This window comes from Drosophila innubila (assembly GCF_004354385.1).
Source record: "Drosophila innubila isolate TH190305 chromosome 2L unlocalized genomic scaffold, UK_Dinn_1.0 5_B_2L, whole genome shotgun sequence".
NCBI classification, from domain to species: domain Eukaryota; kingdom Metazoa; phylum Arthropoda; class Insecta; order Diptera; family Drosophilidae; genus Drosophila; species Drosophila innubila.
Window position 1 is genome coordinate 1,960,236 of NW_022995373.1, and position 72,089 is coordinate 2,032,324.

The 72,089-nt window shown below is 33.2% G+C and overlaps 1 protein-coding gene and 2 long non-coding RNA genes across 3 annotated transcripts; 1 reads left to right on the forward strand and 2 right to left on the reverse strand.

Moving 5' to 3' along the window:
- Positions 1-24,513: 24,513 nt before the first annotated feature.
- Positions 24,514-25,066, forward strand: LOC117782593. Its single transcript, XR_004617300.1, has 2 exons — positions 24,514-24,620; positions 24,690-25,066. It is a non-coding gene; the product is annotated as an uncharacterized LOC117782593 (long non-coding RNA).
- Positions 25,067-27,022: 1,956 nt separating this feature from the next.
- Positions 27,023-27,904, reverse strand: LOC117782592 (protein CDV3 homolog). The gene has a single exon (XM_034619611.1). It carries the CDS (start codon positions 27,807-27,809, stop codon positions 27,096-27,098), a length of 714 nt encoding a protein of 237 aa, XP_034475502.1. The 5' UTR covers positions 27,810-27,904; the 3' UTR covers positions 27,023-27,095.
- A 13,671-nt stretch (positions 27,905-41,575) lies between these two features.
- LOC117782594 lies at positions 41,576-56,928 on the reverse strand. The gene is made up of 4 exons (XR_004617301.1): positions 56,917-56,928; positions 53,113-53,119; positions 48,752-48,757; positions 41,576-41,701 (listed from the first exon to the last, which is right to left on the reverse strand). It is a non-coding gene; the product is annotated as an uncharacterized LOC117782594 (long non-coding RNA).
- Positions 56,929-72,089: the final 15,161 nt, after the last annotated feature.

Below are 72,089 nucleotides of genomic sequence, written 5' to 3' on the forward strand. Positions count from 1 at the left end.
TCTTATATATCATTGGAAAGATGAATTTGAGGGCTTTTAGGCGTACCTTTAAACTTTTTTTCTAAACTACTCAGGTGAAATTTTACAGGTAAAATAAAGTTTTTAGCTTACATTTTAGCGATTTTTGAAAAATTTACATCTATATCAAATTTCAATAGGTTATAGTCAATAAAATATATCTGTAAAAATTCGTTTCGGCAAGATATACCGATTAAGTGTATATATACATATTACTAAGAGTTCAAAAATGACAGCAGCAATAAAGTGGCATATCAGCAAACCTATGTAGCAAACAGCTTTTGCGCGACAAAAATAACCAGTGTTGCCAGAAAAGTTTGTTTGTGTTGCAGAACACTCCATTGTTGCCAGATAGTTTAGTTTTGTTTTTTAACAATTCGGGCTTAAACCAGTTTAATTGACCTAAACTTGTTGTGTCTTTCTGCAACGCATATGAAATTTATTTATTCTTTTCATACCCTGAGCCCATTAAAAATGGGCAAAAAAGGGTATAATGTGTTTGGCAGAATGTATGTAACAAGCAGAACTGGGCGTGGTAGACCCCCTAAAGTATAAATATTCTTGATCAGGATCAACAGCCGAGTCAATTTAATCATGAACGTCTGTCTATCCGTCCGTCCATCTGTTTGAACGCGTCGATTTCAGAGACCATAGGAACTAGTGACTTCAAAATTAGTATATAGGTTCCTGGATACCATAGGCAGATCAAGATTTGCTTTTATTTTTGGATTGGACCACTATATTATATAGCTGTCATAGGAATGATACATCGAAAATGAAGCTTTAGTATGAAAAAGTTTTTGTTTGTTGAAAAAAGTCTAGTGACGAAAGCATGTTCCAGCCCCAAAATTTATGATATCCAATTTTGTGACGAAAAAATAATGTTTAATATAAAAATTTTAAATAATAAAATTAAATTATATTATTAATTCATATTATTTTTTTAAATTAAAATTGGAGCAAGCTGTCGAAAATGTAATAAAGCGCTCTACAAGGGCGTCGAGTGAGCTAAATATTTTTTAATTTTTAGAAGTCTTTGCTCTTTTCATAGTAAGTACGGGGTCTCCGATAGTCAAGTATGCTCGACTGTAGCACCGTTAGCGCAGCGAGCAGGGGGTTGGCGAGCGAAGCAAGCAGGAGGCGGAGCCCCCTTGTTTCTTTGTTTACATTAACTTTTAAAAAAATCAAAAAACTAATTAATACATAACGTACGTTTCATTAACTCAAAGTTCGTGTTTTTTGACTTATGTCACTTTTCTAAGTAATGAGCGATATATTGACTTAGAAAGCTATCAGCTGATGAAAAATATCGATTAAAATGTAAGAATAATATTTTTATTTTTCCAGTTTTGATCGATTTCAATGATTGAAAAATTTCATTCCGTTACGCTAGATCGGCCAAATCGACCACTGTGCCGTGATGACATTTTCCAAGCTTATATTGGCAATGTATATTTTTCTTTTCCGCTTGCAATGGGGGTCGGAAATTAATACACTTCCGCTTAGACGTCCAACGCATTACTCAATATGTTTGTTGCGCCCGAAATACAGACATAAAAATTAATTTGTTTTTGCTGCCGTTGTCATCTTCCGGAAGCACGTTGTAATCAACCGACAAATAAATTAACGCCAGCCAGAAGCTTAGGCTGGAGTATAGAGAAATGCTCACAACGCGCCTGGCAAATTGTGAGTTTAGTGTTTTGACCTTTTCACTGGATTTCCGTTTATGACTCCCTCCCCTTTTAAAACCCCGTACTTAATAAAAGTATAAGGGTCTATTGGGTTTGTTTTAACGAATATGTGCGTAACAGGCAGACCCTATAAAGTATATATGTTCTTGATCAGCATCAATAGCCGAGTCGATATGACAATGTCTGTCTGTCTGTCTGTCTGTCTGTCTGTCTGTATGAACACCTAGATCTCAGAGACTATAAGAGCTAATAACACCAAACTTGGTATGTAGATTCCTCTATATTGCAACCAGATCAAGTTTATTTCAAAATTCGGCCACGCCCCCTTTATCGCCGACAAATCGAAAAAAAAAGTTTCATATCCAAATTATTAGAACAATTTAAAAGCTAGTGACACCAAATTTGATATGTAGATTCCTCAATATTGCAGGCAGATCCAGTTTGTTTCTTTTTTTAATCGGAAAACCATATCATATAGCGCCCATAGGAACAATCGGTCGAAAATCAAGTTTTAGTATGAAAAACTTTTTTGTTTAATGAGATATTGTAACCAAACTGATGCAATAAGCATGTAACTTGGTTTTCTATTTCCTGTCCAAAGTTGGACAGGTTTTTCAAATCGGACCACTATATCATATAGCTGTCATAGGACCGATCGGGGGTAAATCAAGTCTTAGTATGGAAAACTTTTTTGTTTATTGAGATATCGTAACCAAACTTATAGAATATTCATAAAACTTGGCTTTATATAGCCTGTCCCAAGTTGGTTCAAATCGGACCACTATATTATATAACTGGCATAGACCCATTGGACGAAAATCAAGTCTTAGTAAGAAAAACTTGTTCCCATTATTAGTTTTTGCCACAGTAAGTACGGGGTCTCCGACAGTCGACTATGCTCGACTTTAGCACCAGCCGACTAGTTTTTTCGTACATTGGCTTGAGGTATTTATTTTTTAGGGCTACTTCAACGGTTATCGATATTTTCTACACCAAAAAGTCTGCTCAGAATAAAATGCTTTTTAGTGCGGTACCCAAAAAATGGGTACTAGAGCCTATACGATTCGTGACAATTATGGTACACTACTTTGAACACCTTTATCTCCGAGACTATTAAAGTTAGAGCAACCAAATTTGGTGACAATACTCCGAGGATGTCTTAGTAAGAAAAACTTTTTTCCATTATTAGTTTTTGCCATAGTAAGTACGGGGTCTCCGACAGTAGAGTATGCTCGGCTTTAGCAACGCGAGCAAAGCGATCAAGGGGCGAAGCCCTCTGGTTTTTCTTTATAAGTAAAGAAAAATTTTTTTTAAATATGAAATACGTTTAACAACAAAATTTATATATTTTACTATTTGCCTGCATTAATGATAAAGTAACAATGTCAAAAGCAATTGCAAAAATTTCTGATATCCCACAAACAAAACCTCTATACGAGGTAAAAGTCACAAAACGGGTCAATTTGTTTTTTAAAAATACGTCAACACGAATTTCAAATAACTTTTTAAGAATTAAAAAAACTAAAAAAATAATTAAATTAAGTTAAGGGACGTAAAAAATTAAAGCATAGATGAGGAAATTCAACTAAGAAAAATGTTCAGAGTAAAAACATTAGTAAATATTAATTTCATAAATAATAGAAGAGTTAGCTTTGATTTTTCTACCTTTGGTTAATTCTTTTTTCAACTAATAATCTACATTTTTATATTATTGTGAGGAGTTCCTTTCGTCAGGTGCAATCATTCAATAATATTGAAACTTTTAGATTAATTTATGAAGCAGCAAGATGAGTAAGAACTTAAACAAAACAAAAACTAGTCGGCCGGTGCTACAGTCGAGCATACTCGACTGTCGGAGACCCTACTTACTATCCAAAATCAGTCACTTCTAAAAACTAAATAATATTTAAGATTACCATAAACTCTTATATATTAAATTTGTCGCCGCTCGAATTTGCTTCCGATATAATTAAAAATTTTATCGGCACCCAGGGAACACCACGTGGAGGCCATTACACTTGTAATGGGGTCCTTTTTTCCAAAAGAAACTTTTGGGGACCTTCGAGTCGACTTGAGTTGCGTAAAGCAACCCCAAAGTTCCCCAAAAATGGTTTTTATCTGCTATCACACAGATAAAGTATATGCATATATATATATCTATATATGTACATATAGCAATAAAACTAAAATAATAATAATAATAATATTAATAATAATAATAATAAAACAAAATAACAGATAATTTAAATATAATAAAAATAAATATTCATATATAGCTTAAAGATTAAATATAGTAAAAATAAAAATGGTAATAAAACAAAATATCAGATAATAAAACAAAATAAAAAATATTTTCAAAGGATAAAAAATAATAAAACTAAAATTCCACTATGGTGACTATATATAGTCTCAAAGGTGTGTGCGTTGGCCCTGTTATCTAAAGTATTTGTCATCGCCCAATCAATGTGTGTATCACAATTGGTTGTAGACGAATTCAAATCTAAGAGGGACTCATATCCTAATCTACATACAAATTCATAAATTCTATCACTAAATCCTCTGAGAGAGCGTAAGCACAGATTAAAATCTCCTAAAACTATTGAATTGTTATTTAAAAATGAAAACCTCTGAAATAAGTCCTCAATTTCTGCTTTAAATTTAGGCAATGGATAGGTTGGGGTTTTGTACAATATTAAGTCAAACACTGCAGAAGAAACATTACATCCATATGTGCAATTCAAAGATCTGTTAAGAGCACACATACATACATATGTTGGCACGCGCCAAAACAAAAGAAGTTTCTAGCTAAGCATTCATATATATAAACATGCGTTTATGCATATTTGGCTATGTTAAGCATAAGTGAAACCTTAACAGAGAATAAATTAAAACTGCATGTTAAACATGCTAAATGTTAAATCAAATAGTAAAATAATTGAAAACCAAAAAAAGACAAATTCACTAAAAACATAAATTTACACAGTAAATTTATAATAAACATGAAATTAACATAGAATTTTAACTTAACGTTTATATAAATACCAATGTAAAATTATTTAAATGAAATTTTAAACATGTATTCAATATTAAATGTCAGTATAACATTCATAAATAACAATTTCAATAAATTGTAAAATTAAAAAAAAAGCTTAAATTCAGCTGGAAAAAAGTTGTTCCGCCGGGAATCGAACCCGCGACAAAATTGCAAAATTTTCAAAGACAAAGGCTCAAAGTGTTGAGCCACTCTCGCATATGTCTTTATCCTCCTAAATGGCCATATTGCTTGTTTTAGTGCTCAATTAAAAAGTAAAAGAAATAATTTATATTTTAACATTTAATGTTAATATTACATTTTAAATAAGCACTGAGTTTGTTTTAATATAAAATGAAATTGAATTCGAACATAAATAAATTAAAAATCTTTCGCCCACGGCAGGACTCGAACCCACGAGCACTGTCCGACTCCGCGACTCAGTACACTGCGCCACCGAAGCTCACGTCTGAATGGACGCCAATTTGTTATATAATATGTTAATATAAATTTTTTGTTTTATCAAGATATTCAAGTTTTAATTACTGCCAACGCGCCATCAACGAATTTAACAGCAAAATTTATTATTTGAATATCTTCGCTATTTACTGTGCGATCAAAATGAAATTTTCAGCAAAAATTTAGGACAATTATATCTTCATCTGTGCAAAATCTGGAAATTCTGGCTTTCAAAATGCTCTTATAATTTGGATATGAAATTTTCAATGTCGATTTGCAGGCGGTTAAGGGGGCGTGGCTGATTTTTGAAACAAACTTGATCTGCCTGCAGTATAGAAACCTACATACCAAGTTTGGTGTCTCTAGCTCTTATAGTCTCGAGATCTAGGTGTTCATACAGACAGACAGACAGACAGACGGACAGACAGACAGACAGACAGACGGACATTGCTATATCGACTCGACTATTGATGCTGATCAAGAATATATATACTTTATAGGGTCTGCCACGCCTCCTTCTACCTGTTACGCACATATTCGCTAAAACAAACCCAATAGACCCCTGTACTTTTTTTAAGTACGGGGTCTAACGAGCAAAAAAAAAAATAAGAAACAATCCAAATTCAAAAGGGTTGACAACCGATTAATGTCTTTAAAATTGTATGACTATGAAGTAGTGACGAAAGCAATTTCTAGCCCCAAAAAGTTTCTGATATCAAATTTTGTGACGAACAAAATTCAGTTTAATCTAAAAATTTCAAATAAAAATATAAATGAATTAAAAACAAAAACAAAAAACGAAAATTGGTATTGTGCACTGTGGGCGAAAAGGGTGAGCTTCTTTGTATATAAAAATTATTTTTTGCGCAGTGCCGAATGCCAATTTTTTTTTTATTAGTTTATATTTTTATTAAAAATTTTTTAAACTGAATTTTGTTCGTCCCAAAATAGGATATCAGAAACTTTGAGGCTAGAAATTGCTTTCGTCACTAGACTTTACCTCGCGTAGAGGTTTTTTTTTGTGGGATATCAGAAATTTTTGCAATTGCATTTGCTTTTGACATTGTAACTCTATCATTATTGCAGGCAAATAGTAAAATATATAAATTTTGTTGTTAAAACTAAGATTATTAATCTAAAAAATCTTAAAATCTTAATATAAGAATAAAAATCTTAAATTGCTAGGAAAGTATAAATAGGTACTACAAATGGTGGCACCGTGGCGCTCTGGTTAGAGAGGCCACTTCAGTTGTAAAGCAGTAGGCGGCGGTTCGAATCCCCCTAGTAACAAATTAAAATAACATTTATAAAATTACTAAAACAGAATTAAATATAAATAAATCAAAATTTAAAAATAAAAAAAATAAAAATTAAAAAAATAATTTTCATTTATTTTATTTTTTGATTTTAATTTTAAGAACATTTATTCTTAAAATAAGAACTTGGTCTTATTTAAAATGTTCTTAAAATCAAGATGTGTTCTTTTAATTCAAGAATTTGATGTTCTCGATGCATTTTTTAGACCAAAAAACTTAGTTCTGTGACCAAAATCTTGATTTTAGAACATTTTTTTTTCAGTGTAGGTACAATCAAGCTCAAATTAACCTTTAGTATGAACAACTTTTTTAGATCTTAAGACATGTCAACCAAAATCACAGATTGTGTATTTGAGACTGCCTGTTACACCCTGACCAAATTTGGTGAACATTGGGTAACTATATCATATAGCTGCCATTGGAACAATTGGATGGAAATTTCTTAGTTTGAAAATTATTTTTGTTTTTTGAGCTATTTCAACCAAACTCACAAAATATGTCTTTGTTACTAAATGTTCAAATTTGGTGTTAAACGGATGACTATATAATAAAGCTGCCATAAGAACGTCGGTTTCAAATTAACCTTTATGAAAAAATTTTTTAATTTTTGAAATTTCTTAACCAAACTCACAGATTCGGTTTTGCATACCAAATATCGAAGTTTTCTGCGAAATCTAGCCGCGTGCATATAATTATTCGTTTCTTTTACAAAAAATGTTATATTATTTAAATTTGTTGCTACTTATTGCATTCAGCATAAAATTTCCAACGAAAAGAAATTTCTAATTTTTTTCAAATAAATAATATCTAATTGATCGTAATAATTGCATCGTACGAAAGGTAAGAAACGCCGAAGTCTGATTTGTATAAGAAGGTATCATGTCATTTAGTAGGTACTAATTACTGATCTATCAGAAGTAAAAGATAATAATAAACTGATAAAAAACGTGCCGAACAATCCCAATGTTAGAAATAACGACCCTTTGTTCTTAAATGGCAGAAACTGCGGTTAAATGCCTTTATTTGCACATGTTTTTGTTACTTATATTATTTTCTTACCTACAAACAATAAACAAATTTGTGGGGTGCCCGGGTTACATAATATCTTATAATTAAAAATTTAGTGTCCGAATTATAATGTTTTCCGAATTATTGAAATAGTAGAGTAATATAGTTTTGTGTTAATGAAGTTTATTCAAGAAGAATATAAGGAGTGCTCCTCTTTTCAACACATCACACAATTCCGCGAGCGAAGCAGCATGAAGGAGTTAACGACGAAACGAACAGAGGACGGAACCCTAGTATTATATAAGTTTGATTACGATATCACGTAAAACAAAAAAGTTTTTCATACTAAGACCTAATATTAGACTGATCGTTCCTTGGAAAGCTATATGATATAGTGGTCCGATTTGAACCAACTTTGGTCAGGATATATAAAACCAAGTTAAATGCATATTGCATTAGTTTGGTTAAGATTTCTTATAAAACAAAAATGTTTTTCACAGTAGAACTTGATTTTCGCCCGATTGGTCCTATGACAGCTATATAAAATAGTAGTCCGACATGAACCAATTTCGGCCAGGATGTATTTAACTAGCTCATATGCATATTCTATCAATTTGGTTAAAATATCTCACTAAACAAACAAGTTTTTCATATAAAACCTAATTTTGATCCGATCGGTCCTATGACAGCTATATGATATAGTGGTCTGATTTGAACCAATTCTGGTCAGGATATATAAAACCAAGTTATATGCTTATTGCATCAGTTTTGGTTGAGATATCTCATTAAACTAAAAAGTTTATCGTACAAAAACGTGATTTTCGACAGATAGAAAAATGTATATATTCAGTTAGCAGGTAATATCTTCCAAACCCCTCAGCCAAAATTTATATTTCATATACCAAATAAAAGCAAAATTTTACTTTCTACATTATACTCAAGTTTACTAAAAATCATTACAACCCTTTTGTCGGAAATCGCCAAATTGTAAGCTTAAATATCGTATCCCACCTGTGTAAATGTATGTTTAAAGGTACGCATAAATGCCCCCAAGCACACCTTTCCAATGATATTTAGAACATATCCTTAGCTTCTATGGTTTGGAAACTGTTGGGGTTTCAATTTTGTAGGATTTTGCGTTTTCAACTAAACTAGTGGTTTTTTCAACTAAGCGTAGAACAAACATTTCTAGATTTTCGAAAAGGAATAAATCCCCATTATTACATTTAAATTTTTTTTAGCGCTTTGATGCAAACAGACAAACAATTTTTAGAACCCGTACTTAAAAAAAGTACAGGGGTCTATTGGGTTTGTTTTAACGAGAGAGAGACCCTTTAAGGCATATATATTCTTGATCAGCATCAATAGCCAAGTCGATATAGCAATGTCCGTCTGTCTGTCTGTCTGTCTGTCTGTCCGTCTATATGAGCACCTAGATCTCAGAGACTATAAGAGCTAGACATACCAAACTTGGAATGTAGGTTCTTCTATATTACAAGCAGATCAAGTTTGTTATAGAATTTGGCCACGCCCCTTTTACCGCCTAAAAATCGACATAGAAAATTTCATATCCAAATTATAAGAACAATTTAAAAGCTAGTGACACCAAACGTGGTATGTAGATTCATCTATATTGCAGGCAGATCAAGCTTGATTCTTTTTTCAATCGGATCACTTTAACTTCCATAGGACCGATCGGCCGAAAATCAAGTCTTAGTATGAACAACTTTTATGTTTTTCGAGATGTCGTAACCAAACTGTTACAATATGTATCTAACTTGGTTTTATATATCCTGACCAAAGAAAGTTCAAATCGGAACCCTATATTATATAGCCGTCATAGGACCGATCGGGCGAAAATCAAGTCTAAGTATGATAAACTTTTTGTTTTATGAGATATCATAAACAATCTTACAGCATATGCTTTTAAGTATGCTTTATACATCCCTACCAGATTACATCGGTTTACTATATCATATAGCAGGCGCTCAGCTAGGGGCTAAAGAGACAATTAGACTCGGCCCTAGGTTAAGGGCCTCACGTTCGAGGCCCTCCGATGGACTTTCTTATATGCGGGAAAAGTGAAGATAAAATGCTTTTGTTTGTTTTTTATTTTCTTTAACTTAAAAATAACTAAATAATAATTCGCTCAAATTCTAATATTGAAATTCGATTGAATTAGAGTGCCTGCAAATTTTATTTAGCGGGTCCCCGATTATTAAAAGGCACAAAATTTTGTCATACATTTTAATTTCGACCAAAATGTTAATTTGAGCGTTATTTTCGAAATGAAAGTGGACATAGCGCCAAAAACTTTTGTGGGCGTTAAGTCCTTGAGCGAAATGTCATGCCACCTTCAAGACTATTTCTGCTATAAAAACTGTTTATTCCAATTTTCATGCCACCGAATAAGATGGCTGAATCTACGGACAGAAACACTTTTGAAGCTGCGGCCCGAGCTTTAAAAACAACTTACAGAGACGATTTAGTTCAAGATTAACTATGTGAGAAAATTGGATTGTTAAGAAAAATAAAATTATTTATAAAATGGAACATCACGGTCCGGGCCTCTGAAATAGCCGAGACGGTACGTGATGAAGGCGCAAGAGGCACGATTTCACTTTAACTATTGTCATGGATTGAAAAATATTTCTGTAATAATTCCTTTTAAATATAATTTCTCTTATCTACACGCATCGATATATTTTAGCAAGCTTAATTTGAAATACCTATTACGAGAAAAAAAATCTAAATTGCTAAAATTAGCAAGAAAAAAAATTTTTTTTACAGAAAAAGAAGTAAATTTAAAATTTCTTAGATTTTGGAAGAAATAAAGGTTTTCAAATAATAATAAATAAATTAAGGACTACGATGAGCAAAGACAGGCTTAATTATTTAATGACCATCTCCATAAAACTCGAGAAAGCCAGCACAATTAGCTACGATGAGATCTTTAAAGAATTCAGTGCCATAAAGGTCAGAAGTTAATTTTTTTAAGATTTTGTAAGTAATTTAAGAGTTTGAAAAAATGGCCCCAAATATTTGTTTTGCCCCGGGCTCCGAAATGGCTAGCGCCTCTGTCATATAGCTGCCATTGAAACAAGTAGTCGAAAATGTAATACAGCGCTCTGAAAGGGCGTGAAGTGAGCAGAGTATTTTTGAATTTTTGGCACTCTTAGCTTTTCCGTAGTAATTACGCGGTCTCCGACAATCGAGAATGCTCGACTGTAGCTCCGTCCATCTTGTTTTCTATTCTGAACATTTTGAATTACTTTATAAATACAAGTTTTCTTAAAGCCCATATCAGAAATGCAATGAAAAATTTAATTTGTCAGTTGAGATGGGTTTTTTGCGCGACATGTGCACAAAAATTTTCGACACTCTGCTGTATTCAGATATTATCCAGAAAGCTCATTTTTGTTGCTATTCATGCTGAAGAACTACCAATCAATACAGTGTACTTTGTTTTGCGCTGTCGATTCTTGAAACTTATTGAGAGCATGTTTAATATTGTTCGTTTTTCATTTCGCAAACGTTAGTATCAACAGGGTACAGGTTTTTTTTAATAAATTTTATTCGCAACTCGTTGACTTGATTTATCTCTTTCATCTGCCAAAGGTGGAAATGAAAGTGGCGAAGATAATGACACATAAGATGAAGGTGGTATCGTTGAGAATGTTAGTCGTGATCGATTGAAGGTCATGTGGATCATGTGGACAACATGTTGATCAACAAATCATTCCCATCAAGTCGGCATATGTGAACAACTGGAGAATTCTTAAAGTTCGCAAGTTGATTTTCGACCGATTGTTCCTATGGCAGCTATATGTAGTGTCAACGAGTAACGCCGTCGTTCACGTCAACGCCAACGCCAGACGCCAACCAAACGCGTTATGTTCACCATTGTCATTATGTCGCCGGACGAAACGCGTCGCGTCGCCAGATGAGGACATGTCGATACCGTCGCGTCCGCGCCAACGCGTACGTACGTATACGTCACGGCGCTTGATGCCGAGTCGCCGAAGACGCATGATACGCTACGCGAAACATACATGTTGTCGTTGCCGTTTTACGAACAGAGCGTTTCAGTCGTTTAATATGTCGGCGCCAGCGTCGATGCTACCACGCTCGTCGTTAATTACGCGGTGACATCAGCCGCGTCGAAACAACCACGTCGTTCAACGTTCGTCACGGTTAGTACGCTGGCGTTGCACCGTTCAACGCCCGTTGTCGTCAGACGAACGATGTTCACGTCAGTCGTTCAGCACGTTCGTCACGTCCGCCGCCATATTGCGAAGAGCGGAACGAGGGTTCATGATAAGCGTATGACAACCAGCGGTCAGCACGTTAACGACAACACCGCCACGTCGTTCGTCATATCACGCGTCCAACGCACGTCACAACGATCTTCGTTCGTTGTCACCAGCCACCATCCGCTCGCCACTACAATATGAAGGCGCGATTATAATTAATACCGCCGAGTTGTCATCGTCGTTAAAGTACAGCCGTTTTTGAAGCCAACCACGTCATTTCAACCAACGTTGTCATGTTAACGCGTACGAACCGTGTTGTTATCATAAGACGGTACAACGCACGGTGCTCACCGTACGTAAATGTACGAAGTATGTCACGGTCGCCTACAAACGTCATCAGCGCACGAAACACCACGTCAACGGCGCGTTACGAAAACCAAACGAGTTATGCCCAACAACTGCCGTTATAGAACAAGATTTGACAACGGCGGCGTTGTTTGCAGGTATGCTGACGTTACGTCGTACACGCGTCGTTCCAGTCATCGCCAACGTCAACCTTGATCAACGTTGTTTAACAGCGCGATGAATAACGTTATAAACGTGCTGAAACATACCGTCATGGTATGACGGCAGGTAATCGGCAGAGTCTAAGAGAATAAATAAGAATGGTATCACTACTGAAGGCACGGCTGTCCCGGCCATATACCGCCGAGTCAACACGATACGGCATTGGCGGCGCCACCATACGACGAAACAACGGCAGAACCAAGAGTCGGTACGATTAAGGAGCATTGCGTACCACGAAACCGTTCATAACATGACCACGTCGCTGAGGTGCTCAGAAAAAAAAAAGAACAATTTAAAAAAAAAAAAAAAAAATGAAAAAAAAAGGAGTCTTGAACTGAGACTTTATGCGTATGTTGTCGCAGCCATTGTAAGGGACAATTTCTTATCGCTCTCTTAAATGTTTAACTTCAACACTTGATAGGTTTGCGAGTCTCTCAGAAAATAATAATTATGGTTCATAGGGTAAGACTTAGTCCAGCACAATCGTGTATTCCATAATTATACTTTCTTTTGTATTCATCTCTTACATTATATTTTCAATTCTTAAAGCTAGAAAATGTTTTTTTTACAACTAAATGTAGACGCGATTCGAGGCAGCTAAATACTAAATTGCATGAAAGCAATGGCTACTGACTGCCTGCGGTAAGACGTACGAGGGATGCTGTAAATAATAGCTGTGGAATGGTTAATAATTTGTTAGCACTTTTTCATTTCCTTTTATGGTCGGGGTATCAATTAACAAACACATTTATTTTAATTGTGCTTATTGAGGAAGTTCATATAATTGAAAGATTTGAATTTAGTCATCCTTAAAAAAAAAAAAAAAAAAAAAAAAAAAAAAAAATTGAAGCGCCAAAAAAAGAAAAAAAATACGAATAAAACTGCCTGTCACGCTGCTATAGCCGTGTTAAAATAAAAAAAGAAGGTCGCCAATTTTAAAAAAACCAAAAAAAAAAAACAAAAACTTGATGTGTTCCTAAAAAAAAAAAAACGCAAAAATATAAGGAAAAACCAAAACAAAAAAAAAATAAAAGCATGGGCGAAACGGCTTCGAAAAACAAAAAAATGAAAATACACAGAGGAAGAAGAGGCTAATATATATAAACAATAGTTCAGAAAAAAAAAAAAAAATAGGCGTCAAAAAAAAAAAACCAGAAAAGAACAAAGAAAAAAACGCAAATACCGTACTATTGTGCCGTTCAAAAAAAATAAAACAGTTGCATTTAACGTGAGCTGCTGATTGCCAAACAGGTCCTTCTTCTGTTGCTGCTGTCGTTATCTGTGAACGTATATCTTATAGGCTCGATTGCCGCTCCCAGGTCGTTGAGAATCTGCTGAGGATGCTGCTCAAGTTGATGAAACCAATAAAGTGCTTTTTGTTGTAAATGTCGATAATGATGTGGCATGTAACAGGATGCAGCTGTGCTGCGTCACCTTTAAATCACAGACAAGGGACAATATGTAGTAGCAGCTTCAAGTTTGATATCTTTTTTGACTTACTCATAAGCAATATTTTTCACGTGGTCAGCTATAAACTTTGGAACCTATCCGAAACCAAATCCCTTAATGGCCCTTACCTAAATTTATTATCTTTCCATGCAAATTATGTATTGTGATACTGCATCAGTCAACCCATTTTAGCTTTCAGTACCAAAAACAACAACTTACAACGTTTCAATGTTCAATAAAAAAATATTTGCAAATAATTTATGTGAACGATTTAAAAAGATAAGGGTTACTCGCCTTCTGCCGTACGGAACTTAAGCATAGGAGCTACATTTTCATTAAATAGGCTGGATATTTATATGTGTTTGTATAAGTAAAGTTGTAAAGTTTCAGAATTTTTATTTAATTAAAATTTAGCTATATGAATAAATTATGAATGACGTTTTTTTTTGCGTCAAGCATTTTTAAGCTTTAATCTAATAGATGAAGTTCGAAGTTAATAAATTTTGGATTAAGACTATCAAATTAATGAATGCTGTGGAGTCATCCATTTGTCGGAGACACTTCTGGTATATTAATTTTGTGTATTTGCATTAATTATTTCGTTCGGTCTTCCATAATATATTTTAAAAAAAATTATACACACTTCTATAAAGTCATTCCGCAGAGCATTTCGGCTTTAACATTTATCACATTTTATTATTAACTATCTGTTAATAAATGAAATTTTTGCATGCTTGTAACAACATGCAGTGAACAAACAATAATAAAAATTCTTTTTATGTAAATGCAGACAACGGATATAAAATATATACACACGCATTACATTCGCAAATACGTACAATGTACGTCGTACATATATGTGTACGAGTATACATATGCATATTTGACCACAAAATATTTTATATGCTTTTCGCACAAAAGTATGCATCGAAAAGTGCTGGACAGATTCGCCGCACGATGAGGCACGCCCACTTTGTGTGCGTTGCGCATGCAAATGAAGTTATCCTGCGGTTATTTTTGGCTGTCGTTTTTATGTCAGTCGATGGCACTGGGTGGATAGGCAGGCGAAAACATTGCTCAACATGATGCGAATGCTATGTGCTGCTGTTGTTGTTTTTGTTGTTGTTATTATCCAGAACTGATCACAGTTGCCTGGCAATTGATTAAAATTTAATTGAATTTAAAGTTGTGGCGTTACATTTAAAATGCCAAGCGCATTATATACAATGCCTTGAGACAAAATTTAAATTCCGGTTGATATTCTTTTAAATCCAAATCCGCTTACAAAGCACGTCAACTGATAAGCTTGCGGAATACATATATGTATGTATATTTGGTAAACATTTATCGCGTGTGAGTAATCTTAATTAATTATGGTAATTAGCTGGCCTGAATTCTACTTAGCCAAGCGCTAATACCAACTTCAAGCTATTATCATTGTTGTGGTTGGTGTTTCTAATAGTTGACGTTGTTGTTGTGGCCTCATTGATTGCAGAAACTGGAACATGGAACTGAAAATTTTTCGTTTGTGGTTGTTTCTATTTTATCACTTTGACATTGGCACCATATCACAATAATCAATCCATTGATTAAATTAAATATTATTTTTCAATAGTTTATACAAATTTTATAGTTATCTTTAACATTGATGGCAACTACTACTACTTATCTACCTATCTATTCACTGTTATTCTTCTTAGTTGACTTAGAATTTTACCATTTGAAATCAAGGTAGGGTCATCAAGAAGACAATTTTCATTAATCAAAGACTTAAGGTATAAGTCTTAGCCCAGCAAAATGAATAAACAAAAACACTTTATCCAAGATATATATTTAATCTAAGGAGAAAATTGTCTAAGTCTGCTGCATATTCTGGACTACATTTTATTTAAAAACTACGCATTCTGGTTTTGACTTTACGCCAATGTTTTGTCATCTGCTTATACTCTTTCATTAATTATATTTTTCTGCTTATATATTCAAAAACATTTATATTTAAAGTTGCAATCTTAGTCGCATGCCCGATGAACTCTTATACATCATTTTGACAAATAAGTCACACTATATAAATAAAGGGAACAATATTTTTAAACAAAATCCTGCTTAATTTTGTTTTATACATTTGGAAAGATTTTGAAGGGAATACAATTTTCGTCATCCTATAGATACTTATTCTACCTTTTTTCGCTTTTATTTCCTTGCTGTGCCTGAATGTGAATAATGATGTTCAGCTGCTGGGGAAAAAAAGTTCATTTTTTTTTTCGTCCGAGCACTTTTCCACTGTCAGGGACGCCGACACTACTGTCGATGACAGGTTGAATAATAATTTTTAAATTGTCTACAAAAATAAATGGGAAGTATTTTAAAAGTAAGTACACAGAGCGAAAATAATCATGTATTCCGCACCTAAACACCCAAATTTCAAACTAGATTTCCCACTAAAATTGGAATTACTAAAGTCGACGATATTGATCGTATTATACATAATACATTTTAAGTCCAATAATTTAAGGGGTTTTGAACTTAAATGTCAGTTTAAAATGTTTTTTTAATAACCCGGTCGTTTTTGTGTTAAGTACAATTTAAAGTTTGATCAAGTCGTTTAAAATGTGTACAAAAAAATTTTATATTCAAATCCTTTGAAATTGATGATGACAGCCGTATGATATAGTGGTACTATTAGCATTTAAATTGTTCTTATAATTTGGATTCGAAATTTTCTATGTCTATTCTGAAACAAACTTGATCGGCTTGCAATAAAAAGGAACCTACACAATAATTTGGTGTCTCTAGCTCTTATAGTCTCTGAGATTTAGGTGTTCATACAGACGTCAGAATAGACGGACATTGCTATATCAACTCGGCTATTGATGCTGATCAATAATACAGTATAAAGGGTGGTCCATTTAAAAACTGGAATTTAATTTTGCTATAAAAAACTAGTCGGCCGGTGCTACAGTCGAGCATACTCGACTGTCGGAGACCCCGTACTTACTATGGCAAAAACTAATAATGGAAAAAAACAAAAAAAAAAATATTTAAATGCATATTCTATCATATTAGTAACAATGTCTCATAAAACATAAAAGATTTTTATACTAAGACTTGATTTTCGCCCTATCGGTCCTATGACAGTTACATGATATAATGCTCCGATTTGATCCAACTTTGGACAGGTTATATAAAACCAAGTTTTATTTATATTCTATCAGTTTGGTTACGATATCTCATTAAACAACAAAGTTTTTCATACTAAGACTTAATTTTCTCCCGATCGATCCTATGACAGCTATATGGTATAGTGGACTGACTTGACTTCGGTAAGGATGTATAAGACTAACTTAAATGAATATTCTATAAGTTTGGTTATGATATCTCATAAAACTAAAAAGTTTTTCGTACTAAGACTTGATTTTCGCCTGATCGGTCCTATGACAGCTATATGATATAGTGCTCCGATTTGAAACAACTTTGGACAGGATATATAAAACCAAGTCATATGCTTTTTGTATTAGTTTGGTTACAATATCTTATTAAACAAAAAAGTTTTTCATACTAAAACTTGTTTTTCGACCGATTGTTCCTATGGGCGCTATATTATAAAGTGGTCCGATTCAAAAAAGAAACAAACTTGACCTGCCTGCAATATAGAGGAATCTACATACCAAATTTGGTGTCACAAGCTTTTAAATTGTTCTAATAATTTGGATATGAACATTTTTTTCGATTTGTGGGCGATAAAGGGGGCGTGGCTGAATTTTAAATCAAATTTGATCTGCTTGCAATACAGAGGAACCTACATACCAAGTTTGGTGTCTCTAGCTCTTATAGTCTCTGAGATCTAGGTGTTCATACAGACAGACAGACAGACAGACAGACAGACAGACAGACGGACATTGCTATATCGACTCGGCTATTGATGCTGATCAAGAATATATATACTTTATGGGGTGTTCCACGCCTCCTTCTGCCTGTTACGCACATATTCGGTAAAACAAACCCAATAGACCACTGTACTTTTTTTAAGTACGGGGTCTAAAAAACGGCTCGATATTTTTCAAGGGTAGAACCTTTATTGGAAAGTTTGGTTCATGTCATTTATTTATGAAAAACAATTTCGGTCAAATGACCACCACGGCTAACTTAGCAGTAGCCCATTCGATCCATCCAATTTTGGACAAACCAACCTTTCCAATAAATGTTCAACCTTTGAAAAATATCGAGCCGTTTTTTTTTTAACCAAAATTAAATACCAATTTTTAAATGGACCACCCTGTATATACTTTATGGGGTCTGCCATGCCTTCTTCTGGCTGTTACGCACATTTTTTTTTAAACAAACTTAAGATAAGTAAAGGGGTCTAAAAATTTAATTGCATTAAAGTAAAAATATTAAAATTTATTATTTTAAAATTAAAATGCATGCAAAAAGTTTACTTATTGGTTTTTTTGCACAAATATAAGCTAAAGTTTAAAGAATTGTATACATATTTGCTCTTCAAATTTCGATTGATTCCACTGTGGGGCGTTTGCCAGTTTATTTTGGCAACAACTCATTTTTCACATGTTTTCAAATCTATGAATTTTTGATGCCAATGCATCATAAATACATTGAACTGTTATGTTGCATACCAAAAATGTTAACATAACAGTCCAATGTTAAAATAACAGCTGTTAAAGTAAGACGTTGCAGCCACGTGCTTTGGTAAAGTATAAGCATGCAGTACATTTTAAAATATTTTATATGTAAGGAAAATCACTTTAACAAATCACATTTGGCAATGGATATTAACAGTTCGGGTCTGTACTTTATGTTGCAACTAATATTTTGTTGTTTTTGTGCGTATCTTATTAAAAATTTGTGTATTTATCAAGTGATGTCTATAGATGTTTTTTTGAGACGAAAGCTTAAAGATCTACAAAAAATTGATAATACTTGTTAAGTAAGTAAGTTAACCCGAATATTCCCAGCGTTACCATATGGTAACAAGAAACAGGCATTTACTAAAACTTCATTTTCAGACAACGTATTAACGTTACATTAACTTTAATATGATATTCTAAGAGTAATTTGTTGTCTCTAACTGATAAAAAGTTGATTGAAGCAATCTTTTGAAGCAACCTGATCGAAAAATGAGCTTTAAGTTGCTTACTATATTCTGCAGTGCAAAAAAACGGCGTTTGGCAATTCGTCGCAAGTAAATTTAAATCGTTTAACTAATTTTAGAACTGAACTATAGGCAATGCACACATCATTAGAAAGGTAAAAGAGTGCTCTTTTTAATTATAAAAAAAAATTCGAAAAAAAAAACACTTTTTTTTCGGTAAATTTACGCTTTTTATTTTCTTGTTACCATATGGTAACGCTGGGAAGTACCGGGTACAGGCTTTTCCCAAACATTTTAATCGCGTTTCGGTACTGCTTTGTTCATAAAATATGATAGTTCCTATGGCAGCTACATGATATAGTAAGCCGATTTGAACCAAATTTGGTCAGGATGTATAAAACCAACTTAAATGCATATTCTGTGAGTTTGGTTAAGATATAAAGAGATAAAGATATAAAACAAAAAAGTTTGAAAGGTGAATTTGACCCCGATTGTTCCTATGACTTTAGCTGTCATAGGGCATATAGTGCATCGATTTGAACCAAATTTGGTCATAGACATCAATAAGAAGCCCCCATGTTCAATAAAGCTGTGTTTATTAGAGTTTTTCGCAAATATTCCTATTTTGTAGTGTTAAAAAAACCTGTACCCTGTTATTCCCAGCGTTACCATATGGTAACATCCGAAAAAATGGTCCTGTCGATTATCCTGATAAGGACGAACAAAAAGAATAACTTTTTCGGATTCAGCGACTTCAATTTTATCAGTCCTGAAAGTTTTATGAAGAAACTCGAAAAATAGTTTCTCAGGACGATTCGGGTTAATCCATGTTGTAAAAGCCATTAATTCTCTATTCAACACAGTTGGTCTCAATGTGCACTTTTTTGACGATTTGCTTGCATTGCCCTATAGGGAATTTGATCAGTTTTAATGAAATTATTTAATAGCTCGTCAACTACGGATGATATTTTGTTGCGGTTTTTTTCTAGTGTCATTGATTACCCCAAAAGTATTTTAGAAAAGTAGGCGTGGCACCAGCCTGTTGTTGATTTTTTATTCCTCAAGTCCAGATAAATGCTAAAAGTTCAATGTTCCCATTCAAAGGAACTGAGTCCGTGCAGCGGAAGTCCTGCGATAAGTTTTCAGTTGCTGTTAATACTTTTTTGAAATATACTAGAAAAATCGTCGGAATGACTATCAAAAATATAGCATATATACAGTGTACATTGTACACCACATGTCTATGACCTGATATCTGAAATCATATGACCATGACGAACTGCCTCTTTCCACAGAGACAAAAGATAGTTTGCGTTCCAATCATCAATCAGTTCATCATCATAATTTTAGAGGAATTAGTGCGAGTCAAGAAGTCTCACATTCTTATACTCAATATATGTATATATGCGTCAGTGATGATAGTGCTGAAATCAGTTCAGCTCAGTTCCGTTCGATACATTTTTGTCGACGATAACAGAGCATAACTTTTGAATAGCAGCGATTGTTTTATTGAAGTGCACAACAAGCTATCCTTCGAAACAGCCAACCAGGAAACTAAGCAGTCCCCCAGCAATCACTCATCGAGTCGGTCCGTCCGTAAATCAGTTAGTCAATCTGTCAGTCAGTCTGTCAGCAATTGAGCAACCAACAGCATAAGCCGCAAACAGAGAAGCGTCAAGAAAACGACATGAAGCTGCTGATGCTGATTTATAAAGCGCTGCAAGCAATTATACACTCAAATGGAATTTATCTATTGCCAATCGTCTATCATGCCTCTCGGCATGAGAAGGATGCTGTTATTTGATTATGAATACGTGTACGACGCTGTTGGTTAGTCAAAGTGTAAAAATAAAGAGCAAGATGTTAGAACGGAGCTTTCAAAAATATGTTCATAATAAAAGCAGTTTGTCCGTATAGAAAATACCTGCTTAATAATTACCCATTTTTACTTATAAAATATTTTTTTATATTATATTATTTTGTATAGAACATTTCTGAATGAATTGGCTATCAACACTTTAAGCTCTTTTACAAAAACATAATAAGATTAACTCGAAAATGAAAAAAAGTCTCCAAATTTTTCTCGAAAACTGATGGTGAGAAAAAGGAAAGAATTAAAATTAGATTATGGAGGATCTATGTTAATTTTATGAATGGCTGTAATTAAAGTCAAGAAGATATCAAAATTTTCTATTTGTTGTTAATACACATAGCTAATACTTAATGTGGGAATTTGTTCAAATCGGCTGACTAGTTGTTGGCTATTAAACAGAATGTTTGAATTGCATCGCTCCCTATAACAAGAATTCTTTAGAAATTCCTTCACATTGCTAAACGTCCTGCGCTCGACACTCAACGGACCACTTTCAAAATGTTGAGGTAATCAACTCAATTAGGCGTGGAATGAGGATGCCACACCATATACACACAAACTTTAGACAAACAACAACACAAAACTCAATTAGATGCCATAACTAAATAATCACAAACACTTTTAAGCAAACAACGAAAGCGACAAGAGCAACACCCTCGGATCCTAGGCGACAAGGACCACGATAAGTCTCTTTCTGAGTAAGCAGAAAAACCAGGTCAACAACAAAAACAACAAGAAAAATTTTCTGAAACAATGGCAACTGCTGTGTGGAAAATTGCTTAAAATGTATAGAAGTCATAGAGATGTTGCTATTGCAGAAGCTGGTTCTAGAGCTTGGAGCAGCATTCCAACATGTGACGCACGTGACAAAACTTGTCAAATGACTTTACTTCATTTAGACTGTGAATCCGGTTTGAAGTAAACAACGTAGCAATTCGAGTGGGTGACTTCTACTGAGAAAACATACCCAAACCCGGACACAAAATCAAGGAATTGTAGCATATTTCTATTATGAAATGCGCAGCCAAGTAAAGTGGTTCAGGCCCTTATGTTTTGTTTTTATTTACGAACTGAAGCAATATAAAAAAAAGGAGGAAAGGGAAGAAAACGTCAGAAAAAACTAAAAAAAAATTAGCTCAGAAAGGGAAGTGGTTCCACTTGTTGCGCCTCTAACTCTGAGTTATGGTCTGAGGACGGCCTTAAGGGAAATGGCAAACGACACTGAAAATATTTCAGAAGTGCAGTCAAGTGTATTTCTATTTGATTCGCTGCCAAGCAACAGACGTATGAGTAGACAGATTTCAGCTTCTACTCTGTGAACACTGATTTCTTAAAAGTTTAACAGAGCACAAATGCTAACGGTTAGCCCTAGGGACGCTGAGTTTGGAGTGGAGGGCAACATAAGCGGCACTCGGTAAGCGCTAAAGAAAGAGAATCGTATGGTTATGTAATGTTTAAATGATAATAAAAAATTTAGATCTCAGAAATACATACATACACTTGTACTTCAAATACATCTACGTAAATATTTCGATTGGTACCTAATTTTTATCCAATCTGGCAATAAAAGCGCTCTATATTTTATGCATACAAATAACTTCATTTAATTTTGAGAAGACCACTCTAAATTTGAAATTTAATTTCCTTTGAACCAGTTGTCTGATATGGGTGATCGAGGTATCAATAGACGCGTATTTTATCACTGCGGACGGCAATTCGCGCTAGGGACAAAAGCAGCACGAAGGGCGCGTAAGGCGACTAGCAATATATACAGCTAATTTGGAAAATTTGCTATGACTGTCCGATCAGATTAAGTTATACACCGATCGAAAGGCTTAGTCCTAACTTACAAAATGGCTTACTTAAACTTATATTAACTCACCTGGGGCATGAGATAAGGGCGTGTACGTGGGAGGGGCAAAATTTAGATGATTGCAGCTAATGTGGCTGTTGGGGCCTTTTGGAAAAAATTGTTTATTTTTTAAAAATTCTTATTGAAAATACGCGTCGATTGATAACTCGATCACCCAAATACGATAACTGGTTCAAAAGATAAAAAAATTTGACATTTTTAAGGGGCTTCTCTTAATGAGATGAAAAGTCAGTTTGTTTGTTTATCTGTTTGCATCAAAGCGCTAAATAAGCTTAGATGTTATGATAAGGATTTATTCCTTTTCGAAAATCTAGAAATGTTTGTTCTACGACTTTTTGAAAAAACCTCTATTTAGCGGGAAAACGCTATTTCCAATAGTTTCTAAACTATAGAAGGTACAGATATTCTATACATCATTGGAAAGGTGTATTAAAGGGCTTTTAGGCGTACCTTTAAGCTTTTTTCTAAAGTACTCAGGTAACATTTTACAGGTGAAATAAGGTCTTTTTAGCTTTTATTTTGGCGATTTATGACAAAACGACTATATGCATCTTTTGATTTGCATTATCATATCTTTATCAGTTATCAGATGAACAGCATCCTACCATAATGCAGTGCTTTAGCTCTTTCCTTATTGGGATAAGCTCTGAAGAGTGGTGATATTCTGACATATACATATATAGAGATGTGATATCCTGGTGATATCCTGACATGTACATATATAGAGATGACAGCCTACCGCACTTATTATCTTTCGATAGTACCGAATTTACGACAGCTCCTTGAATCTTGAAAAAGAACTCGGCGGAAAGTATCTGGATTTGGGGACCAGTTGGTTCAAGTGTTGGCAATGAAGATTGGACCGTACTTAAAAAAAAAGTACAGGGGTCTATTGGGTTTGTTTTAACGAATATGTGCGTAACAGGCAGAAAGAGGCGTGGCAGACCCTATAAAGTATATATATTCTAGATCAGCATCAATAGCCAAGTCGATATAGCAATGTCCGTCTTTCTGTCTGTCTGTCTGTCTGTCCGTCCGTCCGTCTGTACTAACACCTAGATCTCAGAGACTTTAAAAGCTAGACACCAAACTTGGTATGTAGATTCCTCTATATTGAAAGCAGAACAAGTTTGTTTCAATTTACTTATTGGGGACGCCCCCTTTATCGCCCACAAATCGAAAAAAAAATTTCATATCCAAATTATAAGAACAATTTCAATGCTAGTGCCACCAAATTTGGTATGTGGATTCCTCTATATTGCAGGCAGGTAAAGTTTGTTTCTTTTTTTAATCGGACCACCATATCATAAAGCGCCCATAGGAACAATCGGTCGAAAATCAAGTTTTAGTATGAAAAACTTTCTTGGTTTTTTGAGATATCTTATTCAAACTGATTGAATATGTTAAAAGTTGGTGTCAATCGGCTTACTATATCATACAGCTGCCATAGGACCGATCTAACAAAATTCAAGTTTTAACAAGAAAAACTTTTTTGTTTTACATTTAAGTTGGTCGTATACATTCAGACCGAAGGTCGTTCAAATCGGTCTACCGTATTATCTAGCTGCCATAGGACCGATCGGGCATAAAATCAAGTTTTAGTATGAAAAACTTTATTTTTTATGAGAAATCATAGCCAAAACTGATATAAGATGAATTTAATTTGGTCTTATACAGTCGAGTCAACTAAATATTTTTTAATTTTTTCGAGTATTGTAAGTACGGGAGCTCCAGCAGTCCAGTATGCTCAACTGTAGAACCGCGAGCGAAGCGATCTGGAGCGGATCGATTTATCAAAACCTAAACCAAACCCAGTAGACCTTGAATTTACAAAAAATAATTTAAAAGCTATAGGAGTCATGTTGGTTGATATAACTTTTCATTCTCGTCTAAGCTCTCGTACTTAAAACATCTTTTGGAAGTAACCAAAAATTTTTTTTATTTTCTGATAACCTAGTTCCGTAAAAAGGCTTATGTGAATATATTTAAAATTTCTTATAATAATATATATATATATATATATATAAATAATATCTTATTCTAGTAAAACTATCTTGACAATGTGTAATCCGTGTTTGCGGTCAATGCCTGGCACATGTTGTGGACCAACTGGTGGATTGGGACCTTGCGGTTTTTGTGGACCTTACAATGGACAATGGTTCAGAGCGATAAATCACTGCTGCGGTCCCTGTGGACCATATGGCTGCTGTTCTTGCTATGGACCCTATGGAGGACACTGTTAGCCTACTTAGAAGGAACATAGGTTACGGAAAACTAATCAAATAAGGTGGAGACAAAGGACATAAACGCTTTAACAGATATCTGGAGATAGTGGCCGAATCTATAGAAAACTCGTAATAGACAAAAGGTCGTGTTGTCCAAAAAAAACCAATAAATAAATTCAATGTGATTTTATATTGCGATATGTTTGTATATGTATGAATGTGCTCTAACAGACGGAAGGAGACGTGGGAGACCCTATAAGGTTCCTCTATATTGCAAGCAGATCAAGTTTATTTTAAAATTCGGCCACGCCCCCTTTATCGCCCACAAATCGAAAAAAATGTTCATATCCAAATTATTAGAACAATTTAAAAGCTTGTGACACCAAATTTGGTATGTAGATTCCTCTATATTGCAGGCAGGTCAAGTTTGTTTCTTTTTTGAATCGGACCACTTTATAATATAGCGCCCATAGGAACAATCGGTCGAAAAACAAGTTTTAGTATGAAAAACTTTTTTGTCTTATGAGGTATCGTAATCAAACTGATATAATAAGCATATAACTTGGTCTTATATATCCTGTCCAAAGTTGGTTCACTATATCGTATAGCTGTCATAGGACCGATCGGGCGTACATCAAGTCTTAGTAATAAAAACTTTTTTGCTCTATGAGATATCGTTACCAAACTGATAGAATATGCATTAAACTTGGTTTTATATATCCTGTCCAAAGTTGGTTCGAATCGGACCCCTATATCATAAAGCTGTCATAGCACCGATCGGGTGAAAATCAAGTCTTAGTATGAACAACTTTTGTGTTTTATGAGATATCGTAATCAAACTGATACAATAAGCATAAGCCTTGGTTTTATATATCCTGTCCAAAGTTGGTTCAAATCAGATCACAATATCATATAGCTGTCATAGGGCAAAATCAAGTCTTAGTATGAAAATCTTTTATGTTTTATGAGACATCGTAACCAATCTGCTAGAATATATATATAAGTTAACGAAATATTTATTTAATTTTTTCCATTATTAGTTTTTGCCATAGTTAGTACGGGGTCTCCGACAGTCGAGTATGCTTGACTGTAGCACCGGCCCACTAGTTTTTTATTATTTTATGTTTATATTTAAAATTTTTATTATTAACTGAATTTTGTTCGTCACAAAATTGGATATCAGAAATTTTGGGGCTAGAAATAACTTTCGTCACTAGACTATTACCTCGTGTAGAGTATTTTTTTATGGTATACATATTACTTAGAGTTCAAAAATGACAGCAGAAAAAAAGTGTCATATCAGCAAACCTATGTAGCATACAGCTTTTGAGCGGCAAATAACTAGTTTTGCTAGAAAAAAATTTGTTTTGGGTTTTTTGTTAGACCCCGTACTTAAAAAAGTACAGGGATCTATTAGGTTTGCTTTTACAAATATGTGCGTAACAGGCAGAAGGATGCGTGACAGACCCCATAAAGTATATATATTCTTGATCAGCATCAATAGCCGAGTCGATTTAGCAATGTCCGTCTGTCTGTTTGTCTTTCTGTCTGTATGAACACCTAGATCTCAGAGACTACTGCATAAAACTTGACGTAGAAAATTTCATATCCAAATGATAAAAACAGTTTAAAAGCTAGTGACACCAAACTTGGTATGTACATAGATTCCTCTATATTGCAGGCAGGTCAAGCTTGTTTCATAGTAGGTTAGGTATGCTTGACTGTTGCACTGCGAGCAAACAGGGGCGAAGACCTCTAGTTTCAAACTATTTCTGTTTTACCGCTTACATTTTTTGTGTTATTTATCGTGAGAATCTAAAATTACGACCCGTATTTTAGATAATAAAAGTCTTATCTAAGGTCTCCATCCTCCGCAATCCTTCAAAATTTACCACTCAAGAATCAGGTGAGATTCCAAAAGACTAAGTATGCACTTTTCCTAGCTAGAGCCATTCCTTTCAATCGGTATATAACTCGATGTGATCGGACAGTCATAGTAAATTTTCCATTCATCCTGTATTTACTGCTAGTCGCCTTTCGCAAAATTATTTCTTCTTTCGTCACTAACGTGAACAGTCATAGTAAGTTTAAACAGCTTTACCATCAATTGGAGCGAGATAAACTGCTGTTTTCATAAGCAATGGGTTTTTTTTAGTTTTAAACGCTGACTTAACCTTTAATCGTGGCAAATTTAAACATGAAGAACTTATAAAATAATGTGGAAGCTACTTGGCACGCTTCGAAATGCGTGAGCTACAGAGTAGAGGAAAGAAATCGATATTATTTAGATCTGGTGCCTGAGCCTTGTTTAGCTTCGACGTCACTGGTGTTACCTGCTTATTGGGACGTACACTTATCTCGCTTTGGCTTTCACGCAAAGCTGGCGGCACATACACTATATTTTTGACTACGATATTGGACTGTAATTTATTATCTGATTCATATTTCTCCTCCAATGATTCAATCATTTTCGGTCTACAGTTAGGGATTTCTACTGGCTCTAGCTTCAGCCAGGGGCAAGCTGATCTTCCCATATCTTCTGTACACTGGCCGACTCCAATTCCATCACCACCAGTATCCTGATATTGGCAATGCTCGGTTGTCGTCTTTATGTCTTCGACGTTAATCACAACAGTCGGGCTCAAAACAAGCTTTGAATTCCACTTAAGATTGGGAAAAGGTTGATCATGATCTTCGGTGAAGTCGCACCATTCATCCTCCTCGTTACAAGCCTCGTCGGAAAAGCGTACGCCAAACTCAAGCGGGACATGTGAACTGCTAGATATCTCCAACTGCACCTTTTCGTTACTGTCAACTTCTTGTGCCACTTTGGTAGTTTCTTCTAGTGTACGATAAAGCTCGTCGGCGGCCAAGAGGTTTGTTTTTGTTGCGGACTTTTTTCTGTCCTTTTTTGCAAAAAAATCGTCTAAACTGGACATTTGTGTATCGTATATTTTTAAATGGCGTTTGAAAATCACAAATTTCGTTCTGTGCTTTTAGAAACCTTAAATTTTATGATACTGACAAACTTAAGCATTATACAACATTAAGAAAGAATTTGTTGACAGCAACTGCTTAGAATTGACAAATTTGAGTAGCAGTTAAAAAAGTTCATACTCAATTGAGTTCACTGAATTAAATATTTGTAATAAACTTTTATTATTTAACTTTACCGATCGATCGAAAACTAAGTTTATTCAAGCAATTTACCTATGAATTAATTCACGTGGATGAGTATACCGACAGCATCTTTGACTAAATTAAGTTTTTCTATATTTTTGCCCATTTTCTTAAAAGAATGGATGTTACGTATTATAACAAATATTTAACGAAATATCTATTTCAGCAAAAAAAAAATATTCAAAATGCAAAGAAAACAATTGAATTTAGATAATAAAGCTAGTTAATGACTAAAGAAAAAGTCAAAAGAAACCAGACAGACAGACAGACAGACAGACAGACAGACAGAGTCGACTTATATTTATCGTACGTTAGTGACCACAAGTGCATTGCTATTATTATGAAAACTATAACATGGCGATGTTTATCTTTTACGCTAAACATAGAATTGCCTATACACACGACGCACATTTGTTTTTGTTGTGCACATATCATATGGAAGTGTGTGCTTACTCATTAGTAGGCTCCTTGCGCACATTGACAAATTACACAAACAATTTTTGACTTTTAGTTTTCCGTCCCTTTCGATCCTTTTAAAACAAAAACAATTTTACGCATTCGCTCTCTTTCTTTTCATTTTCTTAAATGCCGACGAGCTCAGTAACAAAAATTTCATAGAATTTGTTGTTGTGTGATGGACTCGTCTCTAATGCGAATGTAATTTGTTGTTGCCAGATTGTTTCGTGTACACTGAAAACAAAAAAAAACTTCACTTTCTTGTGCATCTTCTAGCACATGTATATAATTCGATTTTATCATTTGACATTTCATTTTTTTTCACTGGTCGGTAAAATGTTTGACGAACGGGCAAGCCTTTTCTTCGCCAAAAACTTTAAATGTGAATTGCAATGTTTATTATGAAAAAAAATACTATTGGTTAATACAAAATATAATCGCGAAAGGCATTTCTTTATATGCCATCCACTGGAATCAATGGAGCCCTTGATGGGGGAACATAAAAACATTATTCAACAATTTAATGAATTTGATGCGCAGAAAATTCTTTCAAATATCAAAGAAAACTCCCAACAAATTAATGAACAGCAAAGTAAAATTATGATCAGTTCACAAACAGGTAATCAAGCAGCAAAGAAAGCATCATATTTAGTCACCTTAGCTATTGCTCAACAATACAAGCCATTATCAAATGGCACTTTTATTATAAAGGTCTTCCAAGAAATGTTAAGTTGTTTTGGTTAATATGGAATATGCCAGGCAAATTAATTGAGACTGTTTCTTTATCAAGATGTTCGGTGACCCGCAGAGTTCAGAATCTCAACACTTATTCGGACACAATTTTAAATGAAAAATTAAAGTCCTGCTCATATTATTCTATTGCCTTAGATGAGTCTTGCGATAATACTGACAACAGTCAGTTAATATTAGCAATTCGAATGATTGACCAAGAATTCAACATAAATGAGGAGATTTTTGCATTAATTCCACTTTTGGAAAACACAAAGGGAGTCGATATTTTTAACGCTGTTAATGAAAGATTAGACTTAAAACAAGAATCAAGAAAACTAGCTGCCGTATGCACGAATAGTGCACCTGCTATGTTAGGAACATTTGAAAAGAAATGACATTCATCATTTCATTGTGCGATTCATCAAGAGGCCTTGTGCTCCAAGTGGACGAATAATATTCACACAATGAATGTTGTTGTCAAAACCATTAACAAAATCCGAGGAGGGCATAATTCTTTAACACATCGGAAGCTTACAATTTTCCTTGAGGAATGTGAAAATCAATACAAGGACTTGCTGATGTTTACAGAAGTGAGATGGTCAAGTCGAGGAAAATGCCTTGAGCGTTTCTTTGAGCTGAGAAAGGATGTAGTTGAATTTATGGAGTTGCAATTGCCAAAATTCGATTTCTTGAATGAAATAAAGTCCCAAGAGTTCAACAAAAGTCTTTTATTTTTGACTGATCTCACAATACACCTTAACAATCTCAATAGTTCTCTTCAAGGCCAAAGTAAAAATATTTTTAGTTTAATTGGTTCAATCTGAAAAAAATTGAATTATTTTTTTATGACCTACAAATGGAAAAATTGTTCACATTTCCTTGTCTGAAATTAGTATTCGATGAATTTACAATAAATGGAGCTATGCGATTTGCAATGCGACTTGGAATTAAAGTCATATAATTTAAAAGGCATTGATTTTTGGAAAACGGAAAGCACAAGAAAATACCCATTACTTCGAAATAATGTTTTAAGAATGTACGCAATGTTTGGAAGTGCTAAAATTTGTGAGAGCGCGTTTTCAACATTGAAGTTAATTAAAAACTCTCAAAGAATTTGATTAACAAATTATAACTTGGAGCAGGGACTGAAAATAATGATTATTGTTCAAAATAGCAACATAAAAAATCAACCATAAGGAGAAGTTCAATTTTTGTTTTGAATGTACCAAAATTTTTGTTATTTGTGTATCTCTGCAAACAGCTAAAAAACTTTTATTTAAGTTATAAAAGAAAAAAATCAAAATTAATGGTTATTTAAAGACTTGATTTTGTAAATCACATTTAATAATTATTTGTGATCAAAAAAATTTAGAATAATAATTATTACTGATTTTTATTTTATTAATCTTTTATAAGAGTCTTTGATTTTTTTTTTAAATAAAAGTCTTTAAAGACTTTAAAAACTTTTATTTTGATAAATAAAATAAAAGTCTTTAAAGACTTTTACGATTTGAAAACTTTTGAATTAAAGTCTTTGTCAATATCTTCGCTTATACTCAAGATAAAACTTTCAAAATTACAACACCAGTAAAACATACTACATTCTATGAACCTTTATCCTCTACTAACTAACTACGCTCTTTTTCGCCGCACAGCGGGATCAATTCACAATTTTTTGTTGCAATTATCATATCTCTTTATCCAACAAAGATATTTCAATTTAAAAAAGTGGGATATTGGCGGTAGAAGGCGGGAGCTAGTTATCTTCCATCAATGGTAAAATAAGAAGATCCATTGCATAATTTGTCCACAATTTTAAAGTTTATATTTTGGCACAGTTGTGGGCCTCAGCCTTGGCTTAAGAAATAAAGCGTCATTATACGAGTAAGCAACCACCCGACATCCTGCACCGTTTAAGTCATGAAGCAATTAGCTAACTAATTTATTAAGATTTCTTTTAAAAAATGTTTATTTTGTTTTTTTTATTTAATAAGCCGAGATATTCACAAAGACTTTTATTCAAATTTTTTCATATGACAAAAGTCTTTAAAGACTTTTATTTTTGAGAAATAAAATAAAAGTCTTTTGAGACTTTTAAAATCAGAAATAAAAGTCTTTACAGACTTTTAAATTATTCATCAAAAAATACTTGAAAGACTTACTAAAGACTAATAAAATAAAATCAAAATAATGATTAATTTTAATTTTTATTTTTTTTTTAAATAAAATTAACTATTATTTTGTATTTATAAAATAAAAGTCTTAAAATAACCATTAAAAGTGACTTTTTTGGATATTCCTTATAACAGTAATGGTCCCTGATTTGAAGGGACTTCTAAAACTGTCAACAACAAAAATCGAAATAAATATTGATGAATTTATGATTAAGCATTAAAAAAACATTTTTGGTTTTTTTTTATTGTTTGAAAAAACATGCTCCTATTTTTTTCAGTGTACACATTGAAACAAAACAAATTTTCGTTACATGTGTGCGTGCGATTTATTTTATTTGTATTGGTGCGAGCACATCCATAAGGCAGTTTTGAGCACCCCTGAACTAAATGCTATCGAATCCCAAAAAAAAGCTGGGGAAAACTATTGTTTTCTATCTATTTTTAACATAACAAGCGTGCGAAAGTACGTTAGTGTCCCTTGGAAAGGCATATGTGCATTTAAGTTTGACCTCACGTCTAGACCGAAGCTGGTTAAAATCGGTCTACAATATCATATACCTGCCATTGGAACGATCGGTCGAAAATGAAAATTTAGTATACTCGTATACTTTTGGACCACAATTTTATCAATTCGATTCACTATATCATATAGCTTAAATGGTAACAATCTGTCCAAAATCAACTTTCAATAAGAAATTTTTAGACCCCGTACTTAAAAAAAAGTACAGGGGTCTATTGGGTTTGTTTTAACGAATATGTGCGTAACATGCAGAAGGAGGCGTGGCAGACCCTATAAAGTATATATATTCTTGATCAGCATCAATAGCCGAGTCGATATAACAATGTCCGTCTGTATGAGCTCCTAGATCTCAGAGACTATAAGAGATAGAGACACCAAATTTGGTATGTAGATTCCTCAATATTGCAGGCAGAACAGGTTTGTTTCTTTTTTTAATCGGACCACTATATCGTATAGCGCCCATAGGAACAATCGGTCGAAAATCAAGTCTTAGTATGAAAAACTTGGTTTTGTATATCCTGTCCAAAGATGGTTCTAGTCGGTCAACTATATCATATAGCTGTCATAGGACCGATCGGGAGAAAATTAAGTCTTAGTATGAAAAACTTTTTTGTTTAATGAGATATCGTAACCAAACTGATTAAATATGCATGCAACTTGGTTTTATATATCCTCTCCAAAGTTGGATAAAATCGGACCACTACATCATATAGATGTCATAGGACCGATCGGGTGAAAATCATGTCTTAGTATGAAAATCTTTTATGTCTTATGAGACATTGTAACCAATATGATGGAATATGCATTTAAGTTGCATTATTAGTTTTTGCAATAGTAAGTACGGGGTCTCCGACAGTCGAGTATGCTCGACTGTAGCACCGGCCGACTAGTTTTTCAATATTTTTTCCAGAGGTGCGTCCACATTTGTCATCATTACTCGCCAAAATTTTCCAGTTTCCAATTTTCTAAAGATTTACTTCAGGGGTGCTCAAAGATGCCTTATGGATGTGCCCGCACTAATACAAATAAAATAAATCGCACACACAAATGTAAATAAAAATTTTTTTGTTTCAATGTGTACACTGGAAAAAAGTAGGAACATGTTTCTTAAAGTGAAAAAATTCAATTACAAATGAAAAAGTGCGAATAGAATAGATTCGTAAGACGATTCGCAAGCAAGTTTATTTTTTTTCGTTTTAAGTGTATACGAAATAATAAGGCAACAACAAATTACATTCGGATAAGCGACGAGTAACTCATGCAAAAACAATATCTATGAAATTGTTGTTGCTGAGCTCGGCGACATGTCAGAAAATGAAAAGAAAGAGAACGAATGTGTAAAATTGTTTTTGTTTTAAAAGGATCGAAAGGGACTGAAAACGAAAAGTCAAAAATGGTTTGTGTAATTTCTCAATGTGCACTAGGAGCCTACTAATGTGTAAGCTTACACACTTCCATATGATATTTGCACAACAAAAACAAATGTGCTTCGTGTGTATAGGCTCTGAGCACCCCTGATTTACTTTTTCTGAAAGCTTATAATATATCTTTAATATCAATTCTTGAATTAAGAAAATGATGATTTTTTTTAAGCTATTTTTTTACGTTTTTTTACTTTAAAATTCAAGGAAAAGTCGAAAAATACATTTTGTTTTCAATTTTATTTGCATAGCCGCATTAATTACGCGTCGTTTGATTCATTATTTATCTATGGAGGGACGGCGATATAATATTATTTTGTGTCTAGGCATGTTTTTGTTGACTTTGATGACTTCCTTGTGGAGCGGCAAGACGTTAAGTAAGAAAATTGTTTGTGATTTTTAAAATATCCTAACCAATCCCACACAATATCAATTTGTTGTTATTTTAAACATTTAGACCATATTTGGTTCAAATCGGTCTACTATATCACATATATGCCATAGGAACGATCGGTCGAAAATCCATCTTTAGTATGAAAAGTTGTGTTATTTCTTGAGATCGGTCGACCGAAAGAAACAAAAAAAATGTTCATACTAAAACTTGATTTCGACCGATCGTTCCTATGGCAACTATATGATATAGTCTAGCAATTTAAACCAAATTCGGTCATAATGTGTAAGACAATAACAAATTTAAATTCTGTTAGCTTGGTTAGGTTATCTCAAAAAACACAAAAAATTTTCATACTAAAGGTCATGCCGCTCTACAAGGAAGTCATTAAAATCAAGAAAAACATGCATAGATATAACGTTTTATTTTATCGCCGTTTCTCCATAGATTTTAATGAATCATATCTTAAACAACGCTCAATTAATGCAGCTTTGCAAACAAAAATTAATACCCAGTGACACTGGGCCAGTGTTGTGCCATTACGCGTAATTTTTGAATGTCTGCACATTGGTGACGGAAATGCGTAAGCAATGTAGACAATCCGTAAGCAATGTAGACAATCCGTAAACAATGTAAGCAATCCGTAAACAATGTAAACAATCCGTGAACAATGCCAACAATGCATAAACAATGTCAACAATACTATCCTTCATAGGTTTGGCTACGCTGCTGGTTGATTATTGCTGTTGTTATCTATTTTTTTAAATGGCTTGAAGCCCTTGCTAAAAAAAATTAAAAACAAAAAGCTAAATGCAATGTGTCACCCAATTGCAATTATCTATAATATTTATATTTTATTAATTAACACGTTAGATATAACTAATATTTATATAAAATTATATATTTCTTAATATTATTGGTATTCTTAGTTAATATTTCGACGCCTTTAATAATGTCGATTGATCCTGTACTTAAAATTCTTATACAGCTCGACAATGTGTTTCAAATGCACTATAATCAGGGGTAACACAGAAAGCAAAACAGCGCGAAAATCTCCTAAAACTCCATACATCTCCATCTGAACAAGCGAGCAGAAAAATTAAATGAACGAACTAAATTACTCATAATCCTGGACTTATCTCTCTCGATCACTTCTGTCATTCGACAAATCGAACTAATTTCAAACCATTTAACACAACTTCATTATGGTGCACCATAATATTATAATAATGAGCAATAAAGGTGGATAATTACCAAACTTTAACTGAATATAATTTATTTATATTCAACAATTTTATACAACTTTTTTCCCTTGAGTGCGCCAGCTCACTCTTCTCACATTTTCGGCATTGTCTACATTGTTGACATTGTTTACACGTTTACAGTTTATAGTTGACACTCAATTTTTTATACGTAGACAATCGAGTAAACCACATGGTGTAGTCTACGCGACACATCACTGTTAATACCGAAGATCAAAATTTTTTTCGAGTTTTCCTTGAATTTGAAAAAAAAATTTAAAAAACAACATTTTCTTAATTCAAAAACTAATAGCTCTTAAACTACTGGCTTAAGTCTTACACTGTGTATGGACGAATTACAGATATATTCATAAGCTTTTAAATCGGTTTTGCCATTCTCGAGTTATGGTGACAAAAGTGGGCGTACCTCTAAAAAACGGCTCGAAAAAAAGCCAAATATTATAAAATTAAACATAAAAACCATAGAAAAAAAAAATTTTTTTCGACGTTTGGGGCCCCATATCTATCAAAACAAGGGGGCTCCGCCCCCTGCTCGCTTCGCTCGCGGTGAGGTGCGGCTACAGTCGAGCACGCTCGACAGTAGGATACCCTGAGCCCATGTACTCTTTTATAAAAGTTGATTGTTGCCCATTTTCAATGGGCTCAGGGTATAAAAATTACACACGCGAAACTATGAACAACTTTTGATTTTCTTAAATCACTGTGTTTATCACTGCAGACTACGTTATTAATGCCTCACTGAACTAATACATCACTCGGTATTATATTACACTTATTTAAAATTAATTAGAAATTGATAAATTGGTAAATCGCAAGTCGTAATCGTAATCGCTTGCAATCGATGTAGCTTTGTCAAGAGTAGCCACAAACTACAACTTCGCTCAGCCTGCAATCTGGCAGCACCCATTTTCCTCTCTCACTCTCTCCCTCTTACGCAACAAATTCAAGCCCGCCAAAGTCTGCTGCAGTGCGCGCGAAATTTGAAATAAAAGACAATGTCAAATTTTATGAGATTCTTAAAGCGGAAAATGATAAGTTTTTTTTTACAACGATAATAAGCAGATACTTATTATATATATGTGTAAGGAATCGGAAAAATTAATAATTAAAATTGTTATTTTGCACTTTCAGTGCTCGGCAAAGATGCAAAAGTAGTGCTGCAAAATGATCGCTTTTTCTCTCATGGAATTTCATGCATAGCTATCAGCTTCTGCTGATTTTTGGCATGCAAAAATACATATTTATATATTAACACAATTATATTTTTATCAAATTGTATATTCGTATATACATAAATTATACATTAACATTTTCATTACATGATATCGATAATATTTTTGCTTATCGCTTGATTCTTATTTGGTACCCAAAAAAAAATGGGTACCAATTCGTTCTGTCTTTGTGCGCACCTTGCATACAAACGTGAACATGCTGTCTCGCTCGCACGTTTGATTTGCCATGCAAATGTAATTATTGAATTAAATGTAAATTCCGAAATAACTTCTCTATTTTTGGGTCAATCGCTTTGAAATTTTCAGGGTCGCTTAATACGCATACTTCTCAACTAATTGTTCAGTTAGGGAGTGCTATGTCAAAAATTCCGCCTGTAAATCGTTTTGTGCAATTTTTGGGCGAGGGGGGCGTGGCATCAAAAATTGGAAACAAACTTGACCTGCGTATGGTATTCACAAACCTGCATTCCAAATTTGAAGTCTCTAGCACTTATAGTATCTGAGATCGACGCGTTCAAACAGACGGACAGACAGACGGACAGGGCTAGATCGACTCCGCTGTTAATCCTGATCAAGAATATATATACTTTATGGGGTCTGCCACCCCTCCTTCAGCCTGTTACATTCATTCTGCCAAACACATTATACCCTTTTTTGCCCATTTTCAATTATTATTTTTTATATTTTAATCTTTTTTTATTTAATTTTTAATTTTGATTTAACATTTTATTCTTTTTTAGTTTTAGTAATTTTATAATTGTTATATTTGTTTGTTACGAGTGGGATTCGAACCGCCGCCTACTGCTTCACAACAGATGCGGTTTCTCTAACCAGAGCGCCACGGGGCCGCCATTTGTTTGATACGAAATAGTAAATATTTATACTCTCCTAACAACTTAAGATTTTTATTCTTATATTAAGAAGTTAATATTTTTTAGATTAATAATCTTAGTTTTAAAAATATGGTCTTAAAATAATCTTATTTTAAGAACAAAATATTTAAGATGAATGTTCTTGATTTAAGAAGTTGGTTTTCTTTTTTAGTGTATAAAGCAACTAGTACAAGAAAAAATAGTTTAATAAATAGTATTTATTAAGGCAACCGAAGTTAGTGAGCTAGCGGATATTTATGTTAGCATTAGGTTCATGGGAGCACTTGAAATGTTATTTTTACTGGCTCGCTTTTCTTATTGATATCTTATTTCTTCAATGTGCATAGGAATACATAACTGGGTGTCGTATTAAATAATATAAGTGGGTATGTGTAGTGGATATGTCACTATATTTATTTTACATGAGTCCAGATATCGAGCGTAGACTGCCGTCGACAAATACATTGGAAATTTGTGGTATTGGTCATTGAGATGTTGTTATTAATTAAGGGTTGTGGATTGATGTCAGATCTACCTCTATGAAAAAACAACAATAAAATACGCGTAGATTTAAAAGTATTTTTTTAAAGAAATATAATTTTTTGTACAAAATTTGTACTACAAATTCCTTGGGTTTTGAAAAATAATCATCTTCTTTGCTTATGGAAGCAACAAATTTGCATTACTTAATGCAATTTTCGTATTTGCACTCATTTTTTTGATTTAATCAAAGCTTTCGTCTCGTTTCCACCGTAATAATATTCGTTTGTGCTATGTCTCTTTTGCTTTCACTCCACGCTTTATTTATTTGTATTGACATTTGCTGTGTGTCTGTGCAGGACGCGAAGGAAGCAACAAAAGCAAATACAATTACAGTGAGTGGTTGAGTTCCTGTTTAGTCTGCTTCCTCAGCCCACTCCTTGCCATTCGACAGTACATTTTTATTTCCATCCGTCTCATACTTTTGGGCAGCAAATTGGCTGGCGCAAGAAAGCATTCCGCACAGATAAATGTAAATACATAAGCAAACAAATCATTTGAAAAATATTTCTTGCATTATCCTATTCAGGTGCGAAATATTTACGAATATTATTTTTGGCACGGCAGCGAAAAAGTCTAGAAAATGGCAAAATTGAAAGTCAAAGCAAAAGTGTGAAAAATCCGAATAGCATGAAAAGTGTAAATATTGCCTCAGAAATAATATTTGCACAGCGATTTTTACATTTTGTTGATGAAAATGTAAGGTTCAGTGAGAATTGTACACGTTTTCTATGGATGGAGACTGATTGACTGGTAAAAGAAAAAAAAATAATTGAAAGGACATCTTCATTAAATAAATGAATCGGCAAGTAGGTAAGTAAGACAAACGATTACAAGCTGTACACTTGTGACTTCGCTACTTTTGTATTATTGTCATTATGTGATACTTTATCAGCATACAAATTACTTTAAATAAAATGAATCTATATACATAAATAAAGCTGTTTGTTCCGACTGACTGATATACATGAAGTCCAAACGGTAAGGCCGAGGACGATGAAATTTGGGCACATCATAGCTGAGAAAGTCTAATCGTGAAGGGGGTGAAATTCGTTGTCAAATTTTACACACACAGAGACACAAACATAAACATATACATACACATAAGCAAACATACATATATAAACTCATATACACATACATTTAAAGTCATCACTGAGAACGGCCGTTCGCGCTAGGAGCGAAAACAGCACGAAGGGTGTGAAAGGTGACTAGCAATATATACAGCTAATTTGGAAAATTTGCTATGACTGTGAAAGGCGACTAGCAATATATACAGCTAATTTGGAAAATTTGCTATGAGTGTCCGATCAGATCGAGTTAAATACCGATCGAAAGGTTTAGTCCTAACTTACAAAATGGCATATGAAACTCACCTAAGTTAAGTGATATGGGGGTGTAAGTGGGAGGGGCAAAATTTAAATGATTGCAGCTAATGGGGCTGTTGAGGCCCTTTGGTAAAATTTTATATTTTATAAAAATACGACAAATAGTTCAAAAGATAATTAAATTTCAAATTATTAGTTGTCTTCTCAAAATGAGATGAAAAGTCAGTTTGTTTGTTTGTTTGCATCAAAGAGATAAAAAACCTTAGATGTAATGATGAGGATGTATTCCTCTTCGAAAATCTAGAAAAGTTTGTTTTACGATTTAAACCCCAATAAACCAAACCATAGAAGTAACAGATATATTCTATATATCATTAAAAGGTGACTGGCTTATGTTTTTTTTTCTAAACTACTCAGGTAACGTTTTACAGGTAAAATAAGGTTTTTTAGTTTACATTTGAAAGGTTATAGTCAATAAAATTTCGCCTTTTTTGGTATATAACACTTATCTGTAAAAATTCGTTTTATCAAGATATTACAGACACAAAAAAAACCTCTACACGAGGTAAAAGTCTAATGACCAAAGCAATTTCTAGCCCCAAAATTTCTGATATCCAATTTTGTGACGAACAAAATTCAGTTTAATCTAAAAAACTTAAATAATAATATAAATTAATAAAAACAAAAACATAAAACAAAATTGGCATTGTGCACTGTGAGCAAAAAGGGTAAGCTTCTTTGTACATAAAAATTACTTTTGCGCATTGCCGAATGTCAATTTTCGGTTTTTTTTTATTAATTTATATTTTTATTTAAAATTTTTAGATTAAACTGAATTTTGTTCGTCACAAAATTGGATATCAGATATTTTGGGGCTAGAAATTGCTTTCGTCACTAGACTTTTACCTCGTGTAGAGGTTTTTTTTGTGGGCAAAAAGTAAGATATATAAATTTAGTTGTTGAACGTATAAATCGGAGACCCCATACTTACTATGAAAAAAAAGTTTTTCATACTAAGACTTGGATTTCGCCCGATCGGCCCTATGACAGCTATATGATATAGTGGTTCGATTAAAATCAACTTTGGTCAGGATATATAAGTCTAACTTAAATGCAAATTATAATGGTTTGGTTACGATATCTCGTAAAACAAAAACGTTTTTCATACTAAGACTTCATATTGAACCGACCGGTCCTATGACAGCTATATGATATAGTGGTCCGATTTGAACCAAATTTGGTCAGGATACATAAAACCAAGTTAAATGCATATTGTATTAGTTTGGTTGAGATTTCTCATAAAACAAAAAATTTTTTCGCAGTGGAACTTGATTTTCGCCCGATTGGTCCTATGACAGCTATATGATATAGTGGTCCCATAAGAACTTCCTTAAGTCAGGATTTTTGCAACTAACCTTAATGCATATGCTATCAATTTGGTTAAAATATCTCACTAAAAAAAAAAGTTTTTCATACTAAAACCTAATTTTGACCCGATCGGTCCTATGACAGCTATATGATATAGTGGTCCGATTTTATCCAACTTTAGTCAGGATATATATAAACAAGTTAAATTCATATTGTATCAGATTGGTTGAGATATTTCATAAAATCAAAAAGTTTTTCGTACTAAAACGTGATTATCGACCGATAGAAAAATTTATTTATTCACTTAACAGGTAATATCTTCCAAACCCTTCAACCAAAATTTATGTTTTATATACCAAAAAACGCAAAATTGTACGTATTGTACGTATTGTACAGAAATCGTTAGAGCCATTTTGTCAAAAATCGACAAAATTTAAGCTAAAAAACTTTATTTCACCTGTAAAATTTTACCTGAGTACTATAGAAAAAAAGTTTAAAGGTACCCATAAAAGCCCTTTCCAATGATATATAGAGCATTTCTGTAGCTGGTTTGAAAACTGTTGAGGTTTCAATTTTACCGGGATTAAGCGTTTTCCCGCTAAACTAGCGGATTTTTTAAAAAGTCGTAGAACAAACATTTCTAGATTTTTAAAGAGGAATAAATCCCCATCGTTACATCTAAGCTTCTTTAGCGCTTTGATACAAACAGACAGACAAAGAAACTAACTTTTCATTTCATTTTGAGAAGTCCACCAAAATTTTCAAATTTATTTATCTTTTGAACCAGTTATCGGATTTGGGGTATCAATCGACGCGTATTTTTAAGTTAAATTTTTAAAAAATAAAAAATTTTACCAAAAGGCCCCTACAGCCCCATTAGCTGCAATCATTTAAATTTTTCCCCTCTCACTTACACCCCCGTATCTCATGCCCCAGGTTGGTTAGAAAAAGTTTTAGTATGCCACTTTGTAAGTTAAGACTAAACCTTTCGATTGGTATTTAACTCGATCTGATCGGACAGTCGTAGCAAATTTTCCAACTTAGCTGTATATATTGTTAGTCGCCTTTCGCACCCTTCGTGATGCTTTCGTCACTAACGCGAACTTCCGTCCGCAGTGATTAAGTGTAAATATAAATATTACTTAGAGTTCAAAGATAACAGCAGCAAAAGAGTGGCATATCAAACCTATGTAGCAGACAGCTTTTGCGCGACAAAAATAACCAGTGATGCCAAAAAACTTTGTTTTGTGTTGCAGAAAAAGCCAGTGTTGCAAGATAGTTTAGTTTTGTTTTTTGACAGCTCGGGCTTAAACTTGTTTAATTGACCTAAACTTATTGTGTCTTTCTGCAACGCACTTTTGTTAAAACTATAGTTTTGTTGTGCCACATTTTTATACCCTGAGTCCATTGAAAATGGGCAAAAAAAAGTGTAATGTGCTTCGCAGAATGAATGTAACAGGCAGAGGGGGGAGTGGCAGACCCCCAAAGCATATATATTCTTGATCAGGATCAACAGCCGAGTCGATTGAGCCATGTCCGTCTGTCTGTCCGTCCGTCCGTCTCTTTAAACTCGTCGATTTCAGTGACCATAAGAGCTAGAGACTTCAAACTTGGTATGTAACTCCCTGGATACCATAGGCAAATCAAGTTTTGTTTTTATTTTTGGATCGGACCACTGTATAATATGGCTGCCATAGAAACGATACATCGAAAGTGAAGTTTTAGCATAAAAAAGTTTTTTGCTTGTTGAGATATAGGAACCAAACTGATAGAATATGCATCTGGGCTTTCAATATACATCCAGACCAAATTTGGTTAAAATCGGTTAACCATATCATATAGCTGCAGTAGAGACGCTCAATCAAAAACTAAGCTTGGTTTAAAAAAGCTTTTTGTTTTTTGAGATATCAAAAAAAACTGATGGAAAATTTTGTGTATACACATACATACACATACACATACACACACGTACACCAATATACATAGCTTATGCAATAACTTGAATCACTACCCATTGTTCTGTGGCATAGTGGACCAATTTTAATAAAATCTGGTCAGGATGTATAAAACCAGCCAAGATGAATATTTTGTCAGATTGGTTGAGAAATATCAAAAACTCAGAAGCTAATCCTACCAAATATTCAAACAGACGGACAGACAGACGGACACATATACACACGCACACACACAAACACCAATACAAATTAAACAGGGGTACCTTGCTCGCAGTGAGGTTCGGCTACAGTCGATCACGGTGTATTCAGGTATTGTATTCTTAAAGTTAATTTTCACCTATATGGTAAAGTGGAACGATGTGAACTAAATTTGATCTGGAGATATAAGAAAAACCTTATTGCATATTCTGTAAGTCTGGTTATGATACATAAGAAAAAAATGAAAAAACAGATTTTGTATTTAAGACATGAATTATGAGCGATTGTTACTATGGCAACTAGTATATATAGCGGTTCGATTTAAATAAAATATGCTCAAGATGTATAATAAGTAAAGTACAAAGATTGAAGTCCCAAGCTCTTATAGTCTCTGAGATCGAAGCGCTCAAACAGACGGACAGGGTACATCGAATCGTCTTTAAAAATAAATAGTGATGGCACATATTCGATTTTTAAACCTACTATGGACTATCCTGCAAAATTATTATTATTTTCAGGACAAATAAGACTGTATTCCCTTGACAAAAATTACAAAAATAAAATGAGAGTAAAAAAGAAAAAGGAGAAAATAAAAGGAAAAATTTTAAATGGCGTGTCAAAGCAAAGAGCGATTCGAGCCAGGCGAACGAACAGAGGATTGGCGAGCGAAGCGAGCAGGGGCAGAGCCCCCAAGTATTTATATAAATATAAAATGAAGCAAGCGGGAAGGCTATAATGAAAACCTGAACATAATTAGGATAGCCCTTATATACTTGCATTTAATCACGATAATCATATATATATATATATATATATAATATATATTTTTCTGACTGACTGACTGACTCACATAAGCTGTCAGTCTGAAGCAGCGCTGCCTCACACGAAGAGTGTATTACCTATTAACCTAGGTTATTTGCTTAGTGGTATTACGCAGCGGCCGTTACCAATACAAGCATATTTTCTCTCATTTTACACGCGTTGTGTCTGTTGCTACGCACACACGAGCGCCGCTAACATGTAACTGTATGGGTGGCTGCTCCTGCACTATACCTATACATGCAAAAGGAACAAATGCTACTGATACGTCCTGGTGACCGCTTTAATAAATTTTTCTGCCAATACCTGATAATCGAATTGTCGATGAAAAGTTATGAACAGCGCAGATAGAAAATTAAATTAAAACTATCTAATAAATTTAAATAAATTATTTGTAATTGAAAAACTGCTGCTGCAGTTGCACATTGATAACGAAGAAAACTTTCGATAAACATTTCATGTATTTCGATAAGAAAATATGACGGAAGCAGAAAAGTAGCACAAAGTAGCAGTGATACACAAAATTTGGTATCATGATATGGTATCAGTCCCGTTCACCAGAAGTAACTATCAAACCAAACGTGCCTGGTTAATGTGACCAAGTACTAACATACTTTTCTACATTTTAATATTCATCTCTAAAAAGCCATCTTGTAAAAAAATGTTTTATATATCAAAAATTACAAACTAACGGTATTTTGTTATTTGACCAACCAAATTGAGATTTATTTTTGATTCAAAAAAAAAAAAAAAACTAAATAATCATTATTATTATTATTTTACTAAAAGTAAATAATTTTTTCATTGGAAAAAACAAAATAAAAATAATAATATCCTTCTGATTTCTGTTGATTTCTCTATCTTGCAGGCAGCTCAAGTTTGTTTCTATTTTGAATCGGACCACTATATCATATAGAGCCCATTGGAACATTCGGTCGAAATCAAGTCTTAGTATGAAAAACTTTTTTGTTTAATGAGATATTGTAACCAAACTAATGCAATAAACATATAACTTGGTTTTATATATCCTGTCCAAAGTTGATTCAAATCGGACCACTATATCATATAGCTGTCATAAGACCGATCGGGTGAAAATCAAGTCTTAGTATGAACAACATTTTTGTTTTTTAAGATATCGTAACCAAACTGATTAAATATGCATAACAATTGGTTTTATATATCCTGTCCAAAGTTGGTTCAAATCGGACCACTATATCATATGGCTGTCATAGGACCGATCGGGCGAAAATCAAGTATTGGTATGAAAAACTTTTTTGTTTTATAAGATACCGTTACCAAACTAATAGAATATGCATAAATCTTGGTTTTACATATCATGTTTAAAGTTGGTTCAAATCGGACCACTATATCATATAGCATAGGACCGATCGGGCGAATATCAAGTTTTATTATGAAAATCTTTTATGTTTTAAGATACATCCTAACCAATCTGATAGAATATACATTTAAGTTAACTAAATATTTTTTAATTTTTAAATTTATATTTATGTTTAATATTTTTATATTATACTGAATTTTGTTCGTCACAATAGAGTTAGTTAGAGTTAGTGACTGGTTCGAAAACTTGTGCACTGTGAGCAAAAAGGGTGAGCTTCTTTGTACATAAAAATTACTTTTTGCGCAGTGCCGAATGACAGTTTTCGCTTTTTTTTTTTATTAATTTATGTTTTTATTTAAAATTTTTAGATTAAACTGAATTTTGTTCGTCACAAAATTGGATATCAAAAATGTTGGGGCTAGAAATTGCTTTCGTCACTAGACTTTTACCTCGTGTAGAGGTTTTTTTTGTGGGATATTAAGTACATTAATATATCATTAAATAAGTGACGGGTATTCTATAGTCGGGAACTCGACTATTGTATTTCCGACTTGTTTTTTATTTAATGTTTTCCGAATAAATTTTTCGCAATCAGACCCATTTGACCCTTTTCTCAATCTGCTTTTGTTGCCATCTAGTTTTTTGAATTGTACTTACGGTCTCACACACTCACTCTTATCTTAGTTACGTAATCCACGCCCCTTGGGCACGCCTATTTATGGTTGAATCCACCCACGCATAACCGGCTTGTGCTCAAAAGCTGTAATAACATAATATTTTTTCTGCAAACATATCATTCTGTGTATTCTCTCTTTATGTTTTTCATATACCACTAATTAGAATTACAAGCGCGTAATATACCCTACCCGTCCCTTTCGCTACATTCCTCGCTACTGCACTCCGCTATCCCCGATGACCCCATCAGTAGTTGGAAACCGTAGAACTTTTCAAGTGGCAAAAACCTTTTTATGCCACTATGTCGCATATGTTCATTATGTTTGCCGCCGACAAGGTCCTTGAAGCCTCATCGTGCTCGTCTGCTTGAGTAATTAGCAGTACCGGAATTCGCCATCCAATGCATTGCAATCCAAGTATCGCTCCTTGTTGTCCTTGTCGTGCTTGTTACAGGCGCTGCATTTCATTTGTGTGCAACTGTGCGCAAAGCTCTTTATGAAATGATGGAGACGACGATGACGACCACAACGGTGATATTATGCGGCCAAACAACAACTTCATCCATAAAAAACAGCCGTATGGCTCTAGTTTATTTCATTATTTAATTAGTATAACATTTGGGGGTGCGGTGTGAAGCTGTGTTTTAATATTAAGCATAAATACCCACTAAATTTCTAGGACTTAAATATTTCTACCACATATCCGCTAACAGAAATAAAAGTAAAGATATAATTTAAAGTATGCTTATACCCTGCACACACAGAAAAAAAATCCTGTTCTTAACCCTAAAAATATAAATTAAATTTCTTAAATATGTGGCTAATATTTTCTGAAAAACAGGGTCTCGGACCCATAACAATCGAAACATAATTTCTAAAATCAAGAAATTTTTTCTTAAGACGTGAGGTAACGAATATTTATATTAACGCTGCCCGCTGTTTTTTTTAATGTTTCCCTTCAATTGGACTTTGGGAAAGCCGCCAGATTTGGCGGAAAAATGCAAAATTTGGCGGTAAAATTCCAGATTTGGCGTCTAAAATCAAAATTGTGAGTTTGGTTAAGATATCGCTAAAAATAAAAAAAATTATCATACTAAAGTTTAATCGTTTATATGACAGCTATTTGATAAAGTCATTAGATTTTAAGAAAATTTGCTCAGTGTGTAACATATGGTAAAAATGATAAATTCTAAGAGTTTGGTTGAGATAACTTAAAAAACAAAAAAGTTTTCCTTACTAAAAATGTAAAATATCGTTAGATTAAAAAAAAATATTAATAAAATTAATTGAAACTAGGGGGCTCCGCCCCTTGCACGCTTCGGTTTCGGTGCTACAGTCGAGCATACTCGACTGTCGGAGACCCCGTACTTACTATTGAAAAAGCTAAAAATTCAAAACTATTTTGCTCACTCATAACCAACTTCGATAAGGATGAATAAGACTAACTTAAATTCTTATTTTATAAGTTTGGTTATGATATCTAAAAAAACAAAAAAATTTTTGGACCCCGTATTTAAAAAAAAGTACAGGGGTCTAAAAAGTTTGATTTAAAGGGTATGTGCGCAACAGGCAGAAGGAGGCGTGGCAGACAATATAAAGTATATATATTCTTGATCAGCATCAATAGCCGAGTCGATATAGTAATATCCGTCCGTCTATATAAACACCTAGATCTCAGAGACTATAAGAGATAGAGACCCCAAACTTGGTATGTAGGTTCCTCTATATTGCAAGCAGATCTAGTTTGTTTTTAAAATCGGACACGCCCCCTTTATCGCCTAAAAATCGACAAAAGCCAAATAATAATGGCAATTTAAAAGCTTGTGATTCAAGATTTTGCATAGACGAAGAGAAAAGTGTTCTAGATTTTTCATGCCGATCAGATAGTAAACAGCCAAGATACTCAAATTATAAATTTTGCTGTTGGATTCGATGAGGGAGCGTGGGCAATAATTAAAACTTGAATAACTTAATATCTTGATTATGTTAACAATTATTTTAACATATTCTATAACTTATTGGCGTCCGATCGGTCTAGGGCTGTTGTGGCGTAGTGGGCTGAGAGCTAAAGAGATGGTTTGTCAGCTGTTCGTAAAATCAATTCGTGGCTTGGACGTACATTTTTAGCTCGGTACCCAAAAAATGGGCACTAGAGCCTATTAGATTCGTGACAATTATGGTACACTACTTTGAACACCTTTATCTCCGAGACTATAAAAGTTAAAGCAACCAAATTTGGTGTCAATAATTCGAAGATTTTGACCTACATGAGGTTTATTTTTAAATTTGGCCACGCCCAATTCCGCCCTAATAAATGATATAAAAATCAAAAAACAAGAGCAATTTTAAAGCTACAGCCTTGGGACTTAGCACAGAGGATAGGAGGACAAACCCTGAGGTGTGCTGAAAATTTCATCGAGATCAGTTAATAAACATAAAAGATATTTGAGGAAATATGATATATGGAGGACATATAATCACCTGGATCTCAGAGACTAGAAGAGCTAGAGCTACCGAAGTCGGTGACAACACTGCTATATTGCACGCGCAGATCAATTTTGCTTTAGAATTTTGCCACGCCCCAAGCTTTCCTGTATTCGACAAAAAAAACTAAAATATCCAATTAATGGCTAATTTAATAGGTAGAGATTTCAAATTCATCACACGTATAGACTACCATCTTTATGATGTATGCTAAAAAATTCTTTACGATCGGTTTATAAACAACGAATTTATTAAGCAAATAAGTTTCGCTTTGCACGCCGTGGTACGCACAGTCTGGAGGGGTGGGGGTAACAACAGGTACACATGTTATGTAAATGTTATAATAACATAATATAATTTTAGTTATACATGTTACATCAATGTTATATTAACATAGTATAATTTATGTTAGACATAATATGTATGTTATGTTTATTAATTTTATGTTAATATTTTTTTTTTCATTGTTCATTAAATTATGTTAATCTATAAATGTCAAATTTGCATATAAGTATGTATGTGTGTACGCAAGTATGTTTAATTTTTTTTTATTTTAACATTTTTACAGTTAAAAGTGTCAATAAAATTAAGCCTCTGTACAAATTGAAGTTTTTTAAGTATTTATTTATTTAATTAAAGGTCATTAAATCTAACTGCCGCGGAGATGTGGGTAGCGAGCATATAACTGTCGATTGGGCTCGACTCTAGTCCTTTCATACATCACCTCGATCGAAGCGATCCGGGGGTAAGCGAGCCTAGCGAGCAGGGGTTGGAGCCCCCTTTTTTCAGGTTTTTTTTTTGTCATGTACATTAACATTTGTTACACACATATTTGTGTTTTATATGTATGTGTGTTCTTAAGAAATCTCAGAAACGCACATTTCGCATCTGCATCATTAAAATGCACTGCGTGGTTGTATTTTTCCGGAGCGCCACTATGAGCTGCCAATGCTTCTGGTGCGTGGCTGCGTGTGGCCTGTCCACGGCTGTTTTCTGGAGCTAAAGCAAGGCTGCATGTCCCCATTGACTGAGCTGGAGCCGGAGCTCGAGTTGGAGCCGGAGCGTGGCTGCAAGTGGCCAATGACTGAGCTGGAGCTGAAGTTAGAGCGCGGCTGCAAGTAGCCGGTGGTTGACCATATGGAGGGATATGGCTACAACCTGCCACTTGAGGCCACGACTGCTGCCCACGACCAGACCTGGCGACACGACAACTAAAAAGTTTTCGCGCCAGTCACTAACTCTACGGCCGCTTCCTGAACGTCGGAAAGCTCTACTGCCCCAGAAGTTACCGTTTACCCAGCGCTGAAAAAAATAAATAATATTATCTATTTGTTAGCTACTTTTAAATACAAAAAAATTAATATTTCACATTTACAAAGTTGCGTTCTCTGTTTCCGAACATTTTTCTTGGAAATGAGCGGGTAAACTATAACCATGAAAATTTAAGCGAATTAAAAGTATTGTTATATTGACTCAGTATCGATAACCACATTATTACAGACAAAACTAAGCGTTTGCTCGCTAAACTATAAAAATAAATTATAACAAGGAGGCTCCGCCCCCTGCTCGCTTCGCTCGCCTACCCCCGGCTCGCTTCGCTCGCGGTGAGGTGCGGCTACAGTCGAGCACACGCTCGACAGTAGGATACCCTGAGCCCATGTACTCTTTTATAAAGTTGATTGTTGCCCATTTTCAATGGGCTCAGGGTATCAAAAATTACACACGCGAAACTATGAACAACTTTCGGTTTTCTTAAATCACTGTGCTTATCACTGCAGACTACGTTATTAATGCCTCACTGAACTAATACATCACTCGATTACGATTACGACTTGCGATTTCCAATTTATCAATTTCTAATTAAATTTAAATAAGTTTAATATAATAAACTTTAATATAATAAACTTATTTAAAATTAATTAAAATTGATAAATTGTGAGTCGCAAGTCGTAATCGTAATCGCTTTACAATCGATGTAGCGTGTGTCAGAGTAGCCACAAACTACAACTTTGCTCAGCCTGCAATCTGGCAGCACCCATTTTCCTCTCTCACTCTCCCTCTTACGCAACAGATTCAGGCCTGCCAAAGGCTGCTGCAGTGCGCGAAATTTGAAATAAAGGCAATGTCTAATTTTATGAGATTCTTAAAGCGGAAAATGCTAAGTTTTTTTTTACAACGATACTTATTATATATATGTGTAAGGAATCGAAAATATTAATAATTAAAATTATTATTTTGCAGCTTTCAGTGCTCGGCAAAGATGCAAAAGTAGTGCTGCAAAATGATCGCTTCTTCTCTTATGCAATTTAATGCATAGCTATCAGCTTCTGCTGATTTTTGCATTGCAAAAATACATATTTACATATTAACACAATTATATTTTTATCAAATAGTATATTTGTATATACATAAAATATACATTAACATTTTCATTACATGATATCGATAATATTTTTGCTTATCGCTTGATTCTTATTTGGTACCAAAAAAAAATGGGTACTAATTCGTTCTGTCTTTGTGCGCGCCTTGCATACAAACGAGAACATGCTGTCTCGCCCGCACGTTTGATTTGCCACGCAAATGTAATTATTGAATTAAATGTAAATTCCGAAATAACTTCTCTATTTATGGGTCAATCGCTTTGAAATTTTCAGGGTTGTTTAACACGCATACTTCTCAACTGATTGTTCAGTTAGGGAGTGCTATGTCAAAAAGCCTGTAAATCGTTTTTTTGCAATTTGTGGGCGAAGGGGGCGTGGCATCAAAAATTGGAAACAAACTTGACCTGCGTATGGTATTCATAGACCTGCATTCCAAATTTGAAGTCTCTAGCACTTATAGTATCTGAGATCGACGCGTTCAAACAGACGGACAGACAGACGGACAGACGGACAGACAGACGGACAGACAGACGGACTGGGCTAGATCGACTCCGCTGTTGATCCTGATCAAGAATATATATACTTTATGGGGTCTGCCACCCCTCCTTCTGCCTGTTACATACATTCTGCCAAACACATTATACCCTTTTTTGCCCATTTTCAATGAGCTCAGGGTATAAAAATCAATTTGAATTCAAATGTCTTTTAAACCGAGGTAGGCAATGTTTCAATTTATTTAAAATTTTTATTATAAAAAATTACAAGTACATTTTAGAAAACGACGAAGCCAGATAAATTTAAAATAAGAATTATAGTTTAATTTTTATATAAAAATTCAAATATAATTATTATTTAAATTAATTTTAATATTTAAAAATTATTTTAAAAATAAAAATTGAAAAAAAAGCCTATCATGTTTTCGATTTGGGCTGATAAAAATATATTATGTGCATTTTGCCCGACTATTTTGGGAGGCTTTGGGAGGAAATGAAATAAAAAACTTTTCCAAAAGACCCTAATGGCCCCATTAGCCCACTACCGTCCGCAGTGATACTTTTGACATTCTAGCTCTGCTAAACGGTGTTCAGTATTTTTTAGAAATATACCTCAGACCAAAAGTCGGTGCCATACAACTTGGTAATTATATAACCAGAGCACATAGTTTCGGCCCTTGATCTTTGCTGAGCGCCGCCTAACATTGGTCAGGAACACTGTAATATAATATAATACGTATCTTTTATTTTCAAATCTTAGCTCAGTTTGAGGAATGTTTGTTAAATTCAAATTCGTTATTTTCATGTTCAACTGATCAACTAGGCAAAGTGAGAATATTAGTACACGGCCTGAATTTTCAATAAGAGACTGACTTTGAAGAGAAGCCACGCAATTGCTACATGTGCTATTTTCAATATTTTTCCAGCTACCGAAATTAAAGCTTATTAGCTCGTTTATGTTAAGCTTTCTTTCTTGGGGTATATATAACTGAGCAATCAAATTATCTGACATCTGTCGATTGGGTCTATTATTACAATTAGAGCATTTTATTATTTCAACAAGCTTATGCGTAATCAATTGTTTAATATTTTCCAAAGAATTACAATTCAGTAAACGTCGTAGAAAGTCTCCGCTATCTTGCTGTTCAATGTTTTCAAATAATATAGAGTGTAAATCAGAAATATTTATATTTGTCCCCATCTTAAGTGGGTTTGTGTAATTTATAAATGGAGCTTTTAAAATATTGCTAGTTGTGTCATTTAAAATTGAGTCTTTTATGCATTTAATGTTTATTAGGCACTGAAAGACCGAATTAGCATTATTTGGGTTTTCCATACCCTGAATATTATGGATAATTGTATCATTTGAATTATTATTATTATTAGTTGCACTTGTTAAATTTGTATCTAATATCGATGGATCTATGAAAGCTGTTGTTTTCTTACTCGTATATATATTTTTATCAAAAACATTTTTATTTTTTTTGTTATTTGCAACAAGGTGTTGCAGATCTTTTCTATAAATACTCCTCAAACGGTAATACTCTATTATAGCCCCGTCGTTTGTTTTTATACTTTTTGGATTAAGATTTAGTATATGTAAACCTGAGAGTGTCTTTAATCGGAATAACGCTACATATGTTTGACCATTTGCAAAAACAGTGTCACCAATTTCTATAACTCCAGATGTCAAAGTTAAGTCTTGGCTTTTATGAATGTTAATTGCATACGCTTAGCTTCTAGGAAATTGCTTACGCAGGATAAAAACACGTTGATTTAATTGAAATTTTTATTCAATGCGTTCTATTTCATATTCTTTATCTTCAAATTGAACTGTTAATCTAACAACTGTTTTTTTCCGAGCGGCCGTTGAAGGTAGTCATCGATTCATGAAGCTTTTTAATTATTCCTATCGCTCCATTTACCAATCTTGATGAAACATCTAGATTTCGAAGTAGCATAATTTTTGCACCTTTTCTTATTTCAATAGCGTCTGCTAAGTTAGCAGTTGTCGAGCATTTGCCTTTTTTCTTAGTGCTTCTAAAGATTTTGCAGTTTTAGCTTTTTGAAGAGCTATTGTAGCCCCTATTAAATCCTCAGCTTTTAGAAAACTTTTTTCAGAAGGAATTAGGTCTAGCATTCCCATATTTAACTTCATACATTGTTCCCTTGTCGGAAATAAGAATATTGTATTTGTAGGCAATTTATTGATTGCATGCAATATATTTATTTAATAAGGTCAGAAAGACAACTTTCAATAGTATTAATATTTAATTTAATTTCTCTTGTGGATAAAAGCTGGTAATCTTTTTCGTCTGAAATACCTAATCTTATATGTGCTGAGGTCGTAGCAAACTCTTGATCGGATTGTTGTCGGATGTTTTGTGTTAGCTCATCGTATGAAAAAAAACTTTATCCGTACATTTATTCTAAGAAGGCCACAAATGTTTTTCAAATCGTTGTTTAGAAATATTAACAAAAGGAGATGGCTCATTTACTGGATCTAATTGCAATATATCTCCAAATAATAAAATATTCTTCCAAACTAGCCATCAGGATGTTCTAAGGTCTCAAATATTTCTGAAAGACGTAAATGTATATATTGTAAAGTCACATTGGAGACCATTGATATTTCATCAATTATAATAAGACAGACACTTTTCAGGCTGTCTCGCATTATTTTTAGTCAAGCAACATATAATGCTTAATACTTGGGTATATGTATGCTCCACCACCAAATTTAATAATCTATGAATTGTAAAGTCATTTATATTTCGAGCTGCGATTCCAGTTGGTCCAGCAACAACGACTTGTTCACCAAGATTTTTAGTAATACACTTTCTCAGCATATTTATTAAAAACGACTTTCCTGTTCCTCCAACTCCAGAAATGAATTTACGTAAAACATTATTTGGAGATAACCGAGGATTTTTCATGTTTTCTCTTCTTATTCTGTTTTCCATGCACTACAATAATTACCTACAGTGTTTACAACTTCATCAAATATTCTTCGTTAATCTGAATTTAGCTGAGAGATCTGATCAGAAATAGAAAGACTGTCTTCATTTAAGGCTAGATTGTCAAATTCGTTTAGTTCATTTTCCAATAATACTTCAAATCCATCCTGATTTATATCTATCCATCTTATAACTGTATTTTTATCACACACTCCCTATTTGTTAAAGAGCGCATTGCAAATCTCCACAAGTTTCTTAATTTATTTTTAAAAAAATATCTAAAATCATCTGTTGCAAGTGACTTTTCAGGCTTAGTGTGATATTTACAAACATATGTGCTTAGTGAGCCAGATTTTTTTCCTATAAATTGAATATCCATGCTTCCACACCAAGCTAGCAAAACTTGAGCATTATAATCGTTAATATTTTTCTCTGCTTCATTCCTTGGTAAATCATACAATCGTTTCTTTGTCAGCTTTCGACGACCTAGAATTGATTTTGCAACGCTATGAATAACTTAACAGTCTCCAGTTTTTCTTGGGAAGCTAAATCGGCATATGTTTGATGATTTTAATTTTTTATTTTTTTTTCGCATTCAATATTGGTTGTGCTTATTTGTTTGATATTTGCAAACACGATCATAAATTGTTGGAAAAGTTTCACTTGGCAGAAGCCGACATGTAATATATCTTTTAATAATGGCAGCCACCTCCTCCTGACTTGACTTGTCAATAAAAGGTGCATTTTTAACCCAAAGTAGTGTATGAAAATGTTGCATACCTCTTGATTGATGCACAAGACGCCTATTTCTCCAATAGGCTTGTTTTTGGACAGTAAAAAGTTTAATATCGCTTTAAATTTCATATTCATAAAGAAAGAGACACTGACAGGATCAGCAGCAAAAAGACTTTAAATTGTTCTTGATTTTTTATTTGAAATGTTGTTACTTGTGAGTAGAAAATCGTGAAGATCGTCCCATGATATGATGATATTCGCTAGGACTAAGCGTTAAAAAAAATGTTGTGGGTCCATAAATGTCAATCATACAATTTAAATAATTTTTTCGTACTCTCCAGTACTGTTCTGTGTTCCGTAGCCGGCCAAATATTGAAGATAAATTCTTATTTATTTCCTTATTGTCTTCAACCATTCTCATAAAGTTGTTTTTGTTCAAATTTTTCGTACCCGATGTTACATTAAGCTAAGTTGTTATCTTATATTTGTATAATCAAGCAAATAGAATAGGTATTGCCGATATAACCCGAGTTTCTTCATGAGACTTTCCGGACTGATAAATTTGAGGTCGCTGAGTTCGAAAAAAACATTATTTTTTTTCGTCCTTGTCAGGATAATCGACAGGACAATTTTTTCGGCTGTTTCCATATTTTAGTGCTAGTACCGACAGGGTACTGGTGTTTTTAAAACCACAAAATACGAATATTTGCAAAAAAGTCTTATAAATTTACTTGCGACCAGCGATGTGCCTCGTAGACTGCACCATGTAGATTACACGATTGTCTACTTGTAAACAATTTATTGTCAACTATAAATTGTAAACGTCTAAACAATTTTAACAATGTCAACAATTTAGACAATGCCGAAAATGTGAGAAGAGTACGCTGGCGCACTAAAGGCAAACTAGTCGGCCGGTGCTATAGTCGAGCATACTCGACTGTCGGAGACCCCGTACTTACTATGTCAAAACCTAATAATGGAAAAAATTAAAAAATATTAAGTTAGCTTAAATGCATACTCTATCATATTGGTTACAATGTCTCATAAAACATAATAGATTTTCATACTAAGACTTAATTTTCGCCCGATCGGTCCTATGACAGCTATGTAATATAGTGGACCGGCTTAAACCTACTTCGGTTAGGATGTATAAGACTAACTTAAATGTATATTCTACAAGTTTGGTTACGATATCTCATAAAACTAAAAAATTTTTTATATTAAGACTTGATTTTCGCCCGATCGGTCCTATGACAGCTATATAATATAGTGGACCGGCTTAAACCGACTTCGGTTAGGATGTATAAGACTAACTTAAATGTATATTCTATAAGTTTGGTTACGATATCTCATTAAACAAAAAAGTTTTTCATACTAAGACTTGATTTTCGACCGATTGTTCCTATGGTCGCCAAATGATATAGTGGTCCGATTCAAAAAAGAAACAAACTCGACCTGCCTGCAATATAGAGGAATCTACATACCAAATTTGGTGTCACTAGCTTTTAAATTGTTCATATAATTTGGATATGAAATTTCTTTTTCGATTTGTGAGCGAAACAAACTTGATCTGCTTGCAATATAGAGGAATCTACATACCAAGTTTGGTGTCTCTATCTTTTATAGTCTCTGAGATCTAGGCGCTCATACAGACGGATAGACAGACGGACAGATGGAAATTGCTATATCGACTCGGCTATTAAGCTGATCAAGAATATATATACTTTATAGGGTCTGCCACGCCTCCTTCTGCCTGTTACGCACATATTCGTTAAAGCAAACCCAATAGACCCCTGTACTCTTTTTAAGTACGAGGTCTAAAAAGTTATATAAGATTGTTGAATATAAATGAATTATATTCAATTAAAGTTGGGTAATTATCCACCTATATTGTTCATTATTATAATATTATGGTGCACCATAATGAAGTTGTATTAAATGGTTTGAAATTAGTTCGATTTGTCGAATGACAGAAGTTATCGAGAGAGGTAAGTCCGTGATTATGAGTAATTTAGTTCGTTCATTTGATTTTTCTGCTCGCTTGTTCAGATGGAGAGGTATGGAGTACCTCGTCACCAATGTGTAGACATTCAACAATTACGCGTAATGGCACAACATTGCTTGCGACGAATTGCCAAATGCCGTTTTTTTTGCACTGCAGAATATAGTGAGCAACTTAATGCTCATTTTTCGATTAGCTAGCTTCAAGAGATTGTTTCAGTCAACTTTTTATCAGTTTGAGACAAAAAATTACTCTTAGAATACCATATTAAAGTTAGTCTAATGTTAATATATTGTCTAAAAATTAAGTTTTAGTAAATGTTTATTGCGTGTTACCATATGGTAACGCTGGGGCTATTCGGGTTAATCGAAATGTACTATGTTTGCATTTCAAAATCCGTTTTATAAACTCTCCTGGCTTTAATTGAACTTCTCTTTGCTGGCCTTGACCATTTCGACCGCTACAGAAAATATCAGGGAAACATTTCAGGTCCAAATTCTCATCTCGATTATCAATGTGGCAGGCTCAGCACAATTTTTTCTTTCTATTATGGGATATATCGTCATATTTTCATAAAAGTAATCTGAATTTTTTTTTTTTTGTAAGCATTGCCTTATCGGTAAGAACATCTTCTTCCAAAACATGCTCACCAATGATATTTTCAAAATCGGTGTTTACATTCGCTAATACACGGTTGTCATTTGGAAAATCGCTTAAATTTGTATCATATATGCAGTCTACATTAACACCATCTAGAAGGGCTTCTGCATTATAAAGAATCGATATATCTGAATACAGGCAATTAATGCCTTTTAGCCATTTCACCGCTTCGAATATTTTTTTGACATCAACAAGTGATTGCCATACATTTCTTGCTTTGTTTGGAATGCCTCTTACCATATTCGTTATATCTTGGTTCTTAAGAATCCCACAAAAAAACCTCTAAACGAGGTAAAAGTCTAGTGACGAAAGCAATTTCTGGCCCCAAAATTTCTGATATCCAATTTTGTGACGGACAAAATTCAGTTTAATCTAAAAATTTTAAATAAAAATATAAATTAATATAAAAAAAGCGAAAATTGGCATTGTGCACTGTGAGCAAAAAGGGTGAGCTTCTTTGTACATAAAAATTACTTTTTGCGCAGTGCCGAATGCCAATTTTCGGTCGTACTTACTATGAAAAAAAAAGTTTTTCATACTAAGACTTGGATTTCGCCCGATCGGTCCTATGACTGCTATATGATATAGTGGTCCGATTTGAACCAACTTTGGTCAGGATATATAAGTCTAAATTAAATGCATGTTTTATTAGTTTGGTTACGATATCTCGTAAAACAAAAAAGTTTATCATACTAAAATTTAATTTTGACCCGATCGATCCTATGACAGCTATATGATATAGTGGTTCGATTTGAACCAGCTTTGGTCAGGATATATAAAACCAAGTTTAATGCATATTGTATTAGTTTAATTGAGATATCTCATAAAACCAAAATGTTTTTCGTACTAAAACGTGATTTTCGATCGATAGAAAAATGTATTTATTCACTTCCAAACCCCTCAACCAAAATTTATGTTTTATATACAAAAAAAACGCAAAATTGTACGTATTAAAACATATTAAAATTTAACAGAAATCGTTAGAGCCGTTTTATCAGAAATCGTCAAAATGTAAGCTAAAAAACTTTATTTCACCTGTAAAATGTTACCTGAGTACTTTAGAAATAAAGTTTAAAGGTACGCATAAGAGCCCAATCACACCTTTCCAATGATATATAGAACATATCGGTAGCTTTTATGGTTTGGGAACTGTTAAGGTTTCAATTTTAGCGGGATTTAGCGTTTTCCCGCTAAGCTAGCAGTTTTTTCAAAAAGTCGTAGAACAAACATTTCTAGATTTTCGAAAAGGAATAAATCCCCATCGTTACATCTAAGCATCTTTAGCGCTTTGATGCAAACAGACAAACAAACTGACTTTAAATTTCATTTTGAGAAGTCCACTAAAATTTTCAAATTTATTTATCTTTTGAACCAGTTATCGGATTTGGGTGATTGAGGTATCAATCGACGCGTATTTTTAAGAAGAATTAAGAAAAAGTCCCAACGGCCCCATTAACTGCAATCATCTAAATTTTTCCCCTCCCACTAACACCCCCGTATCTCTGGACCCGGGTTGGTACGCCATTTTGTAAGTTGGAAATAAACCTTTCGATCGGTATATAATTCGATCTGATCGGACAGTCGTAGCAAATTTTCCAACTTAGCTGTATATATTGTTAGTCGCCTTTCGCACCCTTCGTGATGCTTTCGTCACTAACGCGAACTGCCGTCCGCAGTGATAGCTTCTTCTGGACTCGGAAGCTTTTTCAAACTATTTTCGAGAGGTAATGGTAAATGGAAAACTCGCCCCTTAATTTTCTAAATAACCTCTGAGCTTATGTCCACCCATAACATTGTCCATTCGAGCAATCACTTGAAATGCTTTTGCTCGTTGAATAAATAATTTTTCGAGCTTATTTAAACAAGAAATGCATTCTGGCACTGAGTTAAATTGTAAATTATTAAGTAGGCACGTTGAAGGTAATGACACAAGCCTTAATTTCAATAGACAGAATTGACATATCATTGAAAAAAGTTTTATTTTCGTCATCATAATAATGAATTAAACTCTGGAAATGTGATTTTTCTCACAAATTGTCTGGAATTTCCATTGAATTATGTTCAAAGCTTAATGTTAAGCATGAATCTCACGAGTGTATGGGCCACATTTTACAATACTCATTTTTTTTTAGTTCTTTAAACGCATGTAAATGTTCATCCCATATTCTACCTTCGTGGCTCAAAGGAAATGAGTCTACCAAAAAGCTCTTGGTATTAAAATTTATTTTGTCAGCTGTATTTCTTAGTTAACAAATATTATTCGTTAGCAACCTTAATGTTAAGTAATCAATTTTCCGCTTAATATGCTTCCGAGTGTCGTGTATGCGATGTTGGACCAAACAATAAAGAAAACTCTGGATCGGAAGTGGAATCCATTTTTATTTCAATAGTCGTAAATTTTTCTATAAGTATGCATACATTTTTACAAAACGAATTTATTATCTTATTTCTGTGATGGAAAATTTTTGTAATATTTTTTTCAACCTCAACTCTATAATTATTTTCACATGTTATCATCATATTATATACCAAATTATAAATTATAGCATTTAATTGAAACAAATTACGAAGACTTATGAAATAAGAGTCCATGCTTTCAGTTAAACTTATATTGGTAATATTTTGCAAATTTATTTTTGGTTTATTACCTATGTTCGATTTTTTGAAATTTCAGAGTTTTTGAGCTTCTTTATCAGTTCGCTTACGTTTCTCTTCTTCAGTTTCTAAAGCGCTATTTCATATAGCCCTCTGAGCTTCTTTTTTAATTCGCTTAAGTCTCTGAACTTCAGTTTCTTTCTCTCTTTTTATATACCTCTTTTTTCAGAACCTTTTAAGTCTACTCTCTTGCGTCTCTGATTCTCTATTTAATTTCGCTTTACGGGCTACTTTTTTAATCCTTTCAGAGGTACGCTTAGGTGTTTCTAAATTTCAATACAGTTGCGATATTATTGCTTTCTTTGAAAATGTTGTTTTAAGATCTAGTTCTTTTCCTAAATTGTTATTGGATTTTACCATTTACCTAACTACACTTTCAGTTTCGGAAATAAGCTTTCTCTTAAAATAATGAGGTTTCTTAATAGGACACCCAGCCATTTAAAGAAATAGTTCGCTTGTTTCTTGTTTTATATATTAATATATTATTATATTTTAAAGCTTTTACAATTTTTAATTTTAACTATTAATAGAATTTACAAATCGAAATTGTATTTTTTAATATTTCTATGTATATAATTTCTTTTTTATAATATCTTTTATGTTTTTTATTTTTTGGGATTTATACAAGTTTCATATTTTTTTCAGTAACTGTTTTCTTCCTCTTTTTTGATATTTATTATAATAATTTTTTACTTTAAATTGTTATTGTTTTCAATTTTCCAAATTAGTTTTTTTCAATTCCGTTTTTTTTGACCCCGTACTTAAAAATTAGTGCAGGGGTCTATTGGGTTTGTTTTAACGAATATTTGCGTAACAGGCAGAAGGAGGCGTGGCAGAACCTATAAAGTATATATATTCTTGATCAGCATCAATAGCCGTGTCGATATAGCAATGTCCGACTGTCCGTCTGTATGAACACCTATATCTCAGAGACTATAAGAGCTGGAGACACCAGACTTGTTATGTAGGTTCCTCTATATTGCAAGCAGATCAAGTTTATTCGAAATATTCAAAATATTCAAATTATATGAACAATTTAAAAGCTAGTGACACCAAATTTGGTATGTAGATTCCTCAATATTGCAGGCAGATCCAGTTTGTTTCTTTTTTGAATCGGACCACTATATCATATAGCGCCCATAGAAACAATCGGACGAAAATCAAGTCTTAGTATGAAAAGCTTTTTTCCATTATTAGTTTGTGCCATAGTTAGTACGGGGTCTCCGACACTCGAGTATGCTCGACTGTAGCACCGGCCGACTAGTTTTTTTTAAGTTTTATGTTGTATTATGTTCTTCTTTTTGTCAATTTTGAATAATTGTTTTTTTTATTCGATTCTTTTTGTCTCTTTTTTTATTGAAAATTCTTATCTTCATTATTTCTTTTTATTTTATTTTTTTTCTTTTTTAATTTCTGTTAATTTTATTCTAAGTATTTTTTTTTTAAATAAATATATTACCTTTTTTTTTTTGGCAATTTTGAATATATTTATATATGCATATTTCTTATTCGTTTCTTTTTGTCTCTTTTTTTTATTTAAAATTCCGTTTTTATTTTTTTTAAATTTCTTTTTATTTAAGTGTAAGTAATTTTTCTTCAAATAAATATTGTTATTAGCATTGGCTGAAAAAAAGAAGGAAAATCATTATTAATAACTTGAATATTTCGATAATACAAATGGAATAATTATAAGCAATACAATAAAAATTGAAAATAAAAATGTAAAAACTGGCTACATCTGTTTAAAAGACATTTGAATTCAATTTTTAATTTTAATTATATAAATTGACAAGTAATTCTTATTTTTGGCTTTTATAAAATATAAATTAAAAAAAAATAATAGTAATAGTTTGATTTTTATATAAATATTGAAATATACTTTTTATTTTTGATTTTAATTATTTTAATTAATTTTAATAATTGAAAATGACTTTATTCAAAAAATCAAAAATAATTATTATATTTATATAAAAAAATTATAATAATTACGGTCCCTGATTATAAGACTGTGCTTTCGTGACAAATTGTAAAAACAAATAAGAAAAACATATTTCAATTACATTACTACAGTGGGTCAAATCTTATTTGACATATTGAACTATGGTGTTGTATAGCTTAATTCAGATAATATACATATTTAAAAAAAATTAAATATTTGCTTAAGTGTAAGCAATAATTTACCAATAGCGTTTTATTTAATATATTTTATTTTCTCATTAACAGCGAAATTCATTCAAAATGACAAATAATTAAGAGACGTGAATCATATAATCTGGGAGCCATCTTGAATTAAGTATGAATCGATCTTAATTTTAGAATTCTGAATTCACAATCCTATGGCAGCTATCCGAAATAGTAATTTGATTTTATCCAAACTTAGTCAGAATATATAAGACCATGGAAAATATATAATCCGTGAGTCTCGAAAAGATATCTCCAGAAACAACTGAGTTATTTGTACTAAACTAGCTTAAGATTTTTTTGTACTTAGTTTATTTTTTTTTAAGATTGAAAGTCAGTTAAAAATAAGATCGTTTCGTACTAAAAACAAGTACGTTTTGGGGTTTTTTCTTTTCATTGTCGCACCTCGCATCCTCAACTAGTTCTAGCTACGCAAATATGACGTTAAGGTTGAATCGTTGGTAAATTCAGCACCTATTTCGAAAGGTCGCTAGCCAAGAAAATACACCATTATTTAATGGAATTTTATTTTGGTATTTTGAATAATTTTAGTACACATACCAGTGTATGCCTTAAAATTAAAGTTAATTAATAATGACAATGTTTTGTACTAGAAACAAGTTCATTTTGGGTTTAGTTTAAGATTTTTGTGTACTTAAAGTAGTATGTTTTCAATTTATTCAGACTTGAATTAAAATCAAAACGTACTTAAAGTATCCCCGAAAAATCTCATTTTAAGATTTCCGTACTTGCGAAAACCGAACTAGAAATAAGAATTTTGTTTTCAACTTTAGAAATTCCGAACTTAGACAGCTTTTGAGATCGTTTGTACTTGAAAATGGCCTGTTTAAGTACGGGTATCTTGTTTTTTTTTCTGAGTGTAGGACTGGAATATTTTCATTTCGTTTGGTAGTCAACAGTTTGATGGCGGTGGTAAATTGTCAGTGTTACTATGTATCACCAAAAAATAATAAAAATGTGAGAGGGCACACTATTGCGTCAGCTGTGGTTTGCTTTTAACTATACCCTGTGCCCTTTAAATTGAGAAAATGAGGAAATATTAATTGTAGTTCTTAAATTAAAAATGAGAAATGTTGTTAATGTAAGATATTTTATGATATATTATGGATTATTTGTTAAGTATATTCGCTGTGCATAATAAAACAAAAATAACAAATTAGTTTTTTTTTTCGCTCTTCTTTTTCGATTTGTGAAGGAAACTTTTTGGAGGGAATCATAGCTCTTTTTTTGTGTCTGGTAGGGAAGAATCCGAATATTTACTCAAATTTCCCAGCAAAATAACAAAAAAAAAGCCAAATTTTGTAGTTTTTTAGAAATTATCTATTAATTTCTGAATTAATTATTTAATTAGTTTGTCTAATTAAAAAAATCTTTATCGATATCGTTATTGTAAAACTTTCTGGCAGCACTATATATTTCTGCCGCGCGAAAACTGTCTGCTACATAATATTGCTGCTATGTTACGTCAATGCTTCTGTCATCTTCTAATTTAAAGTAATCTATATATTGACTAGGCTGATCCGTCCCATGATCGCTTCGCTCGCCAACCCCCGGCTCGCGTCGCTCGCGGAATTGATGCGTGAAAATAAAGGAACACTTCTTATATTTTTCTTAAATAAACTTCATTAACGAAAACTAAAATACTGTACTATTTTAATATTTCAGACACTTGTGAATTCGGACAACCTAATAGTTCGTACACTTAATTTTTATCTATAAAATATTCTGTAGCGCGGGCACCCCACAAATTTGTTTATTCTGAAATCCAATCACATTATCGTGTTTGTATGTAAGAAACTAATATAAGTAACAAAAATATGTGCAAATGAAGGCATTTAAGCTGCAGTTTCTACCATTTAAGAGCAAAGGATCGTGATTTCTTACATTGGGTTTATTCGTCATGTTTTCTATCAGTTTATTATTATTTTTTACTTCTGATAGTACAGTAATAAGTACCTGCTAAATGACATGATACCTATTTATACAAATCAAACTACTACGTTTTTCACCGTTCGTAAGATGCAATTATTATCAGTTATTTGAAAAAATTTAGAAATATTTTGTCGTTGGAAATTTTGTGCTGAATGCAATAAGTAGCAACAAATATTCGGACAACCTAATAATTCGGATACTCAATTTTTATCTATAAAATATTCTGTAGCGCGGGCACCCCACAAATTTGTTTATTCTGAAATCCAATCACATTATCGTGTTTGTATGTAAGAAACTAATATAAGTAACAAAAATATGTGCAAATTAAGGCATTTAAACTGCAGTTTCTGCCATTTTAGAGCAAAGGGTCGTTATTTCTTACATTGGGTTTATTCGGCACGTTTTCTATCAGTTTATTATTATTTTTTACTTCTGATAGTACAGTAATTAGTATCTGCTAAATGATATGATGCCTTCTTATACAAATCAGACTACTACGTTTTTTACCGTTCGTACGATGCAATTATCACTTATCAGTTATTTGAAAAAATTAGGAATATTTTGTCGTTAGAAATTTCATTGTAAATGCAATAAGTAGCAACAAATTTATATTACATAACATTTTTTGTAAAATAAACGAAAAATTGTATACACGCGCTAGATTTGGCAGAAAACTTCGAAATTTGGCGTGCAAAAGTGAATCTGTGAATTATGTTAAAATATTGCAAAAATTAAAAAAGTTTTTCATATCAAAGGTTAATCTCTGCGGACGGCAGTTCGCGTTAGTGACGAAAGCATCACGAAGGGTGCGAAAGGCGACTAACAATAAATACAGCTAAGTTGATAAATTTGCTACGACTGTCCGATCAGATCGAGTTATATACCGATCGAAAGGTTTAGTGTAAATTAACAAAATGGCATTCAGGATTTTTAAAACTAACTTAAATGCATATGCTATCAATTAGGTTTAACTATCTCACTAATAAAAAAAAGGTTTTTCATACTAAATCCTAATTTTGACCCGATCGGCTCTATGACAGCTATATGATATAGTGGTCCGATTTGATCAAACTTTGGTCAGGATATGTAAAACTAAGTTAAATGCATATTGTATTAGTTTAGTTGAGATATTTCATAAAACCAAAAAGTTTTTCGTACTAAAACGTGATTTTCGACCGATAGAAAAATGTATTTATTCACTTAACAGGTAATATCTTCCAAACCCCTCAATCAAAATTTATGTTTCATATTCGAAAACACGCGAAAATCCTTAGAGCCGTTTTGTCAGAAATCGCCAAAATGTATGCTAAAAAACTTTATTTCACCTGTAAAATGTTACCTAAGTTCTTTAGAAAAAAAGTTTAAAGGTACGCCTAACAGCCCTCAAACACACCTTTCCAATGATATATAGGACAGCTGCTATGGTTTGGAAACTGTTGATGTTTAAAGCGGGATTTAGCGTTTTCCCGCTAAACTAGCGGTTTTTTAAAAAAGTCGTTGAACAAACATTTCTAGATTTTTGAAATGGAATAGATCTCCATCATTACATCTAAGCTTTTTTAGCGCTTTGATACAAACAAACAAACTGACTTTTCATTTTATTTTAAGAAGTCGACATAAATATTCAAATTTATTTATCCTTTGAACCAGTTATCGGATTTGGGTGATTGAGGTATCAATCGACGCGTATTTTGAAGTAGAGTTTTTAAAAAAAAATTTAACAAAAAGGGCCTAGAGCTCCATAAGCTACAATCATATACATTTTTCCCCTCCCACTTACACCCCCGTTTCTCATGACCCAGGTTGGTTAGAAAAAGTTTTAGTATGCCATTTTGTAAGCTAGGACTAAACCTTTAGATCGGTATACAGCTCGATCTGATCGGACAGACGTAGCAAATTTTCCAACTTAGCTGTATATATTGTTAGTCGCCTTTTGCACCCTTCGTGATGCTTTCGTCACTAACGCGAACTGCCGTTCGCAGTGATCGATCATTTCGCCTGCACAACACGGCTTTATTAAGGTTCGTCCACTACGACCAACTTGCTTGAATTTACCTCCCTGGTAAATGATGCATTTTCAGAGAAAAAGCAAACTAATGTCATATACACTGACTTCTGACTCTATGAACCATGACCTCTTACTTTACGAACTTAATTGCATAGGTTTCCCTCCCGCCTTTGTACGTAGGGGTTCCACCGGTAGGACCCAAAAAGTGCTTCTTAGGTCAACCATTTCGAGCTCGGTTCACGTTACTTCTGGTGTACCTCAATTTAGTCACTTGGGGCCTTTATTTTTTACTCTGCTCATTAACGATCTACCCACTATTCTGTCCCATTTATATATTTTTATGTATGCGGATGATGTAAAGCTTATCTTTTCATACACTGAATTTAATGAAACTTTCACCACTAAACTTCTTTACGTTTCTATAGTTCGTCTCATCCTGGAATACTGTTCATGCATTTGGAGCCCGCAGTGTCAAATAAACCAGAATCGAATTGAATCAATTGAAAAGCAATTCTTGCTTTTCGCCTTACGTGGTTTTAACTGTGATCCCAACCTTCGTTTACCACCGTACTATCATAGGCTTCGTCTTCTCAATCTTCCGTCTTTAAATAATCGTAGGAAAACTCTTGGTGTTGTTCTTCTTCACAAATTGATTATTGGCAAGATCGATTCTAGTTCCCTTCTGGCCCGCCTCACCGCTTCGGTCCCCCGCAACTCAACTAGGAATTACAAGCCTTTATTTTTATCAACATGCAACAACTTCACACGGTTCGTTTCGTGTTTTATGCACTAACAATAATAGCCTCTTTCACGTTTTCTCATCAAAACTCTCTCTCCCTCTTCCTTCCCAAAAATCCGCATTTTTCCAATACCAATCGTTAAATCCCTGACCTTACTAATACTAATAACTTGTTATGTTACTTAATAATAGTCTAACATTCATTCTATTACTATTAACAATACTAATCTTTATTGATCTGATTGGGCTTTCCCCTATCCTTTCAACAAATGTTGGATCATTTATAATATTAGGCAACAGCCAAAAAATTACAAGAACCAAACCTACTTTTTAGACCCTGTACTTAAAAAAAGTACAGGGGTCTCTTGGGTTTGTTTTAAAGAATATGTGCTGACGTCTGTATGAACACCTAGATCTCGGAGACTATAAGAGCTAGAGACACCAAACTTGGCATGTAGGTTCCTGTATTTTGCAAGCAGATCAAGTTTGTTTCAAAGTTTGGCCACGCCCCCCTTACCGCCCAAAAATCAACTAAGAATTTTTGATATCCATATTATAAAAGCAATTTTAAAGCTAGAGACACCAAACTTGGTATGAAGGTTCCACTATATTGCAAGCAGATAAAGTTTGTTTTAGAATATGGCCACGCCCCCTTTACCGCCTAAAAACCGACTTGGAAATTTTGATATCCACATTATAAGAACAATCTAATAGCTGGAGATTCCAGATTTTGGTTAGACGAAGCGGGAAGTGTCTTAGATGTTTGCTGAAAATTTCATTCCGGTCGGACAGTAAATAGGGAAGATATTCAAACAATAAATTTTACTGTTTGATTTGATAAGGGAGCGTTGGCAAGTAATTAAATCTTGAATATCTTGATAACATAAAAATTTAGTTAACGTATTATATAACAAATTGGCGTCCGATCAGTCATAGTCTTCTGTGGCGTAATGTGATAAGAGGCGGAAGTCAGACAATGTTCGTGGGTTCGAGTCCTGCCGTGGGCGAAAGACATTCAATCTTTATTCTTTTTCAATTAAAATTCAGTGTTTGTTTATAAATGTGCTATTAAGATGATTAAAGGCTAAAATAAAATTTTTTAATTTTGTAATTGAGTTATAAAAGAAGTAATAATAGTAAGTGTGGCTCAATTTGTTAAGCCTCTGTCATTTTAAATTTTTTGGAGTTTTGTTGCGGGTTTGATTCCCGCCTGGGACAACTTTTTTCAGCTGATTTTTTAGCTATTTTAAAATTTTTTTTAAATTATTATTTAATTTCAAATTTTTTTTAAATTTTTTATTTATGAATGTTTTATTGACAAATTATCTTGAATACATGTTTAATCAAATTACTTAAATTATTTTATATTGAGATTTATATAAATGTTATGTTAAAATTCTATCTAAATTTAATGTTTTATAAATTTGTCTGTTATCTTTTTTTGATTCAAATTTATTATTTAATTAAATTTTGAGCTTCAATTATGTTACTATATAAATTAAGTGTTGGTTAGTTTATTTATTACATCATTTTGCATGTTGAATATGTACTTTTAATTTAATCTCTGTTAAGGATTTACATTTATGTAGGCTTATATATATGAATTTAAGTTTATCTTGAATATTATTTAATTCTTAGAAGTGGCTGCTTTTGGATAGTAAGTACGGGGTCTCCGACAGTCAAGTATGCTCGACTGTAGCACTGGCCGACTAGTTTGGATAGATTTGGGGCCCAAACGACAAAAAACATTTTTTTTTTGTTTTATGGTGAGATTTTTTTTTAGAATTTTCCAAAAATCTGCCTTTTTTTATTACTTTTTTCAGAGGTTCACCCACATTTGTCATCATTATTGGAGAATGCCATAATCAATTTACCAAGGCTTTACTTTTTCTGAAAGCTTAGGAATATATCTATATTTCATTTATACACAGTCTTAGATTTAAACCAGTAGTTTAAGAGATATCAATTTTTGAATTAAGAAAATTATGATTTTTTGTAAAGCTTTTTCACTTTAAAATTCGAGGAAAAGTCGAAAAAAATCTATTACATTTACTTTACTATTTTATTTGCATAGCTGCATTAAATCGTTATTTTATACATTATAACCAAAGTTGGTTCAAATCGGTTATATAGTTGCCATTGGAATGATCGGTCGAAAATCAAGTTTTAGCATGATAAACTTTTTTGTTTTTTTTAGATCTATTACCACCAAGTTATATCTATGGAGAAACAGCTGAGTTATTATCATAAGAGCGAACCTACCTCATTTTGCTTTTTCAAATTCGCTCTTAAGATTATGGGGTTGATTGCAGTCGGACAGGTTGTAATAGCCCATTTCATCCCGTTATTATGAATGGCAAGTTAGGTACCGGTTTCTTATTTAGATATTACCATTCAAATTTAAGTATTGACTGGTATTATCTGTTTTTGGTACAAACTTCCGCACCTGTAAGACAGGTGGCTTGTATAGCCCAAAATAGCAGGGACCATAACTGTTATGAGGAATATCCAAAAAAGTCACTTTTAATGGTTATTTTAAAACTTTTATTTTATAAATACAAATTAATAGTTATTTTTATTTAAAAAAAATAAAAATTAATCATTATTTTTGATTTTTATTTTATTAGTCTTAAGTAAGTCTTTCAAGTCTTTTTTGATGAATAATTTAAAAGTCTGTAAAGACTTTTATTTCTGATTTTAAAGTTTTAAAAGTCTCAAAAGACTTTTATTTTTCAGGAATAAAATAAAACTCTTTAAAGACTTTTGTTGTATGAAAACTTTTGAATAAAAGTCTTTGTGAATATCTCCGCTTATAATCAAGATAAAAATTTCAAAATTACACACTTGGTTCTCTTTTATTTACACCAACCATGGAAAAATTTTCCCCTATTACATTGAAAAAAAAGTACTGAAGTAGTTGGAAAAACAGAAAAATATTTTTTGAGTCCAAAAAATAATAATAGTATTTGAACTCACGTTTACAAATTCACTAGATTAATGGAAGATAACTATCTGCCGCCTACTATCACCAATTTCCCACTATTTTAAATTTAAATATCTTTATTGGATTAAGAGATATGATTATTTAAAAAAAAAATTGTGAATTGATCCCGCTGTGCGAAAAAGAGCGTAGTTGGTTAGTAGAGGATAAAGGTTCATTGAATGTCGTAGGCTTTACTGGTGTTGTTTTTTTTTTTTTTTATCTTGAGTATAAGCGAAGATATTGACAAAGACTTTTATTCAAAAGATTTCAAATCGTAAAAGGCTTTAAAACTTTTATTTTATTTATCAAAATAAAAGTCTTCAAAGTCTTTAAAGACTTTTATTCAAAAAAAAAAAATCAAAAACTCTTATGAAAGATTAATAAAATAAAAATCAATAATAATTATTATTCTTTATTTTTTTGATCACAAATAATTATTAAATGTGATTTAAAAAATCAAGTCTTTAAATAACCATTTATTTTGATATTTTTCTTTTATAACTCAGATAAAAGTTTATTAGCTGTTTGCAGAGATATACAAATAACAAAAATTTTGGTACATTCAAAACAAAAATTGAACTTTTCCTTATGGTTGATTTTTTATGTTGCCATTTTGAACAATAATCATTATTTTCAGTCCCTGCAAAATAGGGCTAGTACCTGTGATAGTTCAAGTGTTCAACTAAAAGCATTACCTGTTAAAACTTTCAATACGAGGGAATTGAATAAAGAGAAGCGCAGAAAATAAATAGCCTAGTACGTGAATTTTCTTGCATCTACAATCCCGATTCGTTCTGCTACATATGTGGAGTTCATATTGCACATATCAAGTTACGGATGACATTTATCGAACTCTGCCAAAGAATGTATATTAATTGCTTTAATCTTTATCCAAAAGATTTCAATGAAGGTTGGGCCCCAACGTGTATTTGCTCTAGCTGCAAAACGCATCTTTAAAATTTCCCAGAAATGTAAACACACAGAAATCTATTTTGAAATTTTTATTTTACTGAAATACTAACAGCGTCCTTTATTTTTAGGTATACTTTTCCATTCCATCACGCCTTATGGATATGGAAAAGAACGGATGTTCATGGTTTCGACAGCTATTTTTGTGCATTTGTGCATTTGTTTACCCACACTTGCCTGGCCGCGGTTTTGAGCTGGCAGTTACATCTAGGAGAGAACAAGAAACACTGCATATGACGGATTCAACAAAGGATACTACGACTTCCGATTCTTCGGAAAAAAATAATCATATACGGATATTTTCACAGCACGAATTGGATGACCTGGTAAGGGACCTGGACCTAACCAAGGAAAAAGCTGAAATCTTGGGATCGCGCGTAAAGGAACGAAATCTTCTGAGCACAAATGGAAGATTTGCTGCGATTTGAAAGTTGTAGCTATGCTTACTGGATTGCAAAGTGGGTACACAACGAATTGCTGCTTTCTCTGCCTCTGGGAAAGCCGTTTCAAGGACTAGTATTTAAGGAAAGACTGGCCGAAACGAATCGATTTTACCGTTGGCCTAAATAATGTTAAATATGTGCCGCTAGCTTATCCGGAGGACATAATATTACCACCATTGCACATTAAGCTTGGACTTGTCAAAAACTTTGTGAAAAGCCTCGTTAAAAAGAATTTAGAGGCATTCGAATTTCTTAAAGGTTTTTTATATCCCCTATCGACGGCATAAATTACAGAAGGCGTATTCGATGGTTCACAGATTAGAAAACTCTCAAAAAATTAGGGATTCTTCTCCATTCTGGATCCACTGGAAAAGGCAGCCTGAACATCATTCCAACAAGGTACTGGCAACTTTTTGGGGAATAACAAAAGTTCGAATTTCATTAGAATCGTCGAAGGACTGCTTCAAAACTTAAAAAAAAAATGGGAATAAACAACATTCCGCGGCCAACTTAGGCGATGTAAGCGATGAACATTGAGGAACGATTTCACCAACAGTTAAAAGCTATGGAGCGACGTTATCAGGGCTCGTGGAATCAGAACATGATGGGCGATTACGTGTGGACTCCTATACGAGAATATAATTCCAAGCAAATCTAATCTAATCTAATCTAATCTAATTCGAAAGCAAAAGTGTACGTTACTCAAACCATTTTTAAAGTACTGTTTATGCTACATCAATGTGGTAAAACTTAAATCGAATGTTATACCTTCAAAAAAAAAATTGTAAACGTTATTTTAAATAAACATTCATTAATCTACAAACATTTAAACATTAAGCAAATTAATTCGATGCACTCTATAGATTTAGTTATAGTCCTATTTCCTTAGACCACTTCCCAAAGAAAGTTGAATTCGATCGATCGTTCCCATGGCAGCTATATGATATAGAAGACCGATTACATCCAAATTTGGTTATATAATACCAACTTATATTCTTATTATGTTATATTGGTTGAGCTATCTCAAAAAACAAAAAAGTTTTTCATACTAAAACTTGATTTTCGACCGATCGTTCCTATGGCAACTATATGATATAGTAAACCGATTTTAGCC

Excerpts from the sequence above, each read along its gene's own strand:
- LOC117782592 (XM_034619611.1), bottom strand. The coding sequence starts at position 27,809 with ATGTCCAGTTTAGACGATTTTTTTGCAAAAAAGGACAGAAAAAAGTCC.